This window comes from Mya arenaria, chromosome 17 (genome assembly GCF_026914265.1).
Source record: "Mya arenaria isolate MELC-2E11 chromosome 17, ASM2691426v1".
Lineage (NCBI taxonomy): Eukaryota > Metazoa > Mollusca > Bivalvia > Myida > Myidae > Mya > Mya arenaria.
Genome location: NC_069138.1, coordinates 11,909,076 through 11,981,164, shown reverse-complemented (window position 1 = coordinate 11,981,164; position 72,089 = coordinate 11,909,076). Strand labels below are relative to the sequence as shown.

General features: G+C 34.6%; 7 protein-coding genes across 7 annotated transcripts in view; 5 read left to right on the top strand and 2 right to left on the bottom strand.

Moving 5' to 3' along the window:
- The first annotated feature begins 1,038 nt into the window (after window positions 1-1,038).
- LOC128223188 (uncharacterized) lies at window positions 1,039-2,383 on the top strand. The gene has a single exon (XM_052932482.1). The coding sequence runs from the start codon at window positions 1,109-1,111 to the stop codon at window positions 2,381-2,383; it is 1,275 nt and encodes a 424-aa protein (XP_052788442.1). The 5' UTR covers window positions 1,039-1,108.
- A 9,877-nt stretch (window positions 2,384-12,260) lies between these two features.
- On the top strand, window positions 12,261-15,172 carry LOC128223898 (uncharacterized). Its single transcript, XM_052933352.1, has 2 exons — window positions 12,261-12,451; window positions 13,078-15,172. The coding sequence occupies exons 1-2, from the start codon at window positions 12,430-12,432 to the stop codon at window positions 14,424-14,426; spliced, it is 1,371 nt and encodes a 456-aa protein (XP_052789312.1). The 5' UTR covers window positions 12,261-12,429; the 3' UTR covers window positions 14,427-15,172.
- Window positions 15,173-18,707: 3,535 nt separating this feature from the next.
- Window positions 18,708-40,928, bottom strand: LOC128223897 (serine--tRNA ligase, mitochondrial-like). Its single transcript, XM_052933351.1, has 14 exons — window positions 40,822-40,928; window positions 38,679-39,010; window positions 37,246-37,446; window positions 36,669-36,743; window positions 35,196-35,235; window positions 34,211-34,277; window positions 33,466-33,607; window positions 31,964-32,093; window positions 31,006-31,083; window positions 22,948-22,997; window positions 22,430-22,536; window positions 21,444-21,537; window positions 20,944-21,039; window positions 18,708-20,459 (listed from the first exon to the last, which is right to left on the bottom strand). The coding sequence occupies exons 2-14, from the start codon at window positions 38,976-38,978 to the stop codon at window positions 20,385-20,387; spliced, it is 1,455 nt and encodes a 484-aa protein (XP_052789311.1). The 5' UTR covers window positions 38,979-39,010; window positions 40,822-40,928; the 3' UTR covers window positions 18,708-20,384.
- LOC128223899 (uncharacterized) lies at window positions 26,893-28,345 on the top strand. Its single transcript, XM_052933353.1, has 2 exons — window positions 26,893-27,001; window positions 27,595-28,345. The coding sequence occupies exon 2, from the start codon at window positions 27,755-27,757 to the stop codon at window positions 28,343-28,345; it is 591 nt and encodes a 196-aa protein (XP_052789313.1). The 5' UTR covers window positions 26,893-27,001; window positions 27,595-27,754.
- Window positions 40,929-42,791: 1,863 nt separating the features above from the next.
- Window positions 42,792-48,366, top strand: LOC128224457 (ubiquitin-related modifier 1-like). Its single transcript, XM_052934297.1, has 5 exons — window positions 42,792-42,923; window positions 44,350-44,420; window positions 45,552-45,633; window positions 46,166-46,214; window positions 47,695-48,366. Exons 1-5 carry the CDS (start codon window positions 42,895-42,897, stop codon window positions 47,761-47,763), a joined length of 300 nt encoding a protein of 99 aa, XP_052790257.1. The 5' UTR covers window positions 42,792-42,894; the 3' UTR covers window positions 47,764-48,366.
- Window positions 48,367-51,188: 2,822 nt separating this feature from the next.
- Window positions 51,189-69,498, bottom strand: LOC128224687 (pre-mRNA-splicing factor ATP-dependent RNA helicase DHX16-like). Its single transcript, XM_052934660.1, is given in 21 exon segments — window positions 51,189-51,768; window positions 53,158-53,334; window positions 53,753-53,858; window positions 54,811-55,029; window positions 55,652-56,001; window positions 56,337-56,597; window positions 57,109-57,240; window positions 58,381-58,449; window positions 58,773-58,914; window positions 59,562-59,677; window positions 60,758-60,868; window positions 61,166-61,234; window positions 62,210-62,335; window positions 63,344-63,528; window positions 63,783-63,946; window positions 64,366-64,500; window positions 64,502-64,539; window positions 66,091-66,304; window positions 66,801-66,871; window positions 68,307-68,459; window positions 69,212-69,498. Coding segments are annotated over 21 exon segments (3,174 nt in total). The 5' UTR covers window positions 69,410-69,498; the 3' UTR covers window positions 51,189-51,630.
- Window positions 69,499-71,843: 2,345 nt separating this feature from the next.
- Window positions 71,844-72,089, top strand: part of LOC128222727 (signal recognition particle 19 kDa protein-like) — a 9,976-nt gene continuing 9,730 nt past the window's right edge. The window contains exon 1 of the mRNA XM_052931823.1: window positions 71,844-71,972. Within this exon, the coding sequence (XP_052787783.1) occupies window positions 71,902-71,972 (71 nt within the window). The 5' untranslated portion in view covers window positions 71,844-71,901. The remainder of the gene's footprint in view (window positions 71,973-72,089) is intronic.

The window sequence follows — 72,089 nt, the reverse complement described above, 5'->3', positions numbered from 1 at the left end:
TTTGCCATTTATAAACAAAATTTAAATGTTAATCTGAGGTAAGAAAAAATACAAAAGTTATCAGCATATTGTGTATTTCAACTTTATGGTCTTGAAAGGCTATGCTTTATTCACATTTTTTAATATATTTGACTTATTATTTTAGTGACGTTTATTTATTCACATGTATTTCATAAAGCCAATCTGGTCATATAGTTGTATACCTTTATTACTCAGAAGCTAAATTGCATATGTGAACGCTTCAAAAACATGAAGTTTAGTACAGTAAAAGAATGGGGTTTCCAAAGGTAAGTACAATGAGCTCTCTGTTTGTTTAAACATTTCTTGAATATTGGTTAGTATTGAATGGGAAACCTATTCAAGACGTAAGTAGTTTTAACTGATTCTTTCCTACTTTGCAAAAACATTTAGTTATTCTGACTTTACTATAGTTCGATACAGTTCTCTATTGGTTTTCTTTGGTGAAAAAAAACTGGTACACTAAAATAATTGCAATTGAGGAAATGAATAAAGACACTTTATCATTAAAATAGTCTAAAGTAATAAATGTGTTATAAATATATGATATAACACTATAATACTTAGTTTTGCCTATAATGTCCGTTTAATTTTATTGACATTATCGTGTAAAAATGACACAATATTCTACTGAATATTCTTGACCTGACCATACTTTGAGGTGTGTACCTTATTAAGGCGACCCCATTGAACCGTATTGTCTGATACACTTACAACAATGGTTCAGTATACATTAAGTACAAAAATGAAAGCATAAGAAAACTTTTCTTAACTGTGTATTTATAAATAGGTTACAGTGCATCTTATATGATTATATGATTTCTGAGCCTCAAACAAGACCCGTGTAGATTGCATTACGAGTCACATTGTTCTTATGTCAAACACATCTAAAGAGTATTGTACAATTAATAAATATACATTTTCCACAGTATTTCTTATTTACCATTTTGTTCATTTATTTATGATCAGTTGTTAACTTTTCAAAAGACTTCTCCGTTATTTTATCATAGGGAGAAGGGAACGGAGGAGCGGTGAGGAGCTGTCTGTGCGTGTGTCTGAGGTGTTGGACCAGCTTGGCTACAGTCAGTCCATGGTTCAACTCAGACGGAAGGCTTGTAGAGAGTTGGATGTGAAATTGTACAGACACGATCATCACATAACCAGAATAGTCGCAGGCAGTAAAGGTGAGGGATTTACTACAACGTTTGAGAGTGACACTGATATTGTGATGCTATACAACTACGCCGTGTGTAAAACACCAGGAGATGATTCCTTGACATTTCCCAATACCCACTTTAAGTTTACTATGGACAGTGAACACTGCCACCCTGGACATTTCAAACTGGAACTGACACATACGGGTACAACTGAAGATTCAAACATTCAGCAGGCCCTTTTTGTCCATGACAATGGCAAAACATATGTCTCTAGTGAAAAGTACAGAACAACTTTCATTAAAGATAAAACGCAGGAAACAGTTTCTGGACCTGCTATCACAGGGTGTAATGCATTTCAAAGTTGGGACAATGTTAATGCATTCCGCTGTACCAGTCAACAACCGCTGCTATCGCAGTGGATGAGCAGACCAAGACATCACAATTGGCCAAATCCTGACCTGATAAAAGAGGTTTCCAAACTGGAGGCCCAAATGGTCCCTGTGGGCTGTAAAAGTAGTGAACATAAAGACAATGAGTGGAGGGTCTGTTTTATACTCAGTGAGCAAAGGCTTACTGACAGCTGGAATAAGAACCAATACAGAATATACATATTGCTCAAGTTGATAAAGAAATCCCTGCTAAAACCAATATCTGATGAGATATCATCGTACCTAATGAAAAATATCATGTTATGGTTCACAGAGCAGAATCCAGCTAAGATATTCAAGAAAATATATTTACTTCAAAATGTCATATCATGCCTGAAAAGTTTGCAGGATGCCATAAAATCCAACGATCTCCCCTACTACATGATCCCTGACAGAAACTTGCTGACAGGCAGAATCAACCCAGAACAACAAAGACAGCTGATTGAGAAGCTAGAAGAATTGATAGAGGAAGGTCCCAGTGTGATACTGAGATGCCCAAAAGTGTGTGCAGCGCTGCAAATGTCTCTGGTTGAGCTGACAAAGAAGGGTTGCTGGAAGGACAAAATAGAGAAGCTGTATCTGGAGAGGATGAACATAAGGCTGTCATACTGGAGTCCTGGTATGACGTATGATGATGTAATTCAGCTGGCCAAGAAAAATCCACAGTACAACAGTTTGTATGTCAGGATAAATGATATAGTCTGGCCTCAGTGGAGGGAGTACGATGGAAGTGATAAGTCGAATGTAATCGACAGGAAATTTTTTGATGCCCTACCATAGCTTAATTGGATGGGTTACACTGAAAATTGGATACAGAGGCAACACAAACTTAAAAAATCTACACTGCATTTTTGCGAAAAGCCAACAATGTCGAGCCCTTCGATATACAGAAATGATGAAACATTTCTGTCAAAGGTTAATCCTAATTACCAAAGTGTTTAATGATTATGGAAAACATATGGTTTATCTGACATTGTTAAATGTACAAGTGGTATGTGTGTTCTTATATCCTGGTGACATGAACATTAAATGTTTCCCCATTTACTTAAAATGAACTGTATCCTTTTACTTATACGACCTAAATATTCGAATGATTACAAAATCAGACATTAAAAAAACAACATCAATACATCGAGAAATCATTTATGGAAACAAAATTACATTTTACAAAAGTGATGGATATTGAACATATTTTGTTAACATGGTATCGCTATAAGGAACAACAAACTAATAATGAGATTTCAATTACAAAATGACCACATATACAGAGCTACAGAGAACTTCTTTTACTTAAAGTATATTGTATGCATTTATGCAATATTCTAAAGTTTAGTGTATGCTCTTTTTTCATTTTCTTATCAGTATTGGCGATTGTTAAGTGCATAATACCACATTCAGTTCCAAAACATGCCTGTTGTTCTTTATTTAACGATCACTTTAATAAAATACCCATTATGATACTTATCTGTAGCTCTGGCATGCATATTGTATTGTACATCTTGCAGATGTTTTATCTGAGACATTCAAATGAAAGTATTGATAATGTTAAAATATATTCCACTGTAAATAAAATTGTTATAAAATAAGTCTCATGTTTTAATATCAGCTAGACTCCAAAAAAGTTGTCTGCATTGCAATAATGACCGAAATGGCAGCTGATTTGTCATTGACATTGGAGGCAGTTTTAAGATTATGACAATTCAAAGTGTGAGGATTATAGGTACAGTTTTAAATCATGTTGAGATGATGACTGATATTTGCTGATAAAAATGTATCCTATTAGCAGCAGGGAATAAGTAAATATGATATAAATTTTAATGATAAGTATGAGTTATGACCTTGACCTTTGACCCTATGACCTCAAAATCCATGGGGTTCATCTACTGGTCAACCTCAACCTAAATGTCAAGCTTGAGGTTCGTATAATGTGACAAGGCCAATATCCATGTTTTTAAATCATTATTTAGCCATGCCCCTTTTCATAAAACACTCAATAGAGGCACACTGTACATTAATTTGATTGAAAAATAAAACTTGTTTGAACATCAAACGTACTCAAAATTGACTGATATCTCAAACTCGATATCGATCATACTGCAAAAATGAAACAGTATTTGTTGTTTCCGAGTTAAAATCAAGCCTTCAGGTGTTTTCAGAAACAATATTTATGCACAGAAGTCCGGATACTACTCAATATTACAACAATATATTAACGTATTTCACTTGAAAGTATACTTTTTATGAGAGCTTCCCGTTGTTAATCCAGAAATCTTACACCAGTCATGCACCATTTCCTGATATACTTCAATACTATTAACATTTTTCAGTTAAAAGTGTATTGTGAATGGTATTTCCTCGCTTGTTTTCATTTTTTCTTTTCAAAATTCTTTTCACCTCAACACTGTAGACGTTACCAATAACATCAAGTTCACCCACGAAGAAGAAAGCAACGGGGCCATTCCATTCTTGGATACTCTCATCACCAGGAAGGAAGATGGTAGTATCAAACTGCTAGTATATAGAAAGAAAACCCACACGGACCAATACCTGAATTTTTCATCCCACCACCCATTACAGCACAAGCTGAGCGTGGTCAGAACTCTATTAGACAGGTGCTACAACCTCGTCACCGAAACTGAAGATAGAGATAAAGAGGAAGAACATGTAAAACAAGCTTTAGGCCAGTGTGGGTACCCTGATTGGACAATAAAGAGGGTTAAGACCGAGATTTTGAAAAGAAAAAATGAAAACAAGGACAAGAAAAAAGTGAAACATACAGATAGAGACAATAAATCTAAAGGGATGGTGGTTATTCCGTATGTGAAAGGGCTATCTGAAGCAGTGAGCCGGGTGTTTAATAAACATCGAGTCGCCACGGCCATGCGCCCACATCAGACACTACGTAACATCTTAGTGCACCCCAAGGACAAACAGGAAACAACAGAGAAAGCAGAAGTAATTTACAAAATACCTTGTAAAAATTGTGATAAAGTCTACGTGGGAGAATCGGGGCGAAAATTTGGAATAAGACTGAATGAACACAAAAAAGATTGTGAAACAAACTCAAATAAGGCATTTACTAGATCAACTAGAAAACAATCAGAATCGACAATAGAAAAAAGTGCAATCACAGATCACCAGAACATAAATAATCATGAAATAGACTGGGAGGGGGCACGCGTAATAGAGAGAGAATCAGACTGGAGAGTGCGAAAAACGAAGGAGGCTATCTGCATCAAAACTGAGGGGGCAGTTATGAACCGGGACGAGGGGGCCTTCCTTTCTGGGATTTACAACCCACTTTTCGCCGGATTACGGAAATTCGGCGGGAAGTCCCGAGTGTCAGAGCTGCGAGTGAGCGATAGTCAGGCCAGTTGCTCTGATGATGTCCACAGTGTTGGACGAAAATTTCAGCTTTAAAAAGTAAGTGTAGTGTTTGAAGAATATGTTATCAATCTATTGGATTTACCTACACAATGAACTCATTCAAGAACAAACAATGACACCAAGATAAACAGTTCCGTACTGAAAAAGCTATTAAATCTTGGGAAATTTAAACGACTCCTGATTTTCTTGCGTTGGCAAGAATAAGCTGTATGATTGTCACGGCTGCATAAAATTATTTTGCATACTGCGGCTACATATTTGCAGCTTGAACATTCCGGCTGCGTTAAAGCAATATGAAAATTCGATCCCACTGCATTTAAGCATTATAAATACCGTTTTGTTACTCAATAAACTACAATAGACAATATTCTAATTGCATTACTTCCCTTTAATCATAAACTCTATTGCATGCACTGTTTGTTATATACAGTTGTACTCTTTGATATCATTTGTTAATCGCATTTTAGTCATTAAAAATTTCATATAAAATGAATGTCTTTGTAACATCACACATCCACTCGACGGATATTTAGTAACGCTGTATGCTAAATATGCGCATATAATCTCTTGCAACATTAGTTCCAAGTTTATTAAGTGTCCGTCACAATAATCATGTATTTTTTTTTAATACAGTGAACTTTTACAAATCTGACAACCAAGACTCTCAATGTAAAGATGTACTAGGGTTTGCTTTTGGGTAAACTGATACGTAAATGACGTGGTGTAACCAAGCAACACATTTAAACATTATTGCCAAAGCCACGACAAAGGGAACAACTTATTTGACATCTGATACCTTAGGTGCTTGGGGTTTTCTTTAATCCGGTTTTCATTCATCATGAATTGAGTTTACTTTTCAGGCTCAAATTTCTGAAAATATCTAAAGCGTTACATGCTGACAGATCATATATAAACACCTGGTCAATAGATTTAGCAAATCGAAACTATTCATTATCTTACAAAAATGATTGAGCATAAGTAATTTATACTGCGCATTTGATGAATCACGTTTAAAGACTATTTCAAAATCCTAATATGTATTACAAATACATGATTTAACTTTCTTAAGTATAATGTAGTGACACAAATGTGTTATGGCCAGTGTTTTTATTCTACTAATTAATAATATTGTTTTAATATTCAATAAAGGATGAATAAATGTCCAAAACAATGGTTCTTATGAAGGATACCAAGTTGAATTTGAAAGAAATGAGCATTAAACACGGTATTTCTACCTTATGAGACTATAATAGACCACATTAAATGTTTTAGCATTCACCAATCATTTAATACTTTTGCGCTTTCTGCTATTAAATACACGGTTACAATCTTGTTATCAGTAATTAATATTTTCCATCAATGCATTACTTAGTAAGTAGTTGAGGGTTTATCACTCAAAATTTATATTTGTTATACATGTGTATGTATTGGTTTTTAATAAGAGTGCCACTTTAAATATGTTGTTTTCAAGTTAAGCTATTTGGTATCTATTATAGACTCATATACAACCAAAATGAAATGCTAAACTTTCAAAAAACATTTATTTATAAACGCTATCGCACTCTTATTTTAGCTGATATTTAAAAAGTTACCAACATAACCTATTCTTGATTTTGTTTTAGAATAGAATAAATATGAATACGTGCAGTTAAAATGTTTTCTGACAAGATGACATTTCTATTTTTGAAAGACGGATATCTTTTTCCTCCATTAATTACTGCAACATAATAAGAGTTTTACTTTACACAGAAATTGATATCTTACGTTAGTAATATTAGCTTCATCGTTGTCAAATGTTCTTTTCAACACAAACTATTTGCATTTTATTAAATAAAGTCATGATCTAAATTACCATATGAACGCGTCTTAACCAAGGTGCAAATTTTCCCACGCCGTATTAAAACATAAATCTTGATGGATATATGATAACACTAATTAAAGATGCAGTTAAGCATTTCAAAATCAAGTTCAAAATCATTTGAATGTCAAAATGCAAATATGATTATAGGATGAACTATTTTATTTGAAAAAGTCATAACATTAATAAAATCATATTTTTATTACATTTTATCTCTTTGCAAATATTAAACTTAAAGCTCACGATACAATATCCCTCCTTTAGCGCATCCAGTGCTTAACAAGCTTCATATGAAATATTTGTGTGAGTTTCCTTCAGTCCTATCCAGCAACAAGTATCTCTTCTAACCTGATGTGTTATTCCAGTACCATACAACCCCCAAAACATCTGCCACATGTCTAATAAGTATAAAGAAAGCCAAATCGTGCTTTTAAAAGTGCACTGAGTGCCTTAAACCTTATTATGTTGCAATTTAATATTGTATCTTGTAGAACAAAACGATCTCCAGCAACCCTCTCTATCGATATTGTGGTTTCAGTCCGTTCAGAGCCCATTCAACCACGTTTTGGATTCCATCTACCCCAATCTGACATACAGCCACCATAGACTGATCTCAAGTCCACTGTGTGGCAAGACAACATTTTGGTCAGTACATGGTGTGCCAAAACATACAAAAAGAGACTATTAAGCTCTATCAAGTGCCAAATAAACAATAGTTTTGCTCTGTTTGAGACCATTAAGTATAAAGAAATCCGACATAGGTTCTCAAGTCAATTCCGTACCCAGTTCATCCAAATTCTGCCGCATTTTTCATGTAGTGAAAAAACATTCAACAGGCCTCTTTTACATCCATCTCAGTCTAAATAAACACAAATGCAGCTATTGTTAAGTCTATCATGTGTCAAGCAAACACCTAAGCAGCATTAAAATCGGTCTTCCTAACCTCATAAGACTTAAGTGATTACAGTCAAGTATTTTCATATATTAACATATATAAACAAACATTTAAGGTTCTATAATTAAGTCAGTCTAGTTCTCTTTAGTTTTGATTTTGACTATGATAAAGCAAATTTAGAGCCAAGAACGCATATGTAGCTCCTTAGTGCCAAATTGGCCACATTTTCGCAACCATGAAACAGATTCAGAGCAAAACAAACATTGTTTATTTCTAATAAAGCCTTTGCAGTGCCAAAAATATAACACTACATCCATAAGCCCAATTTGGGGCAAAACAGACTTCTGTGCTTCCATAAATAAGCATACTCAGCACCACGTGAGGGTAGCCAAATAACACATTTAGAGACCCAAACCATTCATATGCAGCTCAAATTAAGCCCACTCAATGCCAAGAAGACTACATTTTGGCATACAGCCCATTCAGTTGGAGTCAAACGAATTTATATATAGCTCTAATTAAGACTAATATGTGCCAAAATAAACAGTTCGGCGACCATTCAGCTCTAATTAAGCATATTTTGGCAACCATAACGCCTTTTCAGTGCCAAATTAACATCTTTTCAGTTCTAATTAAGCCATTTAGACTGCGTTATTTTTACCCCATTCAGGGCCAAACAAACCTATGGGAAGTTCTCATGCTAAGTTGTCCATATTTTGGCAACAGTAAAGCCCATTCAAAGCTAAACAAGCTCATGTGCAGCTGTCATATAGCATTTTCAGTTCCTATTAGACCACAAGTTGGCAGCAATTTAGCTCATTAAGAGCTATGCGTTTTTCACTCTAGGCCTTTTCAGTGCCGAATGACTTCGACTTAAAATATAATGTTTTTTATTCAAATTTTATACCCCCCCCCCCCCCACGACAGTAATGGACCCAAGTGATTCATAAATCATAGAATAACAAAATATAGGACTTAACATGTTTAATATTTACAAACTATTAAAACTTCCTCATTGCGACTATCATTTCGCAACTAGGCAAGTATCTCTTTCTTTACCTGTCTTATGTCATATAACACCTTGTCTGAATTTCTCACAGGGTTTGATTTATACATACAAAGACGTTCCATCCTTTTGAAACACAAAAAAACTAGAACCAGGTGTATAGGCTACGTACGGTTTGTAATAACTTATTACTAATAAGTAATTAATGAACGAACATTCTGTTCTAAAAAAAAACAGTTAAATAAACACAGGTTTCTATTGCAGACGACACATACAACACATATATTTACCTCTATTATTATTAAAACAGACATATCTGTTGTGAAAAAGGCACCGACCGAGAAATTATTTTGGCTTAGGAAAGATTTTATAATTGTTGCGGACTATCGTTCTTAAAAGTACCAAGAAATGTTTGACAAACATTATGCCCACATGTTGCCAGGAATGTTTAAAAAACTGAATAAAATATGCATGGACTGCAATTTGTCATTTTACATTGGGTGCCTATGAAGCATTTTCAAGATTAATGACAAATTTTCATTAAAAGTTTTAGGAAAGTAGGTGAGGCATTCTTGAGTTATCAATCAGACAAGATTATTGCATTCGCATTCAATGCAAATGTGACATTGACATTTGACTTCATCACCTCAGAATTTGTAGAGGCCATACACGCCCAACCACCACATCACGTTTGAGGACCATCGGCAATGTCAAGTTATCACTCGGACAAACTCTTCGCGTTCAGGGTCATCGTGAAATATGACCAATTAGGTTCATCTACTGGTCACGGCCAGCCCCCAAGTCAAATTTGAAGACCATAGGTCTAGTCATTGTCTTGGACGCTTGGGCTTCTTTTTTGCATTGAAGGTCAATGAGACCTTGACCTTATGACCTTAAAGGAATAGGGGTCATTTACAGGTCAAGCCCAGCCTCCATGTAAAGTTTGAGGACCATTGGTCTAGGCATTGTCGAGGGGAGGCATAATTATTTATTACATTACATTATTTTCCCTTTGTCACAACTACAAGATATACGACAACTTTTAAATCAAGGGAAATTTCCGCAAACCACTACTCCACCGCCTCTGTTATATGTTGTTTCCTAGACTCGTCGTAGACTCTGATGGAGAATACAGTGAATGAAAATACAAGCCCCATTGCTTAGTTCTCCCGACCTTTGCATATCTCTCCGTTGAACTTTATTCCATCACATAAACGAAATCTGTTTCAGCCGCCTTTTCAAAGTTTATGGTCCAGATTTTGCAGACATTCTTAAACTATTCTTCTGTGTTAACGTCCTTATGCGCACTTTGCATTTCTGTACTAAGCTTATTCAGACTATTTTTCAGTGCTTGGCCTACCGGCCCGGCACAAACTATCACGTAACACTGGCATGTTTTTTTCTGTAGAAAAGAGAGCTCTTCCAACCAATATGGTTTAAGGTGTCTCTTAAAAATCTGTTCCGGAAATGATTTACTAGAACATTCTAATGGTTTGTCACATACACTTTCATACAGTTTGTCAACGCCCCTTTCGTCGCATGGTTCTATAGTAAACTGGTTAAACTTAGATGCAATAAAGATTCAAAGCAATAATTATGATTTAATTTGTCTTTTTATTCCAGTAAATGCAACTAGTGATATTAAATGTTATATTCATTATAAATACAACCAACAAATTAAAGCAATAAGCAATAAATAATAGGTCTATGTCGAGAAACGTTTAAACAACAGTCATCCGCAACTTCACAATTTGTCACAAAATAAATATTCTCCAGTGGTATACATATATAGTCTATAAGTGAAGTGTAACAACCTTTATATGTTATGTACGTGTTCTCAGAACGTACACACCATGGCATGGTATTTCATGACACATGCTACTATCATTTAAAATGTTATCAAACACTTTTTGAACTTGATCACGCATATGATTAAGGTAGAGATAAAAAATAGCTTAAATAAACAACACACACGTGGCCATAATTTCCGCGGTTAAAAAAGTGCCAATGCATTGCTAATAATTATTGTCTGTACATAATTCATATCCCTTTTTTATTTGTCACTAAAGTCAAATGAGCTTAAAATGATAATGCATTAAAATTAAAAAAAACAACAAAAAAAACCTTTGTTTTACCTCATACCATATTTTGCATTTTTTAAGGGAATCCCTAATGTTGATTTAACCAAATGAAAGTTTGTTTATCAATTCTAACAGTTTATAATTACCAATGAATTTCAAACAAAACACTATTCAAACAGATGTTATCAGTGCTTTAAGATGTGTGCCGCAAATATGAACACAGACCGTGTGGACATCAGGGCCTTATGATGTTTGCCGCAATTATGATCACGTCACGTGTGTGTACATCAGGGACTAACGATGTATGCCGCAATTATGATCACGCATGTGTACATCAGGGCCTTATGATATATGCCGCAATTATGATCACGGACCATGTGTGAACATCAGGGCCGTATGATATATGCTGCAATTATGACCACAGACCGTGTGTGTACATCAGGGCCTTATGATATATGCTGCAATTATGACCACAGACCATGTGTGAACATCAGGGCCTTATGATATATGCCGCAATTATGACCACAGACCATGTGTGTACATCAGGGCCTTATGATATATGCCGCAATTATGATCACGGACCATGTGTGTACATCAGGGCCTTATGATATATGCCGCAATTATGATCACGGACCATGTGTGTACATCAGGGCCTTATGATATATGCTGCAATTATGACCACAGACCGTGTGTGAACATCAGGGCCGTATGATATATGCTGCAATTATGACCACAGACCGTGTGTGAACATCAGGGCCTTATGATATATGCTGCAATTATGACCACAGACCGTGTGTGAACATCAGGGCCGTATGATATATGCCGCATTTATGATCACGGACCGTGTGTGCATCAGGGTCTTATGATGTCTGCCGCAATTATGATCACGGACCGTGTGTGCATCAGGGTCTTATGATGTCTGCCGCAATTATGATAACGGACCGTGTGTGCATCAGGGTCTTATGATGTCTGCCGCAATTATGATCACGGACCTTGTGTGTACATCAGGGCCTTATGATGTTTGCCGCAATTATGATAACGGACCGTGTGTGTACAACAGGGCCTTATGATGTATGCCGCATTTATGATCACGGAACGTGTGTGTGCATCAGGGACTAATTATGTATGCCGCAATTATGATCACGGACCTTGTGTGTACATAAAGGCCTTATGTGTTATGCCGCAATTATGATCACGGACCGTGTGAGTACATCAGGGCCATATGATGTATGCCGCATTTATGATCACGGACCCTATGTGTTCACTGTTTTATTGGATAACAAAAAAGCCGATAGTACATAATATCCCGTTTAATTTGATCTCTTTATAGTGTTAGTATAGTAAGGATAAATTGTTTATTAACAGATTTTAATACTTTCCCCATATGAATAATGTTCATTATTTTAATTATTTATTTCAAAAACTTAAATATTAGCAAAATATGAAATGATGATCATTGAGAAATGCTAAATTTCTTATGTGAACGCTTCACAGATAAGAAGTTCAGTACAGTAACAGACCGGGCGTTTCGAAAAGAAAATACAATGATATAGCTGTTTATTTAAATATTTCTTCAGTTTAATATTACGTAGTATGTGAATGGGAAACAAAATTTCAAGACGTAAGTTGTTTTTAACTGATTTTTTACTAATTTGAATATCTGGGCTTCAATTTGATAATTAGATATTTTCCATTGAAAACACTGGTGCTCACTTATATTTGTAAACGGAGAAATGAACAAAGATATGTCAAACTATTTTACATAATTTTAATTAGTGTAGCCTATTGTTGCTGTTTCATTTTCTTGATATTGAATACTTATTGGTCATTCTTGTCAGCGATCGTTTTCCAGTTCAAACATAGATTATTTGATTTTGCAAGCAAAATGTTCAATTTATTGTTTAACAATGACACAATATCTTGGTTTAACCATACTGTGTTGTGTGCACCTTGAGAGGGCCCAATTGAAATATAACCGTAGTTGTCTTTAAACCCTTAAAACATAGGTTCGGTATTAAATAATTACCAAAATGAAAGCATAACAACCCTTTTTAACATATCTTATACGATGTTTGAGCTTCAAACATGAACCGGGTAGATTTCTTAAACAGTCACATTGTTATTTACATTTAAACAATATTGTACAAAAATAGACATATTTTCCACAACATTTCTGAATAACCATTTTTGTACATTTATTAATGCTAATTTGTTTACTTTAAAAGAATCTCCGTCATTTTATCACAGAGAGAAGGGATTTGAGGAGCAGTGATGAGGAGCTGTCTTTGCGTGTGTGTAAGGTGTTGGACCAGCTGGGCTACAGTCAGTCCATGGTTGAACACAGGCGGGAGGTTTGGAGAGAGACGGATGTGATAAGGAACAGAAAAGACCGTAACATAACTTGGATAATTGCAGGCAGTAAAGGTGAAGGATTTACAGCCCCGTTTGAGAGTGACGTTGACCGAGTGCGGCTAAACAACTTCTCAGTGTGTGAAACACAAGGAGATGAATTCCTGACATTACCCGACACCCACTTTAAGTTCATAATGGAGAGTAATCACTGCCATCCTGGACATTTTAGACTGAACCTGACACACAGCGGTACAACAGCTTATTCCAACATTCAGCAGGCCCTGTTTGTCCATGACCATGGCAAAATATATATTTCTAGTGAAATATACAGAACAACTTTCATTGAAGATAAAACGCAACAAACAGTTTCTGGACCTGCTATCACAGATTGTGATGAATATTCAAGTTGTGACAATGTAAATGCGTTCCGCTGTACCAGTAAACAACAGCTGCTATCGGAGTGGATGAAAAGACCCAGACACCACAATTGGCCAACACAGGAACTGAGAAAAGTAGTTTCCGAAATTGAGGCCCAAATGGTTCCTGTGGGGTGTAAAAGCAGTGGAAATAAAGACATTGAGTGGAGGGTCTGTTTTATTATCAGTGAGCAAAGGCTTACTGACAGCTGGAATAAGAACCAATACAAAATTTACATTTTGCTCAAATTAATAAAGAATTCTCAGCTGAAACCAATATCTGATGAGATATCATCGTACCTAATGAAAAATATCATGTTATGGTTCACAGAGCAGAATCCAGCTAAGATATTTAGAAAAAAATATTTACTTCAAAATGTTATGTCATGTCTGAAAATGTTACAGGATGCCATAAAAGCAAACAATCTCTCCTATTACATGATCCCACACAGAAACATGCTGACAGGCAAAATCAACCAAGAACAAGAAAGACAGCTGATTGAGAAGCTAGAAAAACTGATAAAGAAAGGTCCCCGTGTGATACTGAGATGCCCAAAATTGTGTGCAGCGCTTCAGATGTCACCAGCTGAGCTGGCAGAGAAAGGTCGCTGGAGGGACGAGCTGGAGGAGCTGTATCTTAAGATGGAGATCATATGGTGTACATACTGGAGTCCTGACTTGAAGGATGAGGAGGTATACCAGCTGGCCAACAGAGATCAACGCTACGAATGTTTGTATGACAAGATTTGTGACATGGTCTTGCCTCAGTGGAGGGAGAACTATGAGAGCGATGTAATGCACAGGAAAATTGTTGATGCCCTTTCATAGCTAAATAAGATGGGAAACACTGAAGAATAGATACAGAGAATCAAAACAGAAGTTCACACTGCATCCGAGTATAAGATGTGCCATTGATGGTCTAAGCTTTCGCAAAACTAACATATAGTATGGGGTTAAGATCATTTAGAGCTTTGTCGGCGAATTGCCATCAATGTTTAGCCCGCCGCTTTATATAAATGACGGAACAGTTCTGAGAAAGTTTATTTATAAATTACTCAATACGGCTTAAACAAACGGATGATTTCAAAATCAAACATTTTCTTCAAAACTGTTATACTGAAATCACTCATTTGAGAAACCATTAATGAGAATATAATTACCTTTTTTCGACAGTGGTGGATGCTTTGTCTTTTTTGTATCGCAATAAGGAACAACAATCTAATAATGAAAATTCAATCATAAAATGGCCACATACTGTACAGAGCTACAGATATCTTCTTTAACTGACAGTGTATGGTAAACATTATGCAATAGTTAAGTGTATGCTCTGGTTTCACTTCACAAGGTGTATTGGTGACTGTTAGAGTGTATATTGCCACATTCAGTTAAAATATATGCCTGTATTTTCTTTATTTAATAAACACTTTAATAAAACACCTATTATGATACTTATCCGTAGCTCTGGTATTAATATTATATTAAACATATTGCAGAAATTATATCCGAGACATTCAAATAAAATATTGTTAATGTTAAAAATATTTCCCACTTTAAATAAAATTGTAACACACTTAGTCAAATGTTGTTCTTTTTATTAAATATGAGGTAGACTGCAAAAGACATTGTCTGCATCGCAATACAATTACAATGACGAATATTTCACGTAACAATTAAAGAATGATAAGTAAATAAATAATGTGAATTTATAACACGGTGCATATCATAAAGCTTACATGTAATTCACTTCTGTCAGTTAGTCACTTACAAGATATCTAATATAAAATGGATGATGATAATGAGGATGAGGATGAGGAGAATGATGATGATGATGATGATGATGATGATGATGATGATGATGATGATGATGAAAGTTGATTATCATTCGTGCGTAGTAGTCTAAAATAAATAAGGAAAATAGTTTATGTTCATTTACTTTCGTTTCTTTGAGACAAAATCTGTATATTATAGTTAATAAAAGCATGCTGTATTCCATTTCCTGGGTAGAAACAAATTTTGGTGTCCATTTAGTGTGAACCTGAGAAATACCCTTTTGGGCGTGAAAAGGACACATATACCACTAGTTGATTTCAACCTCATCAGGATCATAAATATATTTCCTGAACTCACCATACACATACTTGTAAGAATATCTCCTGTTTAACCTTTCACCATAATTTGGATTAACGACTTGAGCATTGCGAGTTGATGCCTTCAGGTTTTTTCGAACAATTGTCATAGCAAACATGCTGTTCCAGGGATGTATATCTTAGATAACAGTCAAGTGAATGCCGAACATTTAAGGTTTCGCATGATGCCAACAGCCATAACAATTACATGTGGCATAATGCAACATTCTTTAAAGCAAAAAGGGGAAAATTTCCACAAGTATCGATGAAATCATTTTACCAAGAAAAGAAGATGTGAAGCCCTTATGAGAAACAGAAAGTCTTGGTGCCAGTCTGAGGGACTGGTTCAATGCTTAGGCTGGTATCTCTATATTGATCTTTGATGAATGACATTATGACCTCCTGCTTCCCGTTTTGAGTTAAATTCATATTCTTCACAGCCATGTTGTAAAAAGTTGCCCAAAATATTAACAGTGTTATCAAGAATTTATGCTTGCGGGGGACCCCATGCGCCTGATCATAATCAAACTGTCTCGCACTATTTTCTCATTTGAGTGTCAATATCAATATTTTAACATGAGCACCGCCTTTTTCAAAATACGCCCATACCGTTTTAAGACAGCAAGATTTTGTGCTGAACATAAGCAAAATTAGCGACCGGATACTGTTAATGCAGTTTTATACCAATTCAAGGGCCATAACTCTGAAGTGAATCAGGTTGACTGGATAAAGGCTTCTTAAGTTTTTGATCAAACAAGACAAATAGTTTCAATAAATTATTAAAGGGCGGTTAGCAAAACGGTTCTAATGGACATTAAATAACGGAGCAGATATGACCTTTCTGCCTTCATTTCCTTGATATAGTGAAAGCAAAACGATTCTAAGTAATATCATATAACGAAGCGGATATGACCTTTCTGCCTTCATCCCTTGACATAGTGAAAGCAAACGGTATGAAGTGATATTATCTAATGAAGAAGAACGGACCTTTCCACCTTAATCCCTTGACATGATGAAAGCAAAACGGTTCTAAGTGATATCATATAACGAAACAGATATTACCTTTATGTTTTCATCCCTTGGAATAGTAAATGCAAAACAGTTCTTAATGACAATAAATAACGATAGCAGATCATTCGCAGATAAACCTTTATGCTTTCATCGATTTGCCTGTGCTACGACCGCAGGAGCTTTAACTATCGAGGAACAATAATAATCTGAAATCCCCGTTGTTGGCGCTAAAATAGCTTTTCAGGTCTTGCTCCAACAGTGCCTGACCAGTCAGATAGAACGCTTTCGCTCAAACATTGCTGAAAAAATGTTCATGGAAGTGTGTTTTTTATTAAATTCTACAATCTCACCGTTAAATATAGTATTTAAATGGCTTAAAAAGACACACCCACGATCAGGAAAAAACCCCGAGTGCATTGTTAAATTGTCTTTCAAAAATAATTTCTAGGGACTTCTGAATGAAACTGAAATTATCTTATAAGTTTGAAAACATTTAAAATGGAACAAAGAGACGCAAATTTAAAAGCCGGGTCACCATAATTAGACCACCGTCACCTTGGATTTTAATATCATCAGATTTCCAGTTTTATTAATTTTGATGTTATAAAATATTAGTAATCTTTTTTGTTATCATAAGTTTTCCAGTTGTTGTTTTGAGCTAAAATGGTGTATGCGTCTTGCGACTAACTCATTTTGTTAATATTTGCTTTTTGAAATCATAATCTTTTTATTATAAATATAATCTTTCAAATACTGCATTAGATTCACTATACACAGTATTGGCAATATTACCATCATATACAATTTTGGACATAATTCAAAATCCATTCCAGGTATTGCGATAGCGTTGGTGTCACAGCCGTCGGCATCATATACCACTTTGGAAATAACTCAAAACCCATTCAAGGTATTGCGATAGCGTTCGTATCATAGACGTCGGCATCATATACCCCTTTCGACATAACTACAAAATCATTTAAGGTATTTCGATAGCGTTGGTGTCAAAGACGTCGGCATCATATACCCCTTTGGACATAACTCAAAACCAATTCAAGGTATTGCGATAGCGTTCGTATTATAGACGTCGTCATCATATACCCATTTGGACATAACTACAAACCAATTCAAGTTATTGCGATAGCGTTCGTATCATAGACGTCGGCATCATATACCCCTTTGGACATAACTACAAAATCATTTCAGGTATTGCGATAGCGTTGGTGTCAAAGACGTCGGCATCATATACCACTTTGGAAATAACTCAAAACCCATTCAAGGTATTGCGATAGCGTTCGTATCATAGACGTCGGCATCATATACCCCTTTGGACATAACTACAAAATCATTTAAGGTATTGCGATAGCGTTGGTGTCACAGCCACCGGCATCATATACCACTTTAGATATAACTCAAAACCCATTCAATGTATTGCGATAGCGTTGGTGTCATCGACGTCGGCATCATATACAATTTTAAACAAAACTTTAAAAAAAAGCAATTGCGATAGCGTTGGTGTCATCACCGTCGGCATCGTATACCACTTTAGATATAACTACAAAAATAAACAAGGCTTTTCGATAGCGCTGGCGTTATCGCCGTCGGCATTATATACCCCTTTGCACATTACACAAACACAATACAAGGTATTGCAATCGCGTTGGTATCATCGCCGTCGGCATTATATACCACTTTGGACAAAACTAAAAAAACAAGGTATTTCAATAGCGTTGGTGTAATAGCCGTCGGCATTATATACCGTTCGCTTTGGATATAACCTAAAAGAAAATACAAGCTATTGGGATAGCATTGGTGTCATCGCTGTGGACATCATATACAACTTTGGACATAACACAAAAAAATGTATTCAACAAACAAGTAGCAAAATGACAATAGCATGTGACAAGGGCAATATCCATGCTTTTAAATCATTATTCAGTCATGTCCCTTTTCATAAAAACACTCAACAGAGGCACACTGTACATTTATTATGATGGAAAAAAAACAACTTGTTTAAACATTAAACATACTCAAAATTGACTGATATCTCAAACTCGATATCGATCATACGGCAAAAAATGAAACTGTATTCGTTGTTTCCCAGTTAAAAATCAAGCCTTCTGGTTTTTCAGAAACACTATTCATGCACAAAAGTTCTGATTCACCTCAAAACTACTACTATATTATAACATGTTTCACTTGAAAGTATATTTTCAATGCGAGTTTCCCATGGGTAATCCAGACATCTTACACAAGTCATGCAGTTATGCACCTTTTTGTAAAACCCACAACAGAAGCACATTGTACATTTATTTGATGAAACTTGTCTAAGCATCAAACATATTCGAAATTTACTCAGATATGCCAAACTCGATATCGATCATACGACAAAACATCAAAAGAATGAAAACAGTGAATTCCAAAAGATTTAACTTAAAACTGTATTTGTTGTTTCCCATTTAAAAATCAAGCCTTCTGGTGTTTTCAGAAACACTATTCATGCACAAAAGTTCTGATTCACCTCAATACTTGTACTATATTATAACATATTTCACTTGAACGTATATTTTGGATGGGAGTTTCCCATGGGTAATCCAGACATCTAACACAAGTCTTGCACCATTTGCTGATAAACTTGAATAGTGTTATTTTTTTTACTTCAGAGTGTGTTTTGAAAGGCAGTTTTTCGTTGTAAATCCGCCTTGTGGCAATTCTAGAAACACTAATCATGCAACAAAGTCATTGTGCACCTTATACTGTAAACGTATTTCATTTGTAAGTGTGTTTGGAACGGTAGTTAAACCGTTGTAAATCTTAAACCATTTATGTAACAAATTCATCAGTTGCATCGAAGTCACTGTCCACTTTATACTGTAAGCATACTTTACTTGAAAGTGTATTTTCAATGGTAGTTTCTCGTTGTAAATGCAGCCTTGTGGCGATATCAGAAACACCTATCCTGCACCAAAGTCATCGTGCACTTTATACTGTAAACATATTTCACTTGTAAGTGTGTTTGGAATGGTAGTTTCTGTTGTGAATCAAGCCTGCTTGAACCTTTCATGTACCAAGATCATGCTATACTTCGATATTATTAACGTATTTCACTTGAAATAGTATTTTGGAAGACAGCTTCTCGTTATAAATCCAGCCTTATGACAATAAGAAACACTATTTGTGCAGCAGTCATGATACACTTCAATACTGTGAATATATTTTCTAGGACTCTGCAAATTCTCAAACCGCGTACATGGCCACAGGTTTTACAGATGAAAATCTGCTGAGTGGCGATGATATTAATTATGCGTCAGCTTCGATCAAGCAATAATAGGATTTCATCTCTATGTTCTTCAAACACTGTTTAACTGCTGAAAAGGCCACTTACTAGCTTTACAGAATGAAGCCTTTCGATTACAGTGACGGGAGATAAACAAATTATCTCCAAAAATGTTGACAAATATGCACATATCCCTCCAACCCTCATTTGCGTTTTAAACTCTTTTGTTTTCTTTTCAAAGAATATGTAACACTATTTATTGTATTGCATTTATATATTGCTTTTCAAAAAAACAACATTAAATAGCAGAGCTTGTTGAACATGTTTTGATGCCATCAATATATTGTGATACATTTCTTAATAAAATTCTACATCTCACGTTTTCACCGTGTTAAAACTGTCCAACATTATAGCAACTAGCCTGGTAATATCAACCACCTCTGCATAAACCTGAAACAAAAAGGAAACACCAGATTTATGCTTATTATAGTGTGAGTCTATTTAAAGAGGTCGTGAAACAAACAGCACACTAACGACGTTTTAGATTGCAAAGTGTCACAAACATATTTGAATACATTCCTAAATGTACTAGATTATAAAATTTGGCATGGTGTCTAAGGATGAAAATGGTCGGATTTATATTAAACAATTTTAATGCACTGTGCAATTGTAGATGTCTTTAGGGTGTTTTGTCTGCCTATGTAAAACTTGGTGTATGATGTTGTCTACGAAGGCGGGTGAGAGCGTAAGTGTGTCTGCCAATGGTAGGAAATTTTGTTTGTAACCCATGACCTATCACCAGATACACATTAAAATTCCATTGAGCTTTAGTACCATGTGTGCAAAAATATGCCAATTTAAAACTGGTCAATATAATGCAGTTTTTGAGCATGCAAGAATTAAGCCCCACAGCGTCTCCAAACACAAAACGTACCATATGCACTGGGTGTGAGTCTTTCAGACTTTTCTGTGAACATCTGATCATGAGACGACTAGAACAATAATCACCATGAATAGAGACGGAACCAACCTGTGAAAATCAGAATAATTAAATTCTGAACATTGTCATTCATTCGAATAAATTCAAACCTTTCTGTATGAAGGCTTTTATGATGATCTAATTAAAATCAGATTCTCAGTAATGGCGTCAGGACGTTAAATAACATATGAGATTCGAATACTGTTATTCTTTATATTTTGTTAAGTTATGTACTTAGTCTAATATGAATATCTTCAACAGTTTTGAAATGTCAACAAATATGTATAATGCTATCGGTAACACCATTACAAAGTATAATGTAAATATCTTTAACATATTTTAAGTTACAGCCAACGATGAAGTGTTAACACAACAAAGATACCCACAATGACTGCACTGCAGCCACAATTACTGCAGGCACCATTTACTTTTCAGCTTAAACTTGAATAATCAACCTTTAAATATTTGTGAAGCGTTGGAGCCCACATCTGAACTTCCAGTCTACTTTGTTCATGAACCTTCAGACTTGGCACTGGCATTGACACTATCCTGTAATGTAATACAATACAATTGTTGTTCATGACGGTGTCACTCACCATCTTTTTTGCATTATACGAACGTTCTGTATTTGTGCTCTAGTATATGGCAAAGGGATTTGTACAATCAACTATGAACTTGAATACCAAAACAACATAACTTGTGAGGGCTTCATGACAACCTTGCGTCATATTTGGGTAAATTGTATCTTGCAAGTTTCATTCTATCATTACATTTTTGAGTTATGACCCAGGTAAAAGTCTTACTACGGTGACGACAAACAATGACACCAAGATAAACAGATCCGTACTGAAAAAGCTATTAAATCTTTGGAAATTTAAACGACTCCTGATTTTCATTCGTTTGCAAGAATGAGCTGTATGATTAACCTGGCTGGATATAATTATGTGTGCTTACTGTAGCTACATGTTTGCAGTTTGAACATTCCGGCTGCGTTTAAGTAATATGGAAATTCGATCCCACTGCATTTAAGCAGTGTAAATACCGCTGTGTTACTCAATAAACTACAACAGGCAATGTTTTAATTGCATTACTTCCCTTTCATTATCAACTCTATTACATGCAATGTTTATTATATACAGTTGTACACTTAAATAGCACTTGTTAATCGCACGTCATGCAGTAAACATTTTCTTTGAGCAATACGAATACTCTGCCTGTCTTTAAACAGTATGAATTACAAAGCTAAAATATGTATTATAAAATAATTCTTAGTAGCGCATTCTTATCGGGTAGGTTTTCTTCCAATCTCACGAGTTTTCGCCTCGTGGAAACGAAATCTGCAAACATCCACTCGAGTCAACTCCAATCCCTGAATCAAAACGCAGTACTTATAACCCTTTCTATTACCAGTTGCAAATTAAATAAAATACCGAACAATCACCTGAATGAAAGCCCAAGATCAGCATAGATGTCAGTAAGAATTTGAAGAAAGCGTGCCTGTATGTCCATGCTCTGGCTTGAACTTTCACTGAGACCGCATGCACTAACCTGCAAGGGTTAGAAAAAAATGTAAAACTGTTCATAATCATGGCCCCTCGGGACTGTATTGAACTAACACAGACAACCACCAATATACCATGAATTGTTTTAATTTTACAGAGGCTTACCTTTCGAGAATAAATCTGGTCGCAGATTTACTCGTTGCATGTTATAGGGTCGAACATCATTTTTTTAAATTCCTATTTAATTATTTGCTCATATATTTTCATAAAACAAGAACAGTCCGAACAGTGGTCTTTACACTTGTTAGAAATACTTCAGATCACAAGTGTATCAATTTCATTTTCAAGAGCAAAGAAGACTTGAAAGTTAACAGTGACGTTAACAACGTTGTTAACTATAACAAACTGATGAACAATCGGCCAAATAAAAAAATGTTATAGTTATGATTTGACTAACCTGTACTGTCTGTAACACTCCATAGAGGCCGTTAAAGCAGTCTTCTGATTCTGAAATAATGACCATTATGTATATGAGCATGTGTTCCATATCATATGAAATACTAACGATCGATCAGTTAGCCTTAACTTTTCAAACAATCTCAATTCGCTTATTACCGGATCAAACGCAACAAACTATTTTCCTTTACGCATATTTTGCGCAAAAGTACCTTTTGAAAGAGTTTAGGGACTTTCAAAAAATAGAACTTAGAGCTGCACTCTGACTGATTGAACGTTTTGACATTTATATTTATTTTTTGTCTTGGTACGAGCCAATTTTTGCGAAAATCCATGTAAACCAGTGATACAAGATTGCTGACAAAAAATAAATCGCAGATTTTTATATTTAAGTTCGAAAATTGATGTTTTATGCATTTTTCTTAAACCGTTATAAGTGCAGCTTTAAGACAGCAATCATGATGAACTATGTTTTTGCTTTTGTGAAGTTTCGGTGGGACCTGAAAAGTAAACTCAATTCATGATTTCAAAGGAATGAAAACCGGAATGAAAAAAAAATGAAAAAACACCTAAGGTATCAGATGTCAAATAAGTTGTTCCCTTTGTCGTGGCTTTGGCAATAATGTTTAAATGTTTTGCTTGGTTACACCACGTCATTTTTGTATCAGTTGACCCAAAAGCAATTTCTGGTACATCTTTACAGTGAAAGCCTGTGTTGTCAGTTTTGTACAATATATCTTATTCTAAACATAAAACCATGATTGTTGCTAAACTTAATGAACTTGGTACACATGTTGCAAGAAATAATATGCAAATATTTAGCATGATTGTTATGCTACATATACACCAAGTTTTATCACGGTGACTCGAATTATATCCAAGTTTACATTAGTGGTACCCATTTTCCTATGTATAGTAACGTAAACCTAGACCTGTCGACTCCAATAGAAATTCCAAGCTACAATATTATTGAGGGGAAACAATCTGTTTGCGAAACATATTGTTAAAAGGTTTACCAAATTGAGACTAGTCACGATCTTACGACAATGATGGAAACTCCATAAGTAATTTATACAGCGCATTTGTTTGATCATTTTTTAAAAAAGGTTTAATTGTACAAATAATGACAGCAAAGACTTTGAGTGTAAATTATGTTTCAAAATAACTTTCTTAAGTGCAATTTAGAGACATAAATAATTATATTTAACATGTTAATAATTTACAAACTATTTCAACTTCCTCTTTGCGAATATCATTTCGCAACCAGTCAATACTGTCCTTCTTTACCTGTCTCATGTTACATATCCCCATGTATTGATTTCTTACAAGGTCGAATTGTACAAACGAGGACATTAAATTCTTTTGATAAACGTACAACTAGGACCAAGTGTATGTACCGGGCTATGTACGCTTTGTATTTAGTAGATATTGAAAGATAATTCCGTTTGAATAAACCAGTCGAATAAATACAGGATTCTATTGCAAACGACAAGTAGATTATAAATATTTTTACCTGTATTACTATTGAAACAGACATATCTGTTATGAATAAGACATTGACCGAGCAGAATTGATTTGGCGTAGGAAAGATGTTAGAATTGTAACGGACTAACGTTCTAGATATAAGGAAAATATGTTTGTCATCCATTATGCCCCATGTTGCCAGGAATGTTCGGACAACTGAATAAAATATGCATGGACCGATATCCACCCTAATTTGTCATTTCACATTGGATGCCTTTGAAGCATTTTTTTTTAAATTAATGACATTTTTTATGAAAAGCTTGAGGATCGTATGTGCGCAATTCTCGAGTTATCAATCAGACAAGATTGTTGCATTCGCATTCAATGTAACTGTGATATTGACTTTTGACTTGATCACCTCTTTGTAAGCTCCAAACACGCCTAACCTAACCTCTGCATCAAGTTGCCGGCATTGTTATCACTCAGACATCGTTTGTGCATTGAAGCTACTGTGATCTTAACCTTACCGCCTCAAAATGAACAGGTGTCTTTCACAGTTAAGCCCAGCTTCCATGTCAAGTTTAAAGACCATTGTTCTAGACATTTTTTTATTATCAGTGTGCCCTTGACCTTAAACCTCAAAATCAATGGGTGTCATGTGCAAAGGAATATATCCCTTCTTCTGAAAAGGGAGGAATCATTATTTATAACATATTATTTTGCCTTGGTCCGCATCTGTCTTAGAATAAAATGAAAAACAAACACAGTAGTCATTTGGTATTGCCTAAATGAGTTTGTCTCATTTTTTTTTTATGAACGATAGTTTAACTTTAAAGGAAATAACTTCATATTTTCCTTGTAAACTGAATGTTATGATATGTTATATTTCTGATTATATACATTTAAAACATGTAAACGTTCTCGTGATCAAACAAATCTCTTTATCACGTAGGTAGGTCTAGATGGAATACCGATGAAAGACCAGCTCACGGGACTTCAAACGTTCAACCAGGTTTTTACAAAAAAAGTACTCTGTCATACAATGAAGTAGGTGTGTAATTGTCTCTTGAAAAGTGCTCAATCGTAACAATGAATACTATTTAACCTGTAACATAAGCCCGCAACTTGGCGATATGAAACGAAGAATATATTGGCTGACTTAATCACCCAAATCACCAACTGTACTAAACTTTAAACCGGAGTCGTTTTATTTTAATTTCATTTTGGTATCCAAATGTATCAAAAGGGATAAGCGATACACAATCAAATTGTGGACATTAATATGTCCCGAAGTTAGCATAATTAATATAATTCAAAAGTTCGTTGCTTTATGCAAAAATAAACTATAAAAAAGCACTACCTGTCGACCCGTCGTTTTCTTCAGACTAAGATTCGATATAATTCATAAAAAATGTACAATAGCACAAACTCTTTCATAATAATGCAATTAAAAATACAGGAGCAAGCTCAGAAGTCGTAAAACAACAATCACCATTAACGAACTGCACACTCATCAAAATAGTTTGTACAATAAATGATTGGAACGGCGTCATCTTTGGTGAAAACATGTCTTGTTTCAAAACAAAAACAAATTCACAGATTTTATTTCAAACTGAACTTTAATGGTGTATGATATATTATAACTCACACAAAATTCACTCTTGAAAGTTGAACACTCATTATAATAAACATTTTCCACATCAAAATTTATTTTGCTTTTTTCAAGGGAAACGTTGATTGTACCAAATTATTTTTTATGTTTTATTCATGAAGTCCCAGATCTTATATTGGCAATGATTTTTAAACAAATTACCAATAAACTGATTTCATCTTTGCTTGCCGCAATTATTGATCAGGGACCAGGGGCGGCTCCAGTCCCTTTTTTCTCTTTTATTAAACTAAAAAGTAAACTTGGACGATTTAAGGGAGAGGGCGTGCCGGGTTCGCTCCCCTCCCTAGATCCGCTTTAGGGGACTTTGTGTGTACATCAGGCCGTATGATGTATGTCGCAATAAGGTCGCAATTATGATCACGGACCTCGTGTGTACAACAGGTCCTAATGATGTATTTCGCAATTATGATCATGAACCTTATGAATACTCTGTTTCGTTGTATATCGAAGGAAAGCCAAAAACATAGAAGTGTCCGTTTAATTTGATATCTTCATAGTGTTTGTCTTGTTCCCAATATCAATAATGTAAAATAACCTTTATTTTTCTCTGAAAACTTAAATAAAAACAAAATATCAACCGCAGATAGTTGAGTTTATAAATTGCATTAAGGTAATCATCACGACCGTGTACTTTAGTCAGAATGTCTTGAAATGCTATATACTTCAAGACAGTTTTGTTCTATATTTCCAATAACAACAAAAAACATATTCTGACTGTACATGTATTTCAAAAACTTGTTTTCTAGTCAGCTATTTTTACATAATTTTTCTTTTGAAAGCTAAATTTAATCAGTGACAAGAAGTTCAGTACAGTAATTGAAACGGGTTTTTCCAAAGGAAAACACTATGATCTGGTTGTTAAAAATTTCTTTAGTTGAATATTGGTTAGTATGTGAATAGGGAACAAGCTTTTCAAGAAGTAAGTGGGTTTTTTCTAATTTGAATATTCGGGCTTTAATATGATAATAAGCTATTTTCCATTGAAACAAACTTTTACTTCCTTATACTTGTAAGCGACGATATGAACAAGGATATGTCAAAATTATTTTACATTGTAATTATTTTATTTTATTGACGTTAATGCTTAACAATAATGGGATAAACTTACCAATTATCGCTCCCTACGATTTATATTTCTCAAATTAACACATTTTCTTCACAAATATTATTTATTGTCAGGCTTAACATAGTTCATTCTAGCTCGCAAACAAAATGTCCCATTTAATGTGTGGCATAATAATAAACTGATCTTACCATACTTAGTGGTGTGCACCTTGATAAAAGGGCGCGATTGAAATCCAACTGCATTTGTCTTTACAACATATGTTCGGTATTAAATAATAACATCAAATAAAGCACGTATAAATATCTTAAAATGTATCTTCCGAGCTTTAAACGAGAACCGTGTAGATTTCGGAAGAGTCAAATTGGTCCAACGACGTTAAAATTCTTGCCCATTTATTAATGATAAGTTTTCAACTGCTAAAAGAGTTATCCGGCATTTTATCCTAGGGAGGAGGGAATGGAGAAGCAGTGATGAGGAGCTGTGTCTGAGGTGTTGGACCAGCTGGGCTACAGTCAGTCCATGGTTCAAACACAGGCTGGAGGCTTGTAGTGAATAGAGTATACCCTCTTCCTCAAAACACTGTCCTACCATTTTGCTAAAGGGAGGATGGAAGTAAGAGGCAGTGATGAGGAGCTGTCAGTGCGTGTGTGTGAGGCGTTGGACCAGCTGGGCTACAGTCAGTCCATGGTCGAACACAGGAGGAAGGCTAGGAGAAAGTGGGATGTGATAGTGAACAAAACAGATCATTACATAACCAAAATAGTTGCAGGAAGTAAGGGTGAAGGATCTACAGCACTGCTTGAGAGTGATATTGACATAGTGCAACAAAACAACTACTCAGTGTGTGAAACACCAGGAGATGATCCTCTGACATTGCCAGACACCCACTATAAGTTCACTATGGACAGTGAACACTGCCACCCTGGACATTTCAGACTGGAACTGACACATAAGGGTACACCTGATAATTCCAAGATTCAGCAGGCCCTCTTTGTCCATGACAATGGCAAAACATATGTCTCTAGTGAAAAGTACAGAACAACTTTCATTGAAGATAAAACGCAGGAAACAGTTTCTGGACCTGCTATCACAGGGTGTAATGCATATCAAAGTTGGGACCATGTTTATGCATTCCGCTGTACCAGACAGCAACCGCTGCTATGGCAGTGGATGAGCAGACCCAGACATCACAACTGACCAACCCAGGACCAAATAAAGACAGTTTCTAAACTCGAGGCCCAAATGGTCCCTGTGGGCTGTAAAAGCAGTGAACATAAAGACATTGAGTGGAGGGTCTGTTTTATACTCAGTGAGCAAAGACTTACTGACAGCTAGAATGAGAACCAATACAAAATATACATTTTGCTCAAGTTGATCAAGATATCCCTGCTAAAACCAATATCTGATGAGATATCATCGTACCTAATGAAAAATATCATGCTATGGTTCACAGAGCGGAATCCAGCTATGATATTCATGAACAAATATTTACTTCAAAATGTCATGTCATGTCTGAAAAATTTACAGGATGCCATAAAATCCAACAATCTCCCCTACTACATGATCCCTGACAGAAACTTGCTGACAGGCAGATTCAAACCAGAACAACAAAAACAGCTGATTGAGAAGCTAGAAGAACTGATAAAGGAAGGTCCCGAAATGATATTGAGATGCCCAAAATTGTGTGCAGCGCTACAGATGTCACCTGCTGAGCTGGCGAAGAAAGGTCGCTGGAGGGACAACCTAGAGAAGCTGATGCTGGAGACGGTAAACATATGGTGGACAAAATGGAGTCCAGGCATGACGCATGAGGATGTAGACCAGCTGGCAAACAAAGATCAAGACTTCAAATGTTTGATTGAAAAGATAAGTGATACGATCTGGCCCGAGTGGAGGCAGTACCAGGGAGATGATATGCAGGATGAATTGGGCAGGAAGCTTTATGATGCCCTATCATAGCTAAATAGGATGGGAAACACTGCAAAACGGATACAAAAACTTAAAAGATCTACACTGCATTTGTGTACAAGACAGTATGTATGAAATTGTTTTGCCAAAGCTTGGGCAGAGCCAGGAGAAGATTTACAATTAGTATGGGATAAAGATCATCTAGAGCTTTGTGGGCGAAAAGCCAACAATGTCGAGCCCTTTGATATACAGAAACAGTTCTGTAAAATGTTAATCCTTAAATTACCTAATTTGTATGACTATGGAATTTATACTGTTTTACTGACATTGTTCTATGTACAAGTGTTCTGTATATCCTGGTGACATGAACATGACATTTTGTCCCATGTACTTAATATGAAATGTATAATGTATCTGTTTACTTATACGGCCTAAATGTTCAAATGTCAGACATTAAAAACATCAATACACCGAAAACCTATTTATTACAAAAGTGATGAATATTTTGTAAACATTGTATCGTTATAAGGAACTACAAACTAATAATGAGATTTCAATAACAAAATGTCAACAAACAGAGCTACAGATAACTTTTTTACTTAAAGTGTATTGTAGACAGTTATGCAATCTTGTAAAGTTTAGTGTATGCTCTTGTTTAATTCAACACAGAGTATTAGCGATTGCTAAACTGTATAATGCCACATTCGGTTCCAAAACTTGCCTGTTTTTTCTTTATTTAATGAACACTAAAATAGTATAATAAAACACCCATTATGCTACTTATCTGTAGCTCTGGCATGTATATTGTATTGTACATTTTGCAGATATTTTATCTGAGACATTCAAATGAAAATATTAATAATGTTATTAATGTTTTCCACTGTAAATAAAATTGTTGTTAACTTGGTATCATGTTTTTCATTTAAATATCAGCTAGACTCCAAAGAATTTGTCTGCACTACAATACAATGATAATGAAGAATACAACAATTAAAGAATAATTTATAAAGCCTTTCACTATGTGAATTTATAATTCGATGTATATCATAACACTGATGGTGTAATTCAATTTTGTCTGTTAGTCATTAACTTGATGATGATTATGATGATGATGAATAATGATGATGATGATGATGATGATGATAAAGCCTTACACTATGTCAATTTATAATTTGGTGTAAAACGTACCACTAATGATGTAATTCACTTATGTCTGTATGATGATGATGATGATGATGATGAAAAAGATGATGATGATGATGATGATGATGATGATGATGATGAAAAAAAAAAGATGATGATGATGATGATGATGATGATGATGATGATGGTGAAAAAATGATGATGATGATGATAATGATGATGATGATTATGATGATGATGATGATGAAAAAAATGATGATGATGATGATGATGATGATGATGATGATGATGATGATGATGATGATGAAAAAAATGATGATGATGATGATGATGATGATGATGATGATGATAATGATGATAATAATGATGAAAAAAATGATGATGATGATGATGATGATGATGATGATGATGATGATGATGATTATCAAGCCTTACACTATGTGAATTTATAATTCGGTGTAAAACGTACCACTAATGACGTAATTCACTTATGTCTGGATGATGATGATGATGATGATGGTGATGATGATGATAAAAAAACGATGATGATAATGATAATGAATAATGTGTGGAAACCATAGTCTCCAACTACCTTGACCATGAAACTACTGACTTCGTACCAATCCTTTCAAAAAGCTACCAACATACAATGTTATCTCACTGTGACTTTCTGTCACTTGTAACACACATAAGTGTGCGGAAAAAAACACTTGACAGTCTCCTCTGAGCGTCCACCCACTTGCACTTAAATATAAAATATTTATAGATATACAAAGACAAAGATTTTAAATATAAACAAAACTAACCTGGTTTGTAACTTCTGCCAACAATGAACTTTTCCTGTGGGAGGTCAGAAGAGTTGATCATCATTCGTGCATAGTAGGCTGAAACATATAAGGATTACAATTTATGTTCATTAGCTTTAGCTTCTTTTGGGACAAAAATCTGATAGATTATGGCTTATACAAACAGCTGTGTTCTATTTCCTTGGTAGAAATTAATTCTGATGTCCATTTTGTGAAACCCTGAGAAATACCCTGCTTTAGAGCGAACCCAAAACCTTTTGGGATTGAAACTTACACATATACCACCTGTTAATTTTCATCCTCATCAGGAGTTTCAATATATTTCCTGAACTCACCATACAAGAATATCTCCAGTTTTACCTTTCACTTTCATCAGGATTAGAGACTTTAGCATTGCATGTAGATACCGTCAGTAATTTTTACTCGAACAATTGCCATCATTGTATGCATGCTGTTCCAGGGGAATATATCTTAGATTACGGTCAAACAAATGCAAAAAGATTAAAGCTGTACTCTCAAAGATTGGCCGTTTTGATAACTTTTTTTATTTATTGTTTGGGAATGAGTAATTTTTTTAGTTTATGTCTGGAAACCAATGATATAAGACTACAGACAAAAGATCAGATCGCAGTTTTTCATTTTTACATTCGAAAAGCGATGCTTTATGCCTAAAGGCATTACAAACACTTTGCATTTTTCGGCAGTTTTCTGAAAAATTGAAATCTGATGTTAGGTGAGTTATCTTTAATGACTGAAGAATTAAAGGCAATGATGCCAAAATCAGCTGATTCTGAGATGAACAATAATATAAAAGTCAAAATTGTCTATCTGTAACAGTGCAGTTTTAAGATTTCGCTTGATGCCAACAGCCATAACAATTACACTAGGCACATATTAACATAATTTAAGACAAAAAAAGTTGGTGTTTTTAAAATAAGTAACGATGAAATCATTTTACCAAGAAAGGAAAGATGTGAAGCCCCTCTGAGAAACATGAAGTCTTGGTCCCAGTCCGAGGGACTGGTTCCATGCTTAGGCTGCATTCTGTATATTGAGCTTGGATCCAGGAGATTGTAACCTCCTGCTTCCTGTCATGAGAAAAGTTAAATTAAAATTCATTTCACAGCCATTATGGAACTTATGAATCTACTACAAATTATATAAATCTATCAATTATACATTGTTACTTACATGCCATACCTAGCATGTTTCTGTAATGTATATATATATACACACAAAAAGCTACAGAAACAAGCTCAGTAGCAAAAAGTTTAAACATAAACCCAGTTTAGTGGCACTGGGCAAACGCCAAAGAACACAAAATCACAAACAAGAAACATAGAAGAACAGTACAAAACTCTACAAACAGCACAGTGCATACATACTATACATAAATATATAAATATAATTGGTATGTTTATCAAGAATTGTTAGGTACCGCCTTGGAACGGTCAGTAAAATGTAAATTTACTGGGGGTTTAAACCAGTTTATGTGCACAAACCTCACTCTTATCCCAACAATCCTTAATAAAGATAAAACGCAAAAGGTAAATCTTATCAAAGTATGCAATAACTTGAGGAAACTTATCAATAAAACAAATATTAATAAACATAAAGGTAAACCCCAAGTACTTCTATGATTAGAGATCCCAACTTTAACTGCAGACAGAGGGAAACAATTCAGAGCACCTAATGCAAACACTTATCAAAGATACGATGCAGTCAGATACAGTCATCGTTAGAAACTAAAAACATCCCACACAGTCTGCCTTACAAAATAAAAGGTTTAAAACTGTGTGATCATAGAGTTACTTAATAGAAGTGTATGTATATCCATATGACTTTTCTTAACTTTCTTGTCATTTTTTAACCCTCATGATAAAACAAAATTCTTAAATAGTGACTCAAACATGCAACAAAACTGAAAGTATATTCTAAATTTAACTCCCATTTATCTGCCTCATCAGCATAAAAAGAATGAGTAGTTGGGTAAAAGTGATGCCTTTGGATATTCCCATACATTTATTTTTTGATAAAGCATCGTGAAAACCTCCAGGGTTTTTCAGACATTATCTGAGACATCATCGTTATTATATACACATTTATATCTTTTCCCTAAATAATTACAGACTAAAACATGCTGGGCTTTTAAGAACGTATTCTTGTGCTGATGGGGAAGCCCCAATTGCCCAACTTAACAGCCATAATAAAACTAACATGCACTATTCAAACATAGATATCCTATGTATCAATATTTTAACAAGGGCAAAATATGCCCATCTTGTTTTAGGACACCAAGTTGGATGATAACATGTTGTATGTAAGAAAAAAAAGAGAGCAGACACTGATATTTACCAGTTCAAGTGTCACGTCACCCCAAATCCATGACAATTTCTTTAATGAACGGGGCCTGGATTGCTTTCGCCCCAATCCCTTGACAATTTAATACAAACAGCTTACCACCACAGGAGCTTTGAATATTTCAGGAGCTAGAATGAGCTGAAAACCCTGTTGTCTAAGACTGGAGCTAAAATGGCTTATTAGCTCTTGCTCCAACACTGCCAGTTGACCAGTCAGATAGTACGCTTTTGCTCCAACATTGCTGAAAAAAATAAATGAAAAGGTTTAAAATATTATTTAATATCTAACCACTAATCATTCAAAATGGCTATAACAGACATCCCCATGATCAGGGAAAATTATTTTTTCAAGTATCATTTTTATCTATTCTCAAATTGTTTTATAGCGAATTTGGGATAAGCTTATAAATTTGAACAAAATCGTATCATGAAAAACCTTTGAAAATAAAACAAAGAATTAAAGAATGGGCTTAAAGCTGCACTCTCACAGATTGAACGTTTTAACAACTTTTTTAATGTTTGTCTTTGAACAAGCCAATTTATGCAAAAATGCATTGAAATCAGAGATATAAGACTGCTGACAAAAAATCAGATCACAGATTGTTATACCAAAGTTTAAAAACTGATGTTTTTTGCATTTTTCTTAAACCGTTAATTACGATTTTAGCCCTAAAAACATTCATTTTCGACCAGAAAAATGAAAATCTGCGATCTGATCATTTGTAAGCAGTTTTATATCACTGGTTTGCAGATATTTACACAAAAATTGGCTTATTCCAAGACAAAAAAAAAAGTTGTCAAAATGGTAAATCTGTGAGAGTACAGCTTAAAAGGTGGACTTTTACCTCAACTTGACCATGTTGGACTGCTCAAGAACATTGAGGTGGTCTGTATCAACCTGGATACAGGCATCTGTAAAACAAATTTAATTGGTAATCAGGTATGTTAAAGGAATCTTGGGGACATTCCGAAAATCATCATGAAACAGCAGAATATAACTCATGAAAGTCTCTCCTAGGTAAGAAATTGTTTCAAGAACTCTGCATGAAACTGCCCCTTGTGTTATAGCTGAAAATATTCCCTAGGTACAAACCGCTCCAATGATTGTGTAATATGCGAGGCCAACAGATCCCTTCAGAGAAAAGCATGCTCAATCCTGAAGGGGTCGACTGGTCTGTACTGTAGAACAATGGTCTAAATATATCAGTCTAAATAATGACCTACATTTGTACATGTACACAATGAAACAAGATTTGCTCCCCTTGCTTCTAAGATATGAAATTTTCACAGTGCATAAAACTTCTTTACTTCATAAATAAAACCATTAACACCTGGTGGAATAGTTATTCAGATTTAATATTAAGCAGGTATTAATGTTCAGAAAAAGGACATCTCAGATAGATTTTTTAATGTAAAACAGAAAGTCGGCCATTTTTGTTGTTAATAATTTAGGTCAATCAAGAGACCTTTTGTATTTTTGTAGATGGTCACCTTGAAAGAAACATAGGTGTGAAGCTTCAATAGCGTTGACTTAGTCAATCCAGATGAGATGTATTATAAAGCAAAATGGGAAGTCAGACATTTTGATGTTATTTTTGGTATACTGCAACCTCTTGTTGCATCTTTGTAGATTAAGGTCACTCTAGGAAGCTTCCTGTATTAAATTTTGCCTGATGGTTTCAGAGAAGATGTTTTTAAAGCAATTTTTGACAGATGGACACCAGACAATGACCGATCCATATTATAGCTCACCATGAGGGCTCAGGTGAGCTAAAAATGGGTATTTTTAGTTGTTTTTGTACAGGAGAAAACTGTGATTATTATCCATACCTGTAAAATGTTCCTCGATTACATTTTCCTCATTAACAGGCTGAAGTAAAGAAATATTCAACAGATGAGCGAAAACAAGTATGGCAATAATAAAAGAATGTTCAAATTCTACCTACAGGTATATCTATGTATGCAGAACAGCAAAGAAGAAAATGATATTCGTATTCATCAGTATTCTGTGTACATAATTTACATTTACGTTCTTTTCTAAAATACTAGTATTATGGACTAATATTACATTTCTCAATAATAGAAATCACTTTTGAAATAGATTAAGCAGAGAAATATAGAAGTACCGGTAATACAAGAATATAAAAACTGGACTCACTCACAGATTTTAAGGGGGTCCCATTTTTTCTTAAAAATGTTGAAATTCAGTTAGTTTACTTTTATGAACAATCACCAGTCCCGTTTTTCTTAAAAATGTCATAAAAGTTGAGTCATATGAATATTACTTTTATGCACAAATACCATACTCATTTGAATATATTTTTAATACAAGCCTAAATAAGTATTTTAATAGCAAGACAATGCAAAGAAGGCCATTATCTGTCACATTTTAAGTAGTAATGAATAATACAGCTCTTCTTTAAGTTTTTGAGTATGTTTTATTGGTTAAACAAGCATTTAAAATAACATGACAAAAATTTTGCTTGATGTCTGCTCATATAAAACATGTATAAGCCCCTTTAATTGAGGACTTTACTATTTATAAGAAGATGAACGTCAGGGGCGTAGCTTCCTATAGGCCGTGTAGGCCGCGGCCTACACATTTTTCAGAAAAAAACGAAAAAATAAAAATGCCAAATCTGCAATAAAAACTGAAGGCATAGGGAGGTTGGAAGGGAGAATGGTCTAAAATATGAAATTCCGACAAATGCGCTTTAATATATCGGAAACCGGGTATTTCAAATATTCAAATATATCGTTTTCCTATGCTCTCAAATTCATTTTCACGCGACATTAATGTTTCGTATATTATTTATCGAAAGTTATAAATTTGGTCAGTACTTTAAAAAGTGGCCTATACATATATTTTCGTCAAGCTACGCCCCTGAACGTGTCCCATTAAAGCTGCACTCTCACTGATTTACCGTTTTTACAACTTTCTTATTTTTTTGTCTTGGAATGATGGTTTTTGAGTAAATATCTGCAAACCAGTGATAAAACTGCTGACAAAAGATCGGATCACAGATTTTCATATTTTCCTTTTGAAAATTAATGTTTTATGGGTATATAAGCGTTATAAGTTTAAGAAAAATGCATAAAACATCAATTTTTGAACTTTAATATAACAATCTGCAATCTGCAATCTGATTGTTTTGCCATACTTTTTTATACTTAAATCACTGGTTTCCAAGCATATTTGCATTTATAAACGGACTCGTTCCAAGACAAAAAATAAAAAAATGTTGTCAAAATGTTCAATCTATGAGAGTGCAGCTCTAAGAAGAAGAATTAGAAAATACTCACCACATCTGGCAGAGTTGAATTAGGCAGAGATAAAGCAGTGTACATCACTCTTTCCTCTACGGCCCATAATTTATTCTGAAAAAATGTTATGTTAATTATTTTATTCTCAGGGTTCAAACATCCAGACTTGCAAAAATATCAAGGAGCTTTCAAGGAAATGTCAAGGACCATTATTTGATTTGCAAGGATTATCATAAATAACAAATATAAAAACCTACGGTATTTTTAAAGACAATCATTAATAGCAAGATATAATAATAACAAAAAATTATATAATTAAGTGACATAATATAACCTTTCCAACATTTAGCTGTTCTTATAAGTTTTTCATACTAAAGATGGGATTTCAGGGCAGTCTTCCCAATGGGGATGGCCGCGAATATGACATTGAGCGTGGAGAAATATCGACCCTCAAGATATCGAGCCATCCGATTGAATTCTATAATTATGAACAAAGAGTAAAATAAACCAGTCCTTTTAATCTGGTTCAAGCCAACAAGGATATCAAGCCATGAGATATCGAGCCAACAAGTTTCGAATGTATCTATAAATTTTGGCAATCATGTATAATACTCACTAAAACGTCTTTTAGTGTTTCTTTCAATATCTTTCCTTCTATTTTCAATTTCTTCATCTTATCACCAATTTCTTTTGACTTGGTCTTATCTTCTTTCATGTGTTTCACAATGTTGGCAATATGTTGTGCCACTCTCGCTCTCTCCGTCTCAATTCTATTTCGTTCAGCTTCCAGCTTGCATAGGTTGCTGTAATCATCTTTCTGTGGAAGAAAAATAAAAGAACGGAACACATGTATTGGGTTATACTTATTCATTTCAGCTCAATCGTGAAGGCACCTGGAAGCTGGTATGAATCACTCTCAAGTCAATTTCAAAACTTATGTGAAAAACTACATAAACAAACTAAGTAGCCAAAAGTTTAAACATAAACCCTGTTTAATGGCACAGGATAAACGCCAAAGACAAAGAACACAAAAACAAAAAAATCACAACCAAGAAACATGGAACAACAGCACAAATCTCCACAAACAGCGCAGTGCATTTACCGGGGTATATATATATACTATATAAAAGGACTAGGTATTTTTATCAAGGATTGTAAGGTACCGCCTTGGAACGGTCAGTAAAATGTAAATTTACTGAGGGTTTGAACCAGTTTACGTGCACAAACCTAACTCTTATCCCAACATATTCAAAAGACTTAGTGCAACAAGCAAATGTTGTGAAGATGTAAGAAAATAGTTACTACCTTCTGGAGCAATAATTATTACTCCAGTAATGGCTGGTAAGAGATTTTCATTATTGTTAAATAAACTAGAGTACACTGGATTGAGAACCAACCAATGAACATTCATCCCTTGTTTTCCTTTTACGGTACTTGACAATAATCAAAGCCCGAGCTGATACATGTAAATATGACATAATGTGCATATTGATTCTGGCAACATATGTACCAAGTTTCATTTCAGTGTCTTTGAAGGCTTAAGAGTTCAGGGATGTGATTGACCTGGCAGCTGGAGGGCTGAAACATTTTCGGCCTTGGGTTTATGGGGCGCTCTTCGGGTCAAAAGCCCACTGCTGTAGAAGAAAAAATGGCTTTTTAGAAGCTCTTTTGAGGGCTCTCCTGACTTTAAATTTGAAGCAAACTTGAATATTAACTTAAACAACTAAAAGCAACAAAATATTTATTTATTTTTTTTTTGGGGGGGGGGGGGGATCTCTAGGGCCATTAGATCCGCAGAATCCCTGGAGTTATGGCCAAGATTAAAGCTTTTGCATGACTATGATGACACTGCTGACACGGACTACAAAAAACACCAAGGATATCACAGTAACTCAACTTGTTTTAGAAAAAACCAGACAAGCTTAAAAAAGTTCCCACAAATTTTGGTGAACCCTCTCATGTTTTTTAAGTCTAGTTTGATCCCTAGATAATAAATAAACAAATGTCTGCCATGCTGGTCACATAAAAAATATATACAAATTGACTAACCAACTTATCAACGTCAATGCTGCAGCTTCTGAGTCGTAAGTTTCTTTCAAGCTCTTCGGTATCCATCAACTTCTTTTCTAAACCATGGTCATATTGAAAGTTGCTTGTATTTGTGTCTCTGTCACTTGTAAAAAGGGAAGATTTGAATCGTCCTAGAATTAAGTTCTTTGCACACTTTTGTTTTTCAACGGTTTTAAATAATTGGTAAGTAAGCAATTGCCTCTTTCCATTTAATCCAAACATGGAGCAAAGACATCTTTGGATGACTGTGTTCTTTTGGCAGAGGCTTGATATATTCATTGTGGTAAAATTTACATGCTGTGCATTGTTACCTAAAATAAAATGAATAGTTACATGGATATTACAAATAAATGTACACAACAAAATAATTTGGCCCCAGTTCCTAAAATTCAGTCTGGCACCCCTTAGTCCAAATAAATGTATGTTGATGGACTTTTACGAGTTTTGATCAGGGATTAGAAGAATCCTGTATATTTTTACACCCCTATAATTTTAGACTAGGCACTCCTATGCCCATCATGTGCAAGGCGCCACTTTTTATTGCTTTATAACATTGTTTATGAAAACTAAATTGACTGTACAATTTTTTAATGGGCTGTTTAAATTAAAATATTTCATATCAACATGGAACTAAAGTTTATATGTATCATGACGTTAGTGAACAACATTGCACCGTTATTTGTTAAAGCTGCACTCTCAAAGATTGAACGTTTTGTCACTTCTTTTAGTTTTTGTCTTGGAACGAGCCAATTTTTGCAAAAATGCATGGAATCAGATATACAAGACTGCTGGCAAAAAATAGAACACAGATAAAGTTAAAAAAAATTGATGTTTTATGCATTTTTCTTAAACTGTTATGCACCAGTCAATTGTAACCACGTCCCCCACCCCCCCGCCCCAGGTCCGGGGGTATACCTAGGATAGCCGGGGAAATGGGCCGTGTTTTTACCATCCAGGTGGCCCCGCAGTGCCGGGTGAATGCGGTGGTTTTGTCTTCACGCCAAATATAGCGGGGAATGGGCCTTACCTAGAGTCCCTGGGGTGCAGGGGAATTATGGTGGGGGTTTCATCACCTGCAGTTAGTCCCTGCAGGGCGGGGATTTTGCCCGGGCTTGGCTGGACCGAAAGTCAAAGTCCCCCCTATTCGCCTGACCGGGGGGGGGGGGGGAGTTTACAGGTTACAATTGACTGGTGCATTAGTAACGGTTTAAGCCATATAATATTAATTTTCGAATTGAAATATGTAAATTTGCGATCTGATCTTTTGTCAGCGATGTTTTATCATTGGTTTGCAGATATTTACGCATAAATTTGTTCTTTCAAAGACAAAAAATGACAAAGTTGAAAAAAACATATATCTGTGAGAGTGCAGCTTTAAAGGGACTATACAAATGATTGGCACTAAAAAAAGTTTTTTTCTGTAACGAATCTCAGGACAATTATCTAATAGAATGTGTTACGCTTTAATATCATAATTGAAAAAAAAAGTACCAAAATGTAAAAAAAAAATTGTGTCGGAGACTGGGTTCGAACCAGTGTCGCCAAAATTGCAGTCCAGCGTCATGTCCACTGAGCTACGAAGGCTAACTCTAAGTGGGTGACATAATTAAGCTATACACCTAATTCGGTAATATCTTGGATAACATCGACTAGCCAATCACGCATAAGGAATGAATTCTACTAGGTAGACATACCCAGTAAACTTTTTTAATGGAAAAATATGAAATGACTGCTAAACTTAAATAAATTCTATGTGGTACTTCAGTTAGTAAATTTCAATGGATTGTACACATAAATACCAAGTTTATGTCAGTTTTCAACAATTTTCTTTTTTTCTTGCAATTGGTCATCTGGTCAACAGAATATCAAACCACATTTTTGTTATAAAAGCCTCATCTTAAGCAAACAAACAATGACTTATTACACATCATATTGTCAAAAATTACTGACAATACATGTTGAATTATTTAAACAAGAAAGGCACAGACGCATCATAATTTTGACCGACCAATTTTGACACTTCCATTACCGCGAAGTTATATGACAAACAGAAATATTTCAATTAGACTGGAAGGATTTCTTTCAACAAACATACAGTCAAATATGCATAGAAGGTGCTTACATTAAAATGAATTTGCGTATCAAAATGTAATGAAAAAGCTAAACAAAAAGTCCAAAGAATGAAAAATGTCTTGTCAATTTCATCATATTCATCAGACGCTTCAAAATCAGAACCTGGTTAAATAGCCCCCAAGTCAAATAGCCCCCATTTCGGTCAAATAGCCCCCACACTTTTGGCCAAATAGCACCCACTAGGAAAAAAATGGTCAAAACGCCCCCAACTTGGTCAAAATGCCCCCATTTTTGGTCAAATAGCCCCCAATCCTTTTTTTATTTGAAATTATATTTGAAGGTAAGTTGTAATATTTTAAGATATTTGAATGTAAGTTGTAATATTTTTAAGATATTTGAATGTAAGTTATAATATTTTTAAGATATTTGTATTTATATTTGAAGGTAAGTTGTAATATTTTTAAGATGTATTGCATTTAAATAATTGCTAATCAAACAATAGCATTTGTTGACAATTAAAATATTTAAAAATATAAAAAAATAATTTGCACATATTAAAGACTATTAATTAGAGAAGATAGGGCATCTAAATTATCACATTGTGCAATAATCCTTTGAAGAAAGATTAAAGTGGGTTCACACTTAGCTTAATTACTGACTTCAAATAATTAAGTTTGCACAATACTAAAGTCGATTCACACTTAGCTTTATAACTGTCTTCAAATAATGCGGTTTCGGGTTGCAAAAAAATGAACTATCTTTGTGTAGATTGTGAGAAGGAGGTGCGACCTAGGCAGCATGGAGTGGAATGCGAGTAGTGCGGGATGTGGCAGCACCGCACGTGCAATACATTTAGTTTTTGCCCTTTTGGTGTATTTGTTATGCATTATTATTATTATTATTTGAAGGCCATATGTATTAAATGTTGAGTTAAAAATTTACAATATATACTGTGTTTCAATGCGATCAGTATGTAATTGTTACAATTCAAATGTTCAAATTAGGATATTTTGCTTGAAATAAAAGAAACATGGCATGTGAGGAAAAGACTTCATGCTTGCCACAATCACAGCATACTTGGTACAGCCTGAAATAATCAAATTTTACTCACAAAAAGGACCAAAAAAACAAACAATTAAACAGACAAACTGGAAATAACATAAATTATTAATTTACTTTAAAATGAACATGGTCGCTAATTTTAAAAGAATACATAAAAAACGAATTAAAACTGTTCCATATGTGCGGTTAATAAAGTACTTTTCATGCAGAAAGGTAGTATCTTGAAAAATGCCATTTATATATCAACCAATTGGTCTTGAATCCTAGTATGCTGATGGAAAATTTTGTAGTTGTGGTATTTGTAGTTGTGGTGCAAGTCGAACTAAAAATATTTCAAAAATAGTGCCGAAAGTGTTCCGATTTAGGTACTCACCCAGTATATCCAATGGTTTCAAACAAGAATTATACATAGGATTTTAGCTAAACTCACTTTTGTTTAAAATAAATATTGTTAATGCTAGAGTAGTACATTCTGTTTGTCTGAAGAGGAAACTTTGATTCATAGATGTGAATAAAATGTAAATTATTTCAAAATTTAAAAAAAAAGTTAAATTATATAATTTCTTGTTGTTACTTAATTTCGATGCGTAATCAATATTAAAATAAAGAAACACACAAAAAACTTCTGGCATTTAAAATGTAGATTTGATGTATTAATATATTATTTATAAGTAATATCTTAAAACGTTTGATATTCTTACTTTATTAATTATTTATTTATTGATATACAAATAATGTTAATTGCACTTCATTTTGTAAAAATAAAGGTTTAAAATGTTTTGGAATAAATAAGTATGGATACATACATATAAAAAATTAAAAAGTGGGGGCGTTTTTTGGGGGATATTTGACCAATTTTAGAATGTGAGTGGGGGCTATTTGACCAAAATGGGGGTTATTTGACTTGGGGGCTATTTGACTTGGGGCTATTTGACTAGGGGGCTATTTGACTAGGAAGCTTCAAAATCATCAGACGCTTTGAACAGGTGTTTTGAGAGCTGAAGACGTTTATGTATTGTTTTAGGTTTTTCTCCCATATCTAATTTTAGAATTACACACCATGCCTCTATCAATAAACATTGAATTTGGGTTTGTATTGTATTTCTTCGTCTTTTCTGTCATTATAATCAACTTTCGTACTGATGCATACCGGTATTATAGTAGATTTCGGACAGCAGTAGATTCCGGACAGTTAATTTCTTTTATACAGTACAACAGCTGAACAGTAGAAAACCAATTACTTTAAAAAAACGTGTTGTTGTTTTTTCAAAAAAGTTATGCTAGTTATTGTCATCATTTGATAAAGGTGTCAAAGTTATCTTCTGAAAAATGTTTTAAAGCTTTAATTAATAGTATTAAAAAACACATTTGAAAAAAAAATACAATGTACTGTATATACATGTATGCAAAATTATATATATTTTAACGCTTCACGCGGCTTGGGCCAAATAAAGTACCACCACATAAAAGTCAAAAGTTTTGCAGTGTTTTGTCAAGGTGATGGAACACCCTATAAATTGATAAAAAACGTTATGCGTCGATTTAATCTCATACCTCTTTTCTCTAGCCACAATAATGCACGTTTAGCGAACATTTGGATATTCATTTTGTTCCCTGAGCGCCACAAGTCGACTGATTCATACCAATGTAGATATTTTCTTACACTGTAACTCCACAATATTTAACACTGCATTATTAAATAAAATCACAAAAGTTAAACATAAAATATTTTTAGCCAACACCTTTCTCTTATTACACTTAGTGTTTAACACTAATTTAGATTGACTTCTTTAAACAAAGCATCAACATTTTTTAACTATCTAGCAGGTGCCGTTATCTTTCTGCTCAATATACTTAGCGCTGGGACCTGTCATTCTTGACTAGGAAAACAAAAAGTGGGATATGGACGTGTAGTGTCGCCAAAACAAAAATGGTCAAAGACTTTGAAGTGGCTGTTTATATGGAGTACCCTTTTCTCTACCAACAAATTATCATTTACTTCAATGAATGTTATTTGTCAGCAGTAAAATGTTAGCTGTCATTAGAACATCATTCTAATCGCAGTCATTTATTTTGGTGCAATTTACTGCCTTTAAAGGCTGTTTCCCTTGCGAAAATTGATAATTTTTTACCAACTTATATATGCAGATATATGCAGATTATGTTGATGAATAAAAAAGTGATGAACTTCTTGAAAAATAAACAAAATCTTGACAGGATTGACCCTTTCACAGCATAATGAATGCATAAAAAGGTGAAAACATGTATATTTTGTTCTGATTTTGTATTTTTCCGAATCTCGACTTTTTTCTCCCAATTTGCAAGGCACAGGCAGTTATAATATTTCCAAAAAAATAACTGCTAATAACTTGAATATACATGATTACTACGGATGAAGCAAACTATTTGTCATTAGTAATACAAACTTAGCATTTTTTCAGTTACATCACTACATGTAGTTTAGATCATTTACACCTCTTTACTGAACTGTTACAGTTATAAAATACAATTTCAGTGGTGGGGCAGAGCTTTTGTTTGATAAGGTCAAGAGACATGAAGTTGAACTGCCTGACCAAGAGTCACCATGTAAGTATTGTTATACCGTTGTATCAATTTTTAACTAAAAAAAAAGAGTTACTAATTTTCAGGGCATCAACGTAATGATGGTGTTGCTTGCACAGACAGTCATTGGTAGGTGACTTAATGTGAACCATGACCTGAATAGCATGTTGCCCATCGGGCGCCATGGCATCACACTTTCATGTTTTTTTCTCTAACTGAAAGCTGCACACTCACAGATAGACAGTTTTGACAACCTTTTTATTTTTTGTCTTAGTGTGAGCCAATTTTGTGTCAATGTTTGAGAACCAGTGAATAAAGACTGCTGACAAAGGATAGATCACAGAGTATCATATTTATGTGTGAAGTTGATTTTTTATGCCGAAAATCTCATTTTTCACATAAATAACGCTTTAGCCACAGTTTTCAAGTGTAAATATTAAAAAGTTGGTAATGATATTTGGTCACCAGTCTAATATCACTGGTTTCCAGATATGTACGCAAAGATTGATTCTTTCCAAGACGAAAAATTAAAAATGTTGTCCAAACGGTCAATCTGTGAGAGTGCAACTTTAAACATTTCTTTTCCAATCTTAACAAAACTTGGCAGCAATGCTTATAACTGAGTGTAATAAGATCATTGTATGCACTGGAGTTATGTCCCTTGAATTGTCAAAATTTTACCGATGATTGATGCTCCCAATAGGCAACACGGGGACCTGCACACTTCCTAGTCTTTAGTGAAAACATATTTAAAATGATTCATTTATACCATAATTAATATTTTCATATCTCAAATGTAGGGTTGGTGGCATGGTAGTGCAGGGTTGGTGGCATGGTAGTGCAGGGTTGGTGGCATAGAAGTGCAGGGTTGGTGGCATGGTAGTGCAGGGTTGGTGGCATGGTAGTGCAGGGTTGGTGGCATGGTAGTGCAGGGTTGGTGGCATGGTAGTTCAGGGTTGGTGGCATGGTAGTGCAGGGTTGGTGGCATGGTAGTTCAGGGTTGGTGGCATGGTAGTGCAGGGTTGGTGGCATGGTAGTGCAGGGTTGGTGGCATGGTAGTTCAGGGTTGGTGGCATGGTAGTTCAGGGTTGGTGGCATGGTATAACACTTACATGTATTACACTACATGTTATGTTGTTTTTTTCATTTTCAAAGGGACCATCAGAAATTTGCTGCCATGGATGAAGGATAATATGTTGAAGGAAAGGCCTGAACTATTTATACAAGCAGATACAGTGTGAGTTTGTAGAGTTGAATCTTCGCAATCTTCCTCAAGAAAGGAGAATTCCAAATCCAAGCGATTATTAACAACTGCTTAGTCCGTCCAACTATTGACTGTTGGAGAACACTCACAGTTTGTATGAGTTGCTCTTATTGATAAAAGCTTTTAAACGTAGACATATTTGTTCTTAAATAAACTTGATCAAACCCATTTTCAGGCTGTTTTGACGTAAGCTCTATGAATTCAGTTGTTCTGATTGATAAAAGCTTTTAATGTAAACATATGTTTAATAGCAGACTAATTAATGTTTGATGTACGTGTAGTAAATGATGTTTATCAAACCCATTTTCAGGCTGTTTTGACGTAAGCTCTAAGTATTCAGTTGTTCTGAATGATATAAGGTGTTAACGAAAACATACCTTTACTAGAAAACTAATGTTTGATATATGATATCATGTATATATAATGTTTGAATTATGTGTTCTTAATTTAACTTTGATCAAACCGTATTTTTAGGCTGTTTTGACGTAAGCTCTATGTTTTTCAGGAGACCAGGGATACTGGTTCTTGTAAATGATGCAGATTGGGAACTTATGGTCAGTATGGAACAGTCAGTTAATTAAGTACTAATAATGGGTCTTTAGTCATAACAGAATATCGCATACATTAGTTTTATTGTCTTCATAAATTTAATTGACACTAAAGCACATTAGATATGATTGCGGTCAGTGTAATTAGATTTTTGGATATTCAAGCTAAATTCTTACGTGAGTGCTTGGCATTAAAGCTTTCAACAAGCCCTGCTATATAAAATTCAGTGTTAGCTAGCCCTGTTAGTTATTACTAGTGCAGGGCTTGCAGGCTGAGCTTATTTCAACCACTGAGCCCGCCCTTAATATTTACCTGTAAACTTTTGGTTATCATGTGACTAATCAGTGTTTGTTTGGCCCTTTATGTGGCCGAAATTCTGCCCCCTTCCCTTCCTGAAAATGTATCTACTTTTCCCCTGCCCAGTTAAAAAGATCCCCTTTTAAATATAGGAGCATTTAGACAGTGTAGCAATATCTTGCCATTCATGAATATGTTGATAGGTTTGTTAAAGAAAAGGTTTGAAAACAATACATTACATGTATATATGCATTATGTAAGTATATTTTCCCTTTCTCCCCAAATGACGCTAGTTTTCCATTATCAAAGGGCCCCGCTACCATTCCTTCAAAAGATCAATAAAACACTGCTAGTTATTTTCTTCATTTGTTTAACAGTGATGAATATTTATATCCAGGGGGTTAGGCATCATGTCACATTTTTAGTCTTGCTTATTACAGATAACTAATAATGCAAAATCGTCCCATATAAATTTGTACATATCTTTCCATTTACCAAATATAATGTATTAGGGGATTTTGTATGTAAGTTTGCGGGCCTGGTACATGCAGTTTGACAAAATGGTTTCTTATGAGGACTCTGGTTTTTGCTGCAGCGTAAGACCGAAGTCTCACATTAGATCCTTCCATTCGGCAACAAGTGTGATAAATATTCACTATTCCCCAATCCCTGCATTGTTCAATAACCTTCAAGGCTTGAAGTTTTGTGCTGTGGTTCCATGTTTCTTGTTTGTGATTTTTTGTTTTCGTGTTCTATGTCTTTGGGGTTTACCCTGTGCTATTAAATGGCGTTTATGTTTAAACTTTTGGCTACTGAGCTTGTTTCTGTAGTTTTTCATATAAATATTGCTCAAATTCTGGATAATATATAGCAGGGCTTATGCCAAGAACTAGAGTAAGAATTCAGACTTGTTCTTTCCAAAGTCTCATTTCAATGACCGGTATAAAATTAAAATAATGTCAATAACATTCGTTGTAAAATATGTAAATTATAAGTTTAAAAATTATATGTAGTATCATTATTATTAATATATATATGCACATACATATATACAAATCTTGTTATTATTATGCCCCCTTTTGAAAAAAGTGGGGTATATTGTTTTGCACATGTCGGTCGGTCTGTCTGTCGGTCGGTCGGAATACCAAATGGTTTCCGATCAATAACTTGTTATATTATCTTTGACAGGGTGAACTGGACTATGAAATACAGCCCAAGGACAGAATTGTGTTCATATCAACGTTACACGGCGGATGATTAAGTGCACTTGTACTGAGGATATATTCTACATACATGTTCTTAAAGTGACACTCTAATTCAAAATCAATACATACACATGTATAACAAACATAAAGTTTGAGTGATAGTTCTTTAACTACTAATTATTGCATTGAAATTTATGGAAAATATTAATTACTGATAACGAGATTGTAACAGTGTATTTAATAGCTGATAAGGCACATATATTATCTGATTGGTGAGTGCTAAAAGATATACTGTGTTCTACAATTATCTCATAAGGTAGAAACACTGTTTTTTTTTGCACCTTTTTTGCAAAAATTTTAAACTCGGTATCCGTTATAAGAACATTTTCTTCGACCTTTATTCATCCTTTTGGTGTGTAAAACAATTGTATTAATTGGGGGAATTTTTTGGGGGGAGTAAGACTGCATCTTGAAACATCATTTGACCTGGATGAAGTGATATGTGTATATAGAAGTGTAACTTAAGACTAAAGTTTATGTGGTAATTACACATACTGCTTTTTAAGCAAATATCTGATGGAGGTATTGTCTGATTGGTAATTTTTCTTTGCTGAATTGATTAAGAATAATTACAGAATAAATAATTTATATCTTATTTTGTTCTGTTCTTTTTGAATACATCTGTATTGAAGCGATGGACAAACAATATTTATACCCACCTTCGAAAAAGATGGGTGTATATTGCTTTGCACATGTCCATTGGTCGGACTGTTGGTAGACCAAAGTTGTCCAATGATAACTAGACAATTTTTCCTTGACAAATGGTCATCAAACTTGACATGAAGGTTGGGCCTGACCCCTAAAATGACCTCTATTGATTTTAGGGATCATCAGGTCAAATGTCAAGATCACAGTGACCTTTAATGGTAAAAGGTTGTCAAAGTGGTAACTCAACAATGCCTAAACCTACATCTTTTATTGTCATTAGACTTGACATGGAGGCTGGCCCTGACCAGTAGATGACCCCTATTGATTTTAAAGGTCATTGGGCCAAAGGTCAAGGTCATAGTGACATTGAATGCTAAAAGGTTGTCGGGAGTGATTACACGACAATGCCTGCACCCATCGCCCTCAAACTTGCCTTGGAGTTTGGGCCTGACCAGTAGAATGATCCCTATTGATTTAAGGGTTCAAAGTGACCTTCATTGCAAACTCGACAACTCCTGGACCTATGGTCTTCAAATTATACATGAAGGTTGGGCCTGACCAGTAGTTGACCCCTAGTGATTTTAAAGGTCATTGGGCCAAAGGTCAAGGTCACAGTGAGGGTTAAATGAAAAGGTTAACAAAGCTTCTCCGAGTGATATCTCAGCAATGCCTGGACCTATGATCAACTTGACTTGAGGCTGGGCCTGACCAGTAGATGACCCCTATTGATTTTAGGGGTCAAAGGTCAAGGTCACAGTGACCTTATATGTGAAGAGGTTGTTCGAGTGATAACTTGACAATGCCTGCACCCATGGCCCTCAAACTTGACTTGGGTGTTGGGCCTGACCAATAGATGTACCCTATTGATTTGAGTGGTCATCTGGTCAAAGGTCACAGTGACCTTGAATGCAAAAAGCTTGTCTGTGTGATAACTCAACAATGCATGCACCCATGGCCCTCAAACTTGACATTAAGGTTTGGGGTGACCAGTTGATGACCCCTATGGATTGTGACGTCATAAAGTCAAAGGTCAAGTACATAACTCATATTCATCATTAAAATTTACGTCATATACCAGTCATTATCTGAACATGATTAAAAACTGTACCTAAAACTGCCTGAAAGGCATCCGAAGGGGGCATAATGTTTGACAAACATCTCTTGTATAAGTTAAAGGGTCATGTTTTGAAAGGAATGCATTATTATAGATAAGTCGATATATTTAGGGTTTCTTTCGTTTGCTGTATCATCGCAGGCCGGCTTCTGATCAATTTCCACGCAGTGCACATTTACTCACTTGCCCTACTGCATTTGTACACCATAAAGCTAGAAAAATTGTGATAATACATATATTTACAGTTTTTAGAATTACTCAATACAATTAAAAGATAGCAGTATCTTCTGCAATTGAGTATTTGTTCTTATAGAAGTGTAACCGACAACATACGTTTGAATAAAAGAATAGCTGATTTTCGTAACTTCATATGTCGTTGCTTTAAATGAAATCGCGCTCATCCAATTAGAGTGCTATAATGAAATAAACAACGACCTCATAACTCTTTGGTTGTTATACAAAATGAATGTCATGGTTTATCTATATATAGGAATAGGCGAAAGTAAATATGGTGATATGGAGCAGAAACAATACCATCAATAGTCATCGGCAGAATATTAGTATTTGTTATGATTTTTTTCTATATGGAAAATAAATATTAAAAACTTTTGATCAAATTCATGAAGGTTTTGAAATGCTGAACAAAAACTTTTGACCATCAAATTCATCAAGGTTTCGAAATGCTGAACAAAAAACGTTTGACCATCAAATTCATCAAGGTTTTGAAATGCTGAACAAAAACTTTTGACCATCAAATTTATCAAGGTTTTGAAATGCTGAACAAAAATGTTTGACCATCAAATTCATCAAGGTTTTGAAATGCTGAACAAAAACTTTTGACCATCAAATTCATCAAGGTTTTGAAATGCTGAACAAAAACGTTTTACCATCAAATTCATCAAGGTTTTGAAATGCTGAACAAACTTTTTTGACCAAATTCATCAAGGTTTTGAAATGCTGAACAAAAACTTTTGACCATCAAATTCATCAAGGTTTTGAAATGCTGAACAAAAATTTTTGACCATCAATTTCATCAAGGTTTTGAAATGCTGAACAAAAACTTTTGACCATCAAATTTATCAAGGTTTTGAAATGCTGAACAAAAACTTTTGACCATCAAATTCATCAAGGTTTTGAAATGCAGAACAAAAACTTTTGACCATCAAATTCATCAAGGTTTTTAAATGCAGAACAAAAACTTTTGACCATCAAATTCATCAAGGTTTTGAAATGCAGAACAAAAACTTTTGACCATCAAATTCATCAAGGTTTTTAAATGCAGAACAAATAATCAATTTACACCGGTAAAATAAAGTGCATGATAGCATTGGTGTTGAACCATTTTTGGTGTTCAAAATTTGAAAGTTAGTGGAAATTATTATCATTTTAAGCATTAACTGTTTTTAAGGTAAGAACTGTGGCAATTACTGGAATGAATGAGTAACATAACTTGACATTGAAGCTTATATTGTAGTGGTCTCTGATATGCTCTGCAGGATCTGATAAGCTCCGCCTACCAGGTAGTCGTCAGCGAATAGCTTTCACTGCATTATATTCATGTATTTCAAGAAATGTTGTTAAACTGTTGTTAAACTGTTGTACAGAATAAACCTATTATACAAACCCCGTTTCGGATCTGACTCTCCTTTACATACACAAGGATCTGTTACTTAATATTTTTATTATACATAGCACAGAACATTATAGTATTGTCCAGTGAATTGGTTTCTTGTTCTTTTATTCACAAGCACAAGCCCCATACTATTTATGACAACACATTATCCCAGAAAATCATGAGCCATCATAATTGTTTATATCACAACAGCACGATGTTCCTTGTCTACTTACGATTGGCTCATTTCTTGATTTTGAACCAATAGCTGTGACATGTAATTAGGAAGTTATTTTACAAGAATGAAATATTTGATCTCCACTACATGCAACACATGGCACAAATCCTTATATATCCTAGTCACTTCTGCAATTTATCTGCCATCCATGATTTTTGGCATCTTTTTGACACTAATAACTTCATACAAATCAGATGGAAAATCTACGACTAATAAATACATCGCCCAATCACAACAACACTAGGTCTCAATATGTACGAGTCACTTCTGCTCTGGACTTGCCGGTATTCTTCGGCATCTTCTTTCCTGACCCATCTTCCAGTTCCTTGGCCTTGTAATAGTGCGGTGCAACCTCCAGCAGCCATGAGTTTTCAATTTCGATGACCTACAAAAACGAATAAATGCCTTTAAATAGTTGTGGGATTTTCTATGGAAAAAAAACTGAATTACCCTTTTTAATGGAATATTTCACCTGTCGGAAGAGCTCATTATTGTTTCGTAAAGGTCAACATAACCTTGACCTTTGGCCCCATATTCAAACTAGAGGTTATCTACTAGCTATGACCAATGTAAATACCAAGTTTGAAGAATTTACAATACTTTGTTTAAATGTTATTGACCGGAAACGAAAATGGGATACCAATGACGCGGACAGCGACGCCGGACGATGTGATCCCTATGTGACTGCCCTACTTGACAGGCGACACAAGACATGAAATTTTACTTCCCAATCATTTTTATAATCATGCGTTATCTGTCCAGGATAAGAAGAAATGTTGTAAAATAAACAGTAAGTTTGAGAGTGAATTTAAGTCCAAGCAGTTACACAACTATTTTTTAAGTTGGCCTAATGAAAAAATAGTGACCGTTCACTATTTTATTTTTAGGTCCTGCTGAACTACATGTTGCACATTTCAAGGCCTACTGAACTACATGTTGCACATTTGAAGGCCTGCTGAACTACACCTTGCAAATTTAAAGACCTGCTAAACTACATATTGCAAATTTAAAGGCCTACTGAACTACATGTTGCAAGTTACAAATTATTAAGCCCTGCTAAACAACATGTTACAAATTAAAAGACCTGCTGAACCTCATGTTTCAAATTCAAAGGGCTGCTGAAGTACATGTTTCAAACCTTAAATACCTGCTGAACTACATAGTGAAATATGTAAAGGCCTGCTGAACTACAAGTTGCAAATTTGAAGCCCTGGTCAAATACATGTTGCAAATTTTAAGACCTGCCGTTTATGTTATAAAAGTAAAGGAACATAATTAAAAGAGGTGTACCATAATATTTATCATTACCTTATTCATTACATAAATACAAATATGTTGAGTTTTTTTGCTGTTTTACATGAAAGATCATCAATTTGTCTTGGATTAAACTATTCCCCAATCAACAGTCTGAACTGTTTCCCTTTCTTGGTATGCCGTCATTGGAATATATAAATTTTATTTTTCAACAGCATATCATTAATGTTTTTTTTTGTTTTTGTTTTTAACAGTTTGTTTAAATAAGATTTAGATCAGGTTATAAATCAGTTATTGCATGGTTATTTAAGTTACAGTCAAAACTGCCTATCGGTCTCAGGTAACATATCACACGTCATCCCCTCCACCTCGAGACAACAGTTTTGATTGAATGTTTATACCCAGACAACCATGAATTAACTGTATATTGTCGACCAGGACTGTTGCAAATATAACACTGTAGTATTAGTCAATTTTTACCCACCCATTGAGCCTCCTAAGGCTGACTTCTTTGTCTCACCTGTCTCATAAATTCCTTAGTCGTAAACACCAGCTCATGGTAGATAAGCCACTTAGGCCTGTCCTCAAATAGTGAACTGTTTGGGTGGACCATAACCGTCTGGTTGTGTTTAACCGTGCGATAGTTACCTCCCTTGTCAAGTTTTGCAGTGTGGTAGAAAAACCCAGCTGTTATTGCCTGGAAAGGGAAAGTAAAATTTGCAAACTTAAAGTTTATTATAGCCATAAGGTTATTTTAAATCATATTGTTTTGCCATGATTTGCGGCAATAACTGTTCTTTCTTTTTTAAATTGTATGTATATTCAAATTGTATGTTTTAAGCTGAGATTTTGTCAAAACCTTAAAGGTGTCGTAAAACCATCAAATGGCAGAACTTTGACTGCGGCTCGAAAACTGGTCTAGATATACACATGAAACTCTGTACACATGTTGCCAGTAAAAATAAACATGAAAAGCAAGGCCAATAAATCTGGATTCAATATCTGCCCAGGTATGCCAATTGAACACTTTGATAAAATCAGACACAGGAGTAAATTGGCAAAATTGAGGAAAAATAATCCCTTCAATTGTTGAGTGAATAATTGAAAGCCCTTACTTTTCTAATATTCGCTGTATCAAGAGGGTTGGAATGAACCTCAATTTCTACACGCTCCATAAGGCCTTCGAGCTGGTCGCGAACATCCCTGGCACGCTTCATCGACCTGAAAGACAAACAATGACATAGAAGATGTACTCAAGTTTGTAGCTGAGCTTTATAAACTATTTTATCATATACTTGTAAATCATATATATTTTACATGTTTATAAAAATTACTTGTGACGGGGTATGTTTGTGATTAGAATTGAAAAGGTTGCTACAGGATGAGAAAATGAAGGCAGATAAACTTCATATACTTTCTTAGCCGAACCTGAACTGCAAGAAGTTTTTAAATCATCGCTGTGTCCTATCTGAACTGAACAAAAGTCTCAGAACACTGCTGTGTTGAATGCCTTACGTGAGCCGAATGAAGTTCTCAAAACACCACTGTGTGGAATGCCTTACCTGAACTGAATGAAGTTCTCAAAACACCACTGTGTTGAATGCCTTACCTGAACTGAATGAAGTTCTCAAAACACCACTGTGTTGAATGCCTTACCTGAACTGAATGAAGTTCTCAAAACACCACTGTGTGGAATGCCTTACCTGAATTGAATGAAGTTCTCAAAACACCACTGTGTTGAATGCCTTACCTGAACTGAATGAAGTTCTCAAAACACCACTGTGTGGAATGCCTTACCTGAACTGAATGAAGTTCTCAAAACACCACTGTGTGGAATGCCTTACCTGAACTGAATGAAGTTCTCAAAACACCACTGTGTTGAATGCCTTACCTGAACTGAATGAAGTTCTCAAAACACCACTGTGTTGAATGCCTTACCTGAACTGAATGAAGTTCTCAAAACACCACTGTGTTGAATGCCTTACCTGAACTGAATGAAGTTCTCAAAACACCATTGTGTGGAATGCCTTACCTGAACTGAATGAAGTTCTCAAAACACCACTGTGTGGAATGCCTTACCTGAACTGAATGAAGTTCTCAAAACACCATTGTGTTGAATGCCTTACCTGAACTGAATGAAGTTCTCAAAACACCATTGTGTGGAATGCCTTACCTGAACTGAATGAAGTTCTCAAAACACCATTGTGTGGAATGCCCCGTTTCCTCCCACTGGGTATAAACGTTCATCAACGTAATATGGTCGCCCCCTGGAAGGAAGAAATTCTGTCGGGCTGTGTCAGCATGGACCACCTTATCCTTTGGACGGTAGAAGATTGAGTTGTTCACAGACAACATTGCTGTGATTGTAATGATTTCTTTGGAGCATTTGTACCTGCGAAGTTAAAATCAAACGATGTCATTAGTGATAAATTTGTAATCATAATGTCAAACACATGGGCGCTATTCAATATGATTCTTATATAGCATTGGGAATCGGTTTAAAATTTACTATCGATAATCGGTTCCACTCAAGTAACCAATTATCGAAATGCTCATATTCTTAATTTTTATAAAGCAGGGCTTGTTGAAAAATTTGATGGCAACCAATGGTTAAGAATTTCGGCTTGTTCATCCAAAAGATTAATTTTAGAACTGTATAACATGCAAAATATAAAAAAAAAATGTAAACCTTGAATGTTCTTCAACTGCATTTAAAGATGCACTCTAACCAAATCCCAAATAAGATTGACCACATTTAAAACAATTGCTTTGATATCCCAAAAGCGATGAATAAAAGTCCAAAACAATAGTTCTTATGGAGGATACAGTGTTTAATTTGAAAGTGCAGAAAACACAGTCTTACTACCTTTATAACCTTGTTATCAGTAATTAATATTTTGTAATTAAAGTAGTTTAAGGTTTATCACTCAAAATTTATGTTTTTTATACATGTGTATGTATTGTTTTTCAATTAGAGTGTCACTTTATTTGTTAGACACAATTATTTCCCTTACTTTTCTGAAGCCAGAATCATTTTAGACAACATCGGATCCACCGGAAACTCCGCCATACGCCTCCCGAGTTTAGTTAACTCCCCTTTATGGTTTAAGGCCCCTAAAGCATACAGCTGCTCAAGTGCAAGAATTAATGTCTCGTGTGGGGGTGGGTCCATAAAGTCGAAGCGGATGAGATCGTTTATGCCAAGACTTTTTAACAGAAGCACAACATTTCCGAGATTAGTCCTCTGAATTTCTGGTATCGTGTTATCCTCGAGTTCGTTTTTATACGCCCATGCTGTGTAGAGACGGAAACATTTTCCGGCTGAGACGCGACCTGCACGTCCCGCTCTCTGATTGGCCGAAGCCTGTAAACATAAATTGAAGAGAATGTTATAAAAAAGGTCGATGAAAAATATTTATAGATAAAAAGTAATAATGCATTATCATGTTAAAACTCATTTGATCAAAATAGAAACTATTAGTTTATATATTTTCGACTGTTAACTGTTAAGGCAATTATAGAAGAAAAATGAAAAAAAGTAGGAATTGACATAAAAAAGGGCTTTTTTAGGAATTCCCTTTGAATTTGAGTTTTATTAGGAATTTTAGCAAAACTGACAAAAATTGGGATTTTTAGGGCTGCTGGACAGCCTGCTGTCTTCACAATAAAGCTAAAATAAATAAGTATAAACCAACCAACCTTCGAAACAGGCGTAACCACAAGAGATTCCATTCCTGTCCTAGCATTATAGCTGTTCTGTTTACAAAACCCGGGGTCTATCACATACTTTATGCCATCGATAGTCAAAGAGGTTTCTGCGATATTTGTTGCCAAAACAACCTTGCGAGCGCCAGGTGGTGTGGGATCAAATATTTTTGCTTGGAGGTCACTGGGCAGATTTGCATAGATCGGGGCTATAATCAGTTCCTTGATTTTGGAACCAAGTTTTTTGGTTCGTTCCTGAAATGGAATTATTCATTTTGATAAATCGTTAAAAAAAATAGCTTCATGCTCAATGAAGTGGTATTTTGCATGAAAATAAAATATTTATTCCCTATTATAACAGTACTAAAACATACATGTTTTAAACACGATATCTGCCGAGTAATCTGTGATGAATATCATATTAAATTAATTCAGGACAAGCATCAGTAAACATCACATAACCGTTTCACATTGGAAATCTAACCCTTTATGCGCCCATTTCTTTTAAGAAAGGTCTTAAACTTAATAAATTGTAGGATTTTAACTAAATTTAGATTGCCAACAAATTGCATAAATGATTAAGATTCCCAAGATTAATGTCATTAAGTTTAACTATATTTTTAGACAGAAAAAAACAAATGTACCCTGCTGAGAAGCATTAGAAATCATGTGGCAGGTACTTCCTAGGTTATGTCGTGCTACAAACAAACTATTTATCAACTTTGGACTAAGAATCTAAACATTATTTTATCTCGCCTAAACGTACTGTAAGCAATTCAGTGGCAGTCTCAATTTCCTCCTGCCCAGTCAAGAACACAAGAATGTCCCCTTCCGGCTGTGTACAGTGTATCTGTAGGACAGAAACCACGGCTGCGTCTATGTAGTCTGCCTCCGGGGCCTACAGGTATTGATAAAATTCTTTATTAAATCTTATACAATAACTATGCCATCCTTATACAATTTGTCTTGACAAAGTCTCTTTTCAAATTGTATTTTTGACAAAATCTATTTTTAACAAGAGTTCCCAGGACTTGACCTTGTCTAACCAATAGCCTATTGATCTTAAGGGCTATTCCATTTAAACATATAACCGTGGGGGGAGGAGGCACTTTTAAATTATGCCACCCCCTAGAGAAGATAATATACCCTTTTGGGGCCCAAATTAGCAAAAAAGACACCCATCTATATACTATTAAAATTATTGACTCCCCCCCCTATAGGTTTATATGTTTTACTGGAACAGCCATAAGCTAGTATTGTTTGTTATGATAAAGCAATAGAAAATCAAGACAACATTGCCAAAAATTAATGAAATGTATTTGGTGCTTTGCCTATACCAAAAGGAACCTAATCACAACTCTCAGTTGAAACATTGTCTTTTTTACCAAGATTTAGATGCATTGAAATGTTCAAATTAGAAAAATGCATTGATTATTGACCTTCTGCCAACTGACCTCCAAAAAAATAAATCTGCTGGTCAATGGCTATCTTACACTAAAGTTTCGTGGTTGTAGTTCAAATCGTTCTCACGATTTTGCAGACAAAGTTTTCATCAGGTTGTTAACCATGAACTTAACTGACAATGACCTACTGATACCGAAATCAATAAGCTTGGGGTCATTTACTGATCAAGGTCAACTCATAACTGAAGTCTCATGGTCCTAAGTGAAATTATTCAATCAAGTTATTGTGCAGACAATATTTGCAGACTGTTGACTGACCTTGTGATCCAAAAAAACAATAGGATTCATCTACTGGTCAAGGGCACCCTCCCAGTGAAGTTTGATGGAACTGTTCACATGCAGATTAGACTGTTGACCTTAACCTTTAACCTAGTGACCCCGAAAACAATAGGGGTCATCCATTGTTCAATGTTGATCTACCACGTTCTTTGGTCCTAACTGAACTAATTTTTTAAGTTATTTTTGAAGACAAAGTTTAGAACATAATGATGGACAGTGCAAAAACTTATTTCACTATTTGTGGGCAGAAATAAGAATATATAAAATTATGCATGTCTATTCTGAAATAGCCTCACCTTTGTGTAATAAATGTCAACTGGAAATCTTCGACCAGGAATCCTGAAAACTGGCGCATCGTCGAAAAACTGCAATTAAAAACATCAGTTTCGTTTAGATCTTTTCAAAAGCCTCGATTTCTGAGATAATTGCATGTTGCATTTAAAAATTTAATTATACATCATTAATGAAATAACATACTAATGAGGGGTAAAGTACCTTAAAACTGCAAGAACATTACCTAATTAGAGGTGAAATACTTCAAAACCGTAATACTGTTAACTCTTTAGAGGTTGAAAGCCTTTTTTCTTAACATTTTTTACTTGTTAGTGGTTGAATACCTTAATATATTACAACTATTAACTTATAAGGGTTTAAATCCCTCAAAAGGTTGATACTATTAACTCGATACCTGTGAGAATTTCTCCGCATCTAACGTTGCACTTGAGATGAGTAGTTTGAGATCGGGACGGAATCGAGCGATATCCTTCACGAGGCCAAACAAGATATCTGTGTGTAATGTGCGCTCATGAGCTTCATCAATAATCAGCACACTGCAATTAGCAAGATTGCTTAAGGCATAAACATACGAATGTCTTAAGGTGTATCTGGGTGTTATGTTCGTTTATGAATATCACCATTAATCAACGCACTATAGATTTCAATATTAAGACAAAATGGGAAAATTGCATGAGGCTAAAGATAACTTAATGTTATTAAAAAAAATGTAGGACTCTTCTATCTTTAAGTGGTAATTTCATAAACAATAAGATTTTATTTTGACTGTATAAATTTAAGAGCATATTCAGTTGCCCTTGTGGTACACTGACAAACCATGTACACTTTATTGTTCAATGGGCATTCATAACACAAATGGCATTTCTAAGTTTAACACAACAGGCAATATGTATATAATGGTGGTATGTAACCATCTCTGGGACTTTGCAAAATTTACAAAACAAAATTGGGCTCAGAAAGGAGCCAGCAGAAATTAAAAAAACATTTTTTATTTGAGAATTTATGGATGTTCGTTTGACATAATGGTTCTACTATGTTGTGAATTAAAGATTTTTATTCGGTTTTACTATCGATTTTCTTGTCAAGTCTTGTCTACATAATTCTCCAATAGGCGGTAAAATCTAAGACAAAAACTAGGATGGGTAAATTATAAGTTCCTACAACCGATGTAACAAAACAGTACCTGTAAGATTTCAGGTCCGGCTCACCAAGGAATTCCCGAAGCAACATACCATCTGTCATATACTTCAGACAAGTGCGTTCAGATGTGCAATCCTCAAACCTGATACTGTATCCTACCTGTAAAATGGAAGAGTTCAAATATCAACAAGATCTAAATACCATCTGTCATAAACTTCAGACATGTTCATTCTGGCATGCAGTCCTCAAAATTGATACTGTATCCTACCTTTAAAAATTGAAGAGTCTAAATATCAACAAAAACAAAGAACATAGGACATGTTTTTACACGCAGGTATGTTCTTCAAATTGGATACTGCATCTTGCCTGTGAAATGGCATTTGGTTTTATAAATATTCCAATACTCGTTGAATGAGACAGTCTGTAATCTGAGAACAATAGATTACCAGAAATGAAGCCAGACCCATAAGTTTGAAGTTTGTAAGGTGATGTGTACGCTTTTTAAATCTAGCACTCAAGCCTTGCCAATTTGACGAGTGCTCCAAAAACATTGTTAGTCATTTCAGGTTTTTGTACCATAGTGCACAGACAGAATGTAACCCTGGTTAGAGCTACCATGGCTCTTTAACATGCACCAGTGTAAAGCACTGTCACACAGGATCCCCATTCAACGTCCCTCCCGGAAGACCATTAGTATTTTTTTTAGTGGTGTGGCAGAGAATCGAACCTGCGACCCCTGGATTGACAGTCAAGTGTGTTACCACAAGAACACGGATCTGAACGTTTGAATGTCCTGCATACACTTTTCATACAGCAAATCAAGCAAAATCAGCAGCATAAGTCTCAAAACAAACATTGGCTTACTTTAAATAGAGAAGGGTAAGCTGATCCTAATGATTATTGAAAGTGTTTAGCTTTCCAAGGGGGCATAACTAAGGAATGATTTCAAACAGAGTATGTGTGCCATTTTTCATTTAATACTATTAACAGTTGTTGCGTTATGGTCATGGTTTAATGTTTTAGTACACCTACAGCCATAACAATTATGACAATTGTCTTTTCTCCCAAACAAGAGGCCCATGAGGGCCTATGCTCTACTGGCATGGCTCTTTCGGTCATTTTCAATCCAGAGCATGTATGTATGGGTAATAGGCAACAAACATATAGTTTATGTTCTGTGTTTGGCCAGTAGAGCTAAAATATGAAAATATTAAAGACAAAGTTTTTGTAAGCACGTACCTCGTTTCCCAGTTTAAATCCCATCTCTTCAGCTACACGAGCGGCAACAGACATGGCCGCCACTCTTCTTGGCTGTGTACAGCCGACCTTCATACCATCCTTACAAAACCCCTGGAGTAAAGTATGATTATAGTAACACATATTATTCATTTTATAATTTCTGTTGGATTTTTAACCACTCTAAATGTGATCTTCAAATAATCATTCTATTAACCCAGAGTGAAATAATACATATCATTCATGTTGCCATTTCATTGAGGAATGCTTTTTGCAAGCATTTTTACAGCTACGGTATTATTTTCACACACTTTTCTACGCCGCAAACAACTGACATCAATAAATCTAGCCCGACAACACAAGGGTTATCACACAAACTTCAAGAAAACAGACAAGCTAAAAATAACTTACGCCATTATACAAGTACTGCGGAATCTGTGTGGTTTTACCAGAGCCGGTTTCCCCCTCTATAATCAACACCTGAAACATAATACAGTATTTGAAGGTTTACAGAAATTTATGACAGAAGATATGCTAGGATTGATGAAATGGTATGATAAATAGTAAGCTAGGATAGATAATAAGATATGATGGTTAATAAGTTAGGATATATCCTATGATATGATAGATAATTAGCTAGGATAGGTACCATGATATGATAGATAATAAGCTAGGATAGGTACCATGATATGATAGATAATTAGCTAGGATAGGTACCATGATATGATAGATAATAAGCTATAATAGATAAAATGATAGATAATAAGCTATGATAGATAATATGATAGAAAATAAGCTATGCTAGATAATACAGTATGATAGATAATAAGTTAGGAAAGTTGAAATGAAATGAAAAGCTAGGATAGATATTATGATATGAAAGATAATTTGCGAAGATAGATTAAGTGATATGATAGAAAACAAGCTAGGATAGATCATAAGATATGATAGATAATACGATAAGACAGATAATAAGCTAGGACAGATAATACGAATCTAAAAAAATGGTAAGCAAAGCCAAATTTCCTCTAGTGTGCATACATGCCATATTTTCTGGAGACCATTCAGGGGGATTTGTTCAAAAGTCTGAAAATTCAGGGGGACCGGGGGATAGGTCGAAATTCCGGGGGATTTTTTCCCCCTCCGGGGGATATGGCATGAATGAGTGTGAGAGGTGGAAACTAGACTACTCTTACCCCTTCCTTATTTGGATTTTGTGCTTAATTTGTCATTAAAAATTCATGCTGCTATTATTTGACCTTTGCAATGGTAAATTGAATATTAAGCCATTTGTTTTTAATTCATGAGCTGATTGATAATGAAGCAATTATTTGACCATCAGAAATCAATCATGGTATATTGAATACCATGACCACAATGGTTTTCCAAATTAAAGCAATTGGCAGTGTTCGGTAGATTTTACAGTGTTTCATAAGCATCAACAAACCGTCTTACCTGGAATTGGTCTATAGCCTCCAGCAGCCCCTGTTTAAAAGGATAGATGGGCAGAGACCTCTGTGTCTCCTTTATCGACATCTTTTTCTTTTGCACCTCAGATATCTCTTCCTGTTCTTTCTTACTCTGAAATACCGTATATATACTAAACTTCAGGAAAACATTCTGACTCATTATCAACACTTGCCTCTTCGAAGAAGAGAAACAGATAGAGCTGTTCCGATAATGGATTATAATCGAAAATATATTAGTTGGGCCTGATATTGGCGACAATCGATTGAATTTGGTCATAATCGATCATCCATTCAACAAGCAGGTTGTTTTTCTTCTGGTATTTTTGCATTTGGTAACTATCCGTAAATTTTCTCCTTTGAGTTCATTTATGCATTTGGAAGTTCTCAGTCGTTATCATAAACAATATGGCCGAAAGCAACAACAACACTTAATAACTTCAAACATGCGCATAACATTAACATAGTTAAGGATTACAAATTATTGTACAAGAAAAACACTACAATTAGGCAAAAAAAAAAATTGTTTGTTTAGGGTAACCTTCCCAAAGTTTCTAGGTAGGGTAGGTAGGGATTTTTTTTTGATTTTTTTATTTATTTTTTTTCAAAATCTGTCGTAAGTTCAGAGTGTTTTCTTGCACATGGCAGTCTTTCCTACATTACTATCATTGCCTGACTTTGTTTTATCATATAAAAAACAATTCTGATTAAAATCTGCATTTATCCGCCCTTCATAATGCTCTATTTGCTAACGAATATTTTTTTTTGCTCAGAAATGGAAAAAAATAGTTAGGGTCGGCGCATTTTTCTCGGTAGGGTCGGGTTACCCGAAACAGACATATTTTTTTTAGGCCTTATTAAAGGTATTGTCAAAAACCGATTGTCCAACAATAATCGGTTACTTGAGTGGAACCGATTATTGTTAGTCAAACTGGAACCGTTTCCCAACACTTCTATTCTTCAGTAAGTGAAGTCTAATTATATACTTTTACATACAGAACTTGGTTTAAATGTTCAAATGGACACAAATAATGGTTTCTACATAGGCTTAATATATCATGCAGATGAGGTCCTTTTTAACCCTTTAGCTCCAAAACTTAAACAGTTTATATTCTATATATACCTTTTTATCGATGGTGCCAGGCATCTGGAGGGCTTGAACAAACTCAATCTCCTCGTCCATAATCACATCATATTCTTTTACTTTATGTTTCTCCCTAGCCTTTTGTTTCGAATCTTTAGCTCCAAAGGACATCAGGGCGGCCCCCACGTGTTGCTCCTCCCATTTCATCTGCTCTGAGTTCGGACCTGTTACAGTATATGAATGTCAGTGATTTTTTTTGGAAATATTTATACGACCTGTACCACAATTAATACAATTGTTCTAATTTATCAAAAAGGATGAATAAATGTTGAAAACAATGATTCTTATAAAGAATACCAAGTTTATTTGAAACAATGGTGCAGAAAACGAGTTCCTGTGCATGCATTGATTTTGAAAAAGAGTGTCACCTTGAAGAGGTTTTTTTTTAAATATAATAGGCTGATGATCTGATACATACCCTTCGGTCCTTCTTCCTCAAAGTATTTATCCTGTGGTTTGTCGTCTTCTTTTGGAATAAAGTACCGGTTGACTTTCTCAACATCCCCCGCCGATTTGTGTTCCTTGGCCAGTTTCAAAACGGTTCGCTTATACTCTAAGTCTTGGCGTTCACGTTTTGACAAGCTGGAAAAAAAATAAAAATGTGTGTACTTTTTTAACTGATTTTCAAAAGTCTAAACGTTCTCCTACACTTCAAACCTGTATGTTTACATTTTGTCACCTTAGTGCAATAACTCAATATCTGCTTCTATTTCTATATGCAGTTATTGAGTTATTGCACTAAGGTGACGATTTGGTCAAGCTTGAAAAAAACAATTAATGGATCAGTTAAAACTTTTTTGACAACCCCTAAAGCCTAATAATTTTTTTTTTTTTTAAAAAGCCTACCTACTATACCTGTTTTCAAAATAGATGTAACCCAAACCAAACCATTTTATTTTTTACCTGAACTTGTCCCTATGATAAGGGAAGAAAGATTGTTTGTGAAATTGGGAAACATGCACGATATATGCTACAGGATATACAATTCTAAAACTACTTACTTCTGGTCTCCAAACAGGTACATTTCATCTTGTACATCGGCTTCCAGTTCTTCCAGTTTATCAAACTGGCGTTTCTTCAAATATTCTCGCCGAGATTTTTTTCTTATCTCTGGAATTATCTTGTCCCGATTTTTTTTCCTCCAAATGAAGTCTCTTTTGAGCTTCTTCGTAAGCCTGAAAAATGGAAGCGAAAAGAAATGATAAAAAGCTTGTCCCAAACCTTTCCCCAAACTAGAACTCCGCGAGTCGGATGTGTCGTCTGACGAATTATTTACTGTCGACATTATAGCTGTTAGATTGGCAGTTTATTCATTTATAGACAATGATGTTGCCATTTAACTTTCAAGTGTAGGTGGCATTTGAACCCTCAATCAGATATACCTACGGAATAAGTTTGAGGTTGAAACCTCCTATAGTTTACGAGATATGCCACGGACAAAACCTAAGCAAGAAAATTAACAAAGGGCAATAACTCTAAAAATATGGCAGCAAGAGTAACGGTTCTTGTGCATTGCACTTGCCATCAATGAGATCTATCTAGCTATGAAGTTTCAAGTTGATACCTCTTATATTCTTCAAGATATGCCCCGGACAAAACTTTAAGCATGAAAATTAACAAAGGGCAATAACTTTAAAACTAAGAAAGAAAGAGTTACTGTTATTGTGCACTGCACTTGCCCTCAATGAGATATATCTAGCAATGAAGTTTCAAGTTGATACCTCTTATATTCTTCAAGATATGCCCCGGACAAAACTTTAAGCATGAAAATTAACAAAGGGCAATAACTTTAAAACTAAGAAAGCAAGAGTTACTGTTATTGTGCACTGCACTTGCCCTCAATGAGATATATCTAGCTATGAAGTTTTAAGTTGATACCTCTTATATTCTTCAAGATATGCCCCGGACAAAACTTTAAGCATGAAAATTAACAAAGGGCAATAACTTTAAAACTAAGAAAGCAAGAGTTACTGTTATTGTGCACTGCACTTGCCCTCAATGAGATCTGTCTAGCTATGAAGTTTCAAGTTGATACCTCTTATATTCTTCAAGATTTGCCCCGGACAAAACTTTAAGCATGAAAATTAACAAAGGGCAATAACTTTAAAACTAAGAAAGCAAGAGTTACTGTTATTGTGCACTGCACTTGCCCTCCATGAGATCTATCTACATATGAAGTTTCAAGTTGATAACTCTTATATTCTACAAGATATGTCGTCTTTTCAGGCGACACAAAAATTACTTTATAACTATATTTTTCTTTCTTTTTCCATAAGACTGTCGGAAATTAATAGTTTATACAGTACATTGCTCTACGTTGGTGAAGTCATATTACGAATCTTTCTAGTAATAACCTATTTCACGAGGTCTAAAATTGTCAATACTATAGTTCAACATTAATCCAATCATTCAATCTTTGGCTAACATATGAAGATAAATATTTTGCTAGGTTTTAAAATTTGTATTCAGAATTATTCACAAGAAAATGCATAAAAACATAAAATTCTTGCAAAATTTAAACAGTTTATATAATTATGACCTCATTTTCTTTATTTCTAAAATTTGATTAACTGTTTATTTTGTATACGTTCAAGTGAAATTAAAAAAAAAATGTCTTTTAACCAAAGAACCCTTTACTGGGCTTAATGCAACCATAACTTTCCTAACTTCAATTTAAAAGTGAATTTCATCACTTAACCTTTTATAAAATCAAATTAACTGATTACCTTCTTTTCTGACTTGGAAACAATATTTCTTGTTTTTGTTTTGTCTTTAGCTTTGAGTCTGTCAGTAAAGGCATCTCTCTCCTCAAGGTCCTGCTGTCTTTCCCTATCATCTTTGTCAAACTCATCTTCGCTATCATCATCGTCGTCGTCGTCATCATCATCTCTGTCATTGTAGGAATCATTTCTTTTCTTCTTGGACTTAATAACTGGCTCACTGAAATGTTTTTTTTATAAGAAATGAAAGGTGACAGTAAATACCTTATATTTATAAGATGTATTTTTGGTTTTCACTTTATTCTGAAAAGTATTAATATTAAATGCAAAAAAAGTCCAACAACTAAAAAAAGTTATTCTTTAATGGTTATCACAACTTATCTTCAAAATGGCTACAATTACATGTATGACATGCATTCTATTTTACAAAAAGACAAGAACATACAAGTTCTATGTTTGAAAGGCTTCCAAGGGGACTTTTGTCAGAAAACCAGGGTATTTTGACCAGGGGATTTTTTACCTTGACCAGTGGATATTTACCTTTACCAGGAGATTTCAACATTGACCAAGGAACTTTTATTGATAATCGTCGACCTCTCCAACGCTGACATTTCCTTCTATCTTCTACTTTTAAAAGCATTATTTTTTAATTTTAGGGATCTCATCCCCACAAGGGGGCTGAATTTTCCATACTGGAGGATATGGCAAAAACTTACTCTTCACTTTCTGAGCTTTCTTCCTCTCTTCTCTTTCGTAAGTGTCTTGACTTCTTGTCAGTACTGGATTTCTGAAATATATAAACATGTAAATAAAAGAAGATGATTGCAACTGAAAACAGTTTACAGTTTATTTCCAAATACATCTAGACAAAAATGCCTATGTGTTTACTACATTATATATAATTATGAAACGTGTTTCTTAACATAGTCAAGGTACAATACATTCATATACTCAACTAAACAAAATATAATTACAGCAAATCGTGCCACCAAACGATATAGCATAAATATAGTTTAATTTAAGCTTGAGGTAGCTAACGGAAACAATAATTGTTCTCTCTTAATTCCAATGCTTCATACACATAATTAACAAGTTTTCTGTTTACAATTTATCATGTTGCAATTTAAATGATGCAAACAATTTGGTGCGGCATAATTATATGTTTTAAAGTATTAAACTGTGTATAGGACACATTTTTTAGCCCCAGAGTTCATAAAAAAAATGTCTGCATCCTATTCATAGTATTACGTTTTTGACACTCTTAAAATTCAGTCATTTTTTTGGCTGAATTTGCTTAAATAGAGAAATAAATGGAAGATAAGGTTTGTTTAAAGGGACATAACTCACAATCGATTGAAAGATTTAGTTATATAGGCAGTGAAAAAAGGGTATAGTTAGAATCCCTTGGGTGAGTTTAAAATATTGTAATTCATTATTTTAAAGATTCAATATTGTACAATAGAGTTTGCGTGGTATGATTCTGCATTAAAATAATAAATGAAGATGCAAACTTTGAAGTTGCATCATTGTGCATTGTCAATGTGTGAAGGTGTGAAAAACTCCCTCTATAATAACTTATACCAACAGTTCAAACTGTTGAGATGTCAGTGTTGTTTGTGGCTTTATACCATGTGCTTATACTTATCTGAACGTGTTGAAATGTTGTTAACATTTACGTACAATGTAATGGCTGTTATTTTTATAATTTCCAACGACGGAAGGCAACATAAGGAATGTTATTAGTGTTATTTCATTATTTATGTACATGTGCTGTACTAACCTTTGACATTTTCATGAATCAATAAAATAAAATTTGTCAAAACAAATATATTGGCTGCTGATTTGAACATTTTTTCACTTCGTCCCATCTACGTTATAAAGCACTTTTACTCAATTTTTCATGTACTACATGTATCTATGCTAGCGTCCTAAAAACAGTATAATACGGTAATGCTTTCTTAAATCTTTATACAATTGACCTTAAAGAAACAGCACTACGGAAGTCAAAATAAGCACAAGCCAGCAAGCCCTTATAACTTATGCATTTCAGACATTGATAATGTCAAACAAAAGCATTTGACTGAAGGGACATTGCCCACACACAAAATATGCCAATTTTGATCCTTTTGACAAATTATTAAATCATATTGTTTATGATACTGGCAACTGATGTTAAGCACATGCATCAGTCAGTATCGCTATCTAAATCACTGGTTGCTCACCTGCAAAGGTTTTGCAAATGCATTTCTGTCCACTTCATCATCAACATCATCATCGTCTGATAGAAGCTGGTAGCTTGCATTCTTCTTTTGAGCTTCCAAGACTGTTCTAGCACGTTCTTTTGATGCACTTTCCTTAACTGCAGAGTGAGGTACCTTAAACAGATATTAAAAAATAAAATTGAGTGAGGTAGCTTAAGAATATGTGGGTACTGAGTGATATACATTTAACATATAAACTGAAAAAATGTGCATATGTCTAACTAAGCTTGAATTTGAAAACAAACTAGAAGATACATTGTTATCTTGTCTTAAATGAAAACAACAGTCTCATAACTGAGCTGATGTTTGACTTTGTAAATAAAAATTTACTTGACTCCACTTGAATTGTCTACAGTCTAATCAAGTATTCTCCATTAGTCTATATATAAGAAAACCCTATGCTCAAAATAGAGAGGAGCATTTAGGGAAATTTCTTCCACTAATTTGGTCTACAGACGGGAATTTAAAGTATAGAATTCATTAATTCAAGAATGTGGTTAGAGCTCATGAAATAGTATATAATTATCAATATCTCCAGATATCAGATTTTAAATAAATCAGTGTCTCCCTAATTACGATCAACAGGTAATGCATGACGAAAGAACATGTGTAGTGTGGTGTGTTGATCTTGGTCTTATTGCATTTTTCCCCAATAACAAAATATTATAGTGCATTGGTAGGAAACTTTCTTTAACTAAATATAAATTCTAAATGGTTTTTTTGTTTTGTTTTTCATCTATTATAAATCATTTTAGCTATAATTTAACAATCGGGTAGATTTCCAAAAAATAGCAAAATACAACAGTGACATATTGGCCATTTTGAGTTCCCAATTCAGACAATTTGAAACTTAATTCAGTCACTACCTTGTCCCAAAGTTCATGGGAAAACTTGACCATCTGGTCGTCTATATCCACGGTTCCTGTATCTTTCAGTTGCTGTACATAATCGTCAGACGATGAAGCCTTTTTAGCCAAACCAATCAAATACTGACCAATATATTTATCTGATATACCAAGTATATCGTGCAGTTGATCGTTTACCCAAGTTTCAAGGTTAGACATTGTGATTTTTGATTTGTACGTTAAAAATTAGAATAATTTGCATCAATAACAAACTTTTCTATGGGCGCCGCCATGTTTTTCGTCTGAAAACGTTAAACACGTGCCGTACTGTGCTAAACTAGTTTGGTATGACGCAGTGATCTCCCTTGATATGTCTAAACAAAATCTCTCATTTTTTGTATGATTTTCAAAAATATAAAAAAAGATATATATATATTATTGAATATTTTGCATACAATACAACTGATATATGACCATGATTGACACGGCACGTGCACTCCCTATATGTGTCAAAGTTTACTTTTGATTCAGTATCGGTGTCGAAATATTATATATATACATGTATATATAGTAACACACCAGACTGCACCATTTTAGATTAAGAATTGCCAAATTGTTCATAGGGGAATGCCTGCATACCTAATATTGAACCCGTATATTTCAGACCCTGGAGGAGAAGGCGCATGTCCAAAGTTGCGCCGTAGAAGATGCCCTCCTCTTACGCATACACAATCTACATCCAAAACATTAACAATCAGGCTATTTCCGTATGAAAAACACACAAACTCCACGCAGTGTACAATATAGTAACCACTGCCACCGTGTAAATCACGCGACCATGCATACTCAAACATAATATCGGTAAAGATTGTAAATTATCTTTATTTTAGGTTGAAATCAAATCATTCATTCTAACTGGCATTTGCAGCAACATCATTCATAACCAAATGTTATAAGTTAATGAGTTTAACTAAGGACGTGCACCCACCATCGATCGAAGTCGTGGTATGGCGTGTGGTGAACACCCCCTTGAAAAGTTGGCCTTTTTAAATGTGCGATGTTTTTAATTAATATGTTCAACCATAAATATTTATACGAATATACCCCCAGCAGAGCTATTGAAAAAGTTGTTCTTACGGTTGTAAGCGGATCGTGCACGAGAATTTCGAACCTAGTAATCCCACTAGCCAATACATTGTATTTAGAAAGGCCATGATAATAATTTAATGTTTATCTTTCGAAAAAAATATTTCTATTTATCTCATAATTTATTAATATGTATCTATTTATTTATTAATGCATTTATATGCTCACTAATATATGCAAAACACTTAAAAGTTATCGTCGAATAAGTCAGATACAGTAACTCGTTTTTCTTCTTCAAAAGTGTCCTATTACATAGAATCTCGTACTGTATCTATTACATACACCATGGTGTTCAGCGTATTTGTGGTTAATGGCGGTTACCGGAAAGCCGGCTATCCAGCTCAATTTAGCGCCTAAATGTTGTTAGCAAGCCGTGCCGAAGTATGTGGTATTGACATCCTGAAAGGACGCGTTTGCAGTCGCCTTTTGAACACCCGCGGTCTACGACTGGCGACGAGAAATGTGTTAACATCACTAGGTAATGTTTTATTTAAGCGAGTTTTAGTTACATGTTTGCCAATGATAATTCCAATTCGTGTATCAATTGTAATAATCCTCACATCAGAAGATGCTTTAATTATGAGCAAGTTTTAACAATCTCTTATTACGATCACCAAACGCAACTGCGAAAGAGAAACAAACAACAACGGCATTTATCTATTTACAGTTTTGCATGATTCATTGCCCAAAAGACTTTAAACATTTAATTGAACTACTTAGTATAGATAAATTTCAAAATTTTCAATAAATATATTCAATGATTCTGGTAGTTTTGAAAGACCACAGGATTAAATTGAAGTGAAATATGAAACACACTACAATGTATATGAATATTAAATTAATCGAAAAACACTCTGAATTATTACCACAAAAGATTGGAATGTTATTTTCAAAGAATAATTTGATTTATTGAAGATTTAAGAAGTTTCTAGCACTGGTAAAACTTTTATAACGGCTTGTTAACTTTGAAATAACGTTTTGCTTTTACCTAAGCTAAGATAACTTAAGGACAAAAATCCCGAGGAATTTATCTAAAATTCTATAAATAGAATTCTGATAACAGACCGATGATACAAATCCAGACAGTTTAGCTTGAGTATGACGGGATTATTTGTTTAAGACACCAGTAAAAAAAAATAAAGCAATTTATCTCAATTTTAACGCACTTCAAATACCCCTGACGTACGTAATACTATTCATTTTATAATGGTCAAAAACTACATGGTGAAAAAACAAAAATCAGTGAATATTTAAAAAAAAAATCTAATTCTTTATAGGCACTACTATGTTGCCCGATCAATATAAACCTCATAATCTGGTTTTCTGCCAAATAATAAATAAAAGTATTATTGCGATAAAACAATTTTACACACGCCCCCCCCCCCCCCCTCCCCCATCTCGATCGAGAAAAATATTACTTAAAGGGGAAGCAACCGCTGCATGGAATTTATGAACCTGTTGTGTGCTCCATTTATGAGTGGAGTTTAACCTCTCAGGGCACCTAAAAGCTTGATTGCACAGGCAAAGCGTTTCATGACACAGACGAAAAACAAAATTTTGACAACATGGCACAACCGCAAGTAAATCAACAGGCAAGGCCTTGGGATCCTAAATTCACACACGCTGATCGTGAACGGTATTGTTTCTCTCTTGTTTCCTATTTTTCATTTTTGTTATCTCGAATTTTGCACTTGTGCAAATATGTCAGAGTTGACAATTTTTGTTTCTCCATATGTTGACCATTTGACTAGAA

Bases quoted from the DNA above. Each gene is read 5' to 3' on its own strand.
- LOC128223897 (XM_052933351.1), bottom strand. From the start codon at position 38,978: ATGAATATATCAAGCCTCTGCCAAAAGAACACAGTCATCCAAAGATGT. The intron at 32,094-33,465 runs GTAAGCTGTTTG...TTCTCATGACAG, and splicing joins TATTCAAAGCTCCTGTGGTG to GAAGCAGGAGGTTACAATCT. The intron at 22,537-22,947 runs GTTAGTCAAATC...TAACCCTTGCAG, and splicing joins GAGTGTTACAGACAGTACAG to GTTAGTGCATGCGGTCTCAG.
- LOC128223899 (XM_052933353.1), top strand. From the start codon at position 27,755: ATGGAAGTAAGAGGCAGTGATGAGGAGCTGTCAGTGCGTGTGTGTGAG.
- LOC128223898 (XM_052933352.1), top strand. From the start codon at position 12,430: ATGGGAAACAAAATTTCAAGAC. The intron at 12,452-13,077 runs GTAAGTTGTTTT...ATTTTATCACAG, and splicing joins GGGAAACAAAATTTCAAGAC to AGAGAAGGGATTTGAGGAGC.
- LOC128223188 (XM_052932482.1), top strand. From the start codon at position 1,109: ATGGTTCAACTCAGACGGAAGGCTTGTAGAGAGTTGGATGTGAAATTG.
- LOC128224457 (XM_052934297.1), top strand. From the start codon at position 42,895: ATGCCTCTATCAATAAACATTGAATTTGG. The intron at 42,924-44,349 runs GTTTGTATTGTA...ATACAATTTCAG, and splicing joins TCAATAAACATTGAATTTGG to TGGTGGGGCAGAGCTTTTGT. The intron at 44,421-45,551 runs GTAAGTATTGTT...TCATTTTCAAAG, and splicing joins GCCTGACCAAGAGTCACCAT to GGACCATCAGAAATTTGCTG.